This window comes from Talpa europaea (genome assembly GCF_964194135.1).
Source record: "Talpa europaea genome assembly, chromosome: 15".
NCBI classification, from domain to species: domain Eukaryota; kingdom Metazoa; phylum Chordata; class Mammalia; order Eulipotyphla; family Talpidae; genus Talpa; species Talpa europaea.
In genome coordinates this window covers 35,230,601-35,302,689 of record NC_140083.1, presented here as the reverse complement: position 1 = coordinate 35,302,689, position 72,089 = coordinate 35,230,601, and the positions used below count along the sequence as shown (strand labels likewise).

The 72,089-nt window shown below is 38.8% G+C and overlaps 1 protein-coding gene across 3 annotated transcripts; it reads left to right on the top strand.

The window, feature by feature from the left end:
* Positions 1-29,159: 29,159 nt before the first annotated feature.
* CPSF6 (cleavage and polyadenylation specific factor 6) lies at positions 29,160-52,284 on the top strand (the record flags this gene model as incomplete). Of its 3 annotated transcripts, XM_084255474.1 has the most annotated exons (10): positions 29,160-29,219; positions 36,975-37,184; positions 38,649-38,752; positions 43,004-43,149; positions 44,037-44,210; positions 44,340-44,450; positions 44,927-45,431; positions 47,785-47,900; positions 48,693-48,846; positions 52,098-52,284. In XM_084255474.1, the coding sequence occupies 10 exons, from the start codon at positions 29,160-29,162 to the stop codon at positions 52,282-52,284; spliced, it is 1,767 nt and encodes a 588-aa protein (XP_084111600.1). The 3 variants fall into 3 exon arrangements, with proteins under 3 accessions (XP_084111600.1, XP_084111602.1, XP_084111601.1); XM_084255476.1 differs by lacking the exon at positions 44,340-44,450; XM_084255475.1 differs by lacking the exon at positions 44,340-44,450 and having other exon boundaries at positions 52,095-52,284.
* Positions 52,285-72,089: the final 19,805 nt, after the last annotated feature.

The following is a 72,089-nucleotide window of genomic DNA, read 5'->3' as shown; positions in this document are numbered from 1 at the left end:
AACTACCAAAGAGAATAAGACTATATCAGGGCAATGTCTGCAATGGCAAGAGGCAGCAGCCCTTCTGCCTAGCTGTGCTATGCAGGTGTCAACTGTAGCCAACCTCTCTACAAAGCAGCAGCGGCAGCAGCAGCTCTCCTATCTACCTGTGACCATTCAGTCATCTCTGCTAACAAGCCTGTCCTTTTCAGGGACACCTCTTTCTGCCCATTTGTTTTTTTTTTTTAATTTTTTTTTTCTTTTATAGAGGCATGTTTTATTTATTTATTTGTTTGTTCGTTTGTTTCGTTTATACATGCACTGGGTACAGTCAGAAGCGCGGGAGGGTGAGAGAATTCACCAGAGCCAGAGCAGGGAGCAGAGCTGGCAGAAGGACCGAAGTACACTGCTGAGGGGAGCAGCGGGCGGCAGGAGAGGTCTGCGCACCATGTGGGACCCTCCTCTGGTGGCCAGGGAGCAGCCGGGAATCGAACCGGCGCTGCAGAGGCTGCGGGCAGCTTCACAACCCAGCGCTCAACCGCTGCACCACCGGGGAGGCCCTCTGCCCATTTGTTTTGATGCAAGTGTCCTTTAGTCTCCGCTCCCTTTTTATAACAAACTTGCCCTTTTGGATATAACTGAACGTCTTTGCCTCGTGGGGAAACTCGCTGCATGGCGCTGAAAGGGGAGCTCTGGTGAAACTTTTCCCAGAGTTAACCCAAGACCTCTCCAAACCAACATCATGAATCTGAGGATTTCTGTGTGAATATTTTACACAAAATTGAAGAGTTTTAACATAGCACTCTACAATTGTTAGGGGGAAAAGGATGTCCCAAAGCAAATTCCATTTAGGCTTTGTGGACTCCACCCCCACCCCAGGTCAAAGCCAAAGACACTGGGAACTCCAAATCCCATCACCACCAAAGGGAAGGTGGCTGGGACCTGAGGGTGGGGTTAAGCAGCCAGGTGGATACAAAAGGCAGACACGTGGGCTTTGGGGCTCTCCATTTTTGGGCTCTCAGCCAGCTCGTAGCGTCCGGTCAGCTCTGAGAGTGACTTTGTGTTTCCAGGTCTTCGGATCGGGTAGGACGCATTAAAGACTTTATTTCCCTATTTTCTCCCTGAGTTGTACATTTTCCTTATTTCTTTTTCTCTTGTAAATAAACCTTTTATTAACCCTTTTGCGTGTGTCTGTAGTAGAGTATTCATAAGTCCCTTTAAAGCGCGCAGGTGAGGACCCACAGCCAGGAACCCGTTTAATATCGGGGTTGCTCTATAACACTATTACCTAATGGGACAAAATATCAAGAATAACATAATTGTTAGTGGACTCACATTTTTAGAATCAAATGGATTTAAAAACTTAATTATTGAATTGTTTTTTCCTATTTGTTTTTGACTTACATTTCCTCTGCCTTAACCCCTGAACAAGAATGATTGATTCTAGGTTAAGTTTCCTTAACATAATACAACTCCCAGCTATTGGTCCTTTTTTATTTTTTTATTTTTTTTAAAAGATTATTTATTTACGCGTACAAGAGCTGGGGTGTAGACCAGAGATGCAGGGAGATGGGGGGTTGGGACAGTGAGAGTGTAACAGGGTGGTCCCCAGGAAAGGGGGAGGTTCCCTGCCCCACCCAAGGGGGGGTGGAGCTGAGCAGGAAGAGGAGAAGCTGCAGAAGAGACTGAGGAAGGGAGCAGGATGGAGCCAGGAGACCTGGAGGAGGCGCGTGGAGCCTAGAGACACGTGAAGAAACTGCGCTTGTCTTTTGGTCGTGGACTGGGTGACACAGATGTGGGTGAGACCCATGGGGAGGTGACAATGGCAGCTTTTATCTTGATGTTGATTTTGCTCTTTTCCTTCCGGGCTTGTCTGGTTGTTTGTGACCCTTTTCTGTGGGTCCCCACTGGAAGATGCTTTAGACTTGTGGCAGGCCTTGGGGCCTTGCTCTGGGTCGATCCCATTTGGATGGACTTTTACCCACGAGGGGATGGGTAACTTTGGGTGCTTCATTTAGAAACTAGACTCTTTGCCTTACCTGTATTTTTTCCTAGTTTTATTAAAGTTCCTTTTCATTAAAGTCTCCTATGTCTTGTGTTGATGCGGCGGATGGCAGAACACATTTAGAATAGGCAGGTTTGCGGGGCTTGGGCTGCCCCTCTCCCTGTCCTATAACAAGAGGATTCACCAAAGACAGGGCAGGGAGCAGAACAGGCAGATCTACTGAAATACACTGCTGAGGGAGGGGAGCAGCGGGTGAGACAGGAGAGGTCTGCTGTGCCCTGTAGGTTAGCTCCCTGGCCCAGGATCTATACTGTCAATAGTTTCATAGTGCTGAGACTTAACCCCTTGTGCCACCAGGGAGGTCCTGCTCCCAGTTATTGTTTCTTAAACAAAAAATGCATTTTAAACATCTTAGCAGAAAAATACTCAGATTCTGTCTCGTGACAGATCTGCCTCCTAGCAAATCAGATAAGTATATTGAGGGGCCTAGAGCAGAACTTGTGATCTTTCTTCCTCCCACATCTTTGTAAACAACACAGAGACTACAGACAAAACCATTGGATGACCTCGGTGCTTTCTTCCATCCCCCCTTTCTGGAGACAAGAACTAGGAATGGTATCAAAGTTGCTGAAAACTGGATTTTTCAAGAGGGTCTTATACAGCTACTTGTTCTATATTTGTGGTGAGTAATTGGTAAAGCTTCTTTAAAAATTTCCCATGCTGGGCCTCCCTGGTGGTGCAATGGGTTAAGTCTCAGCACAATAAAGCTATCCGAAGCTACTGCAGCATGAGTTCGATCCCAGGCCACAGAGATCACCCACATGGCACAGCAACCTCTCCTGTCTTCCCCACTGCATCCCTCAGCAGTGGATTTCAGTCAGTCTGCCTGTTCTGCTCCCCAATCTCTTTCTGGTGAATTCTCTCACCACCCCCCACATGCGCACACACACACACACCTCTGGCCTGTACCCTGTTTTTGGATGCAAAATAAAATAAATCTTTAAAAAAAAAGTCCTGATACCAAAATTGTCAGGCCTAGTCTCCCAGCCAGGAATGGATCCCAGGCTGCAGGGGCAGCACTGAGCCCCAGCCACTAGACCACCACGGGTTGGTGTCTCACGAAGCCGCAGCAGGAACTTCGCAGACGCTCAGGCAAACAAGTGAGAAGAGACAGGTTTGTTTAAAGAAAGAAAAAGTTTATTGAGAAAAAGAACAGAAATAAAGCGGGACTCCCAGGCCAGGAAACCAGGCCTGGGAGGGGCAAGGAAGCCAAAGTGGAGTCGTGTCTCAGGGTATATATCCCTTCTTTCCCTCATTATTCTAAAGCTCCACCAGTCTCTGTGTGATTGGTTAGTTCTCAGCTGTCTCACTTAATCTGCTACTGAGCGGGGGATCTTCACATTCTTTATCTAACAGGTGTGTCTCTCCCCATTTGTTGCATCTTCCCCCTTGTTTGATAGATTTATCTTTATGGCCCAGTCTCGCAGATGAGCACCCCTGCATTTTAGGGAAGAGAAAGTCAAACATCAGCTATTAAAGAAAAACAGGCTGGCGCCCATTGGTCTCAGTGCTGACCCCTTCTCATCTCCCCCTTGCATAAATATCCCTGCACTCTGACAAAGGGGCAGACGGTGGTCTACCAGACATGAGTCTGCTGCCCTCCTCATTTGTCCATAAATTAAACCACACTCTGTTTCCCCAAACTCCACCTCCCTTTATCACCTGATGGAAACCAAGGCCAGCATTAACAATGTTGTCCTTGGTCCTGGGATGTTTATTATTCCCAGTGGAATTAGTTACATTCCTCTAGTTGTCCTTATCTCTGAAGCCTTCCTAAACTCTTCAGAGATCCCCTCCTGCAATGTCCCTAAAACTGCTTAATTACCCTAACTTGCCTCATCTGTCAGTCCCACGCTGTCACCTTGTCCACACTCTGATTTAAAAAAGCAAACAAAAAATTTTGTTGACTTGTATCTGTTCAGTAATTTAAGATCCAGAATAAAATTTTAAGAATTGTCTTGGTTATAGGTATTCCCTCTGTGGATCTTTGAAATGAGGAGGTGGAATAGATTTCATGTTACAAAAATAGTTGAAACAATGTTTCTGCTGTTATATGTTCTTCCAAACCCTGCATCTTCCTCATTAATACCTCTCGAAGTCTATATCCCTCCTGCAGCTGGGTAGGACTTTATGCATGCTTCAATGAATAGAATGTGGTAGAAGTGACAGTGCATGACTTCTAAGGCTAGTTCATAAAAGGTAATATAACCTCCAACTGGTGTTTGCTCGCATGCATGCATTCGCTCGCGCGCGCTCTCTCTCTCTCATCCTGAAGCACCATATAAGAAGTTCAGCTCTGCTGAAGCCACACTGTACAGGGACCACATACAAATACTACATAGGGAGAGACTTGCTCATGGCACCTGTTGTTCCAGTCCCATCTGATTGAGTTTTACCCACTTAGTACTAGACATGTACCTGATCAAGCCTTCAGATAATCCCAGCCCCAGTTGCTATCTGTAACTGCATGAGAAAAGCAGAACAGGAGCTGCATAGTTGAGCCCAATCCCTACAGCCACGAAAAACAATAATAAGGATGATTGTTATTCCAAACCATTAAGTTTAGGGGTAGTTTGCAATAGAGAAGTAGAACAGAGATTAGTTGTCATCCTGAAGAAGGTTTTGGTTACATGCCTTAGTTTTCATAAAAGCTTGTATCTCATTGGTAACTCTAGCATATATTTCCACCCCAAATTAACTCTTTGGAACATTCATCCTTGAGGTCTTGAGAGGAGATAAAGATGCCAATGATCTACTTTCAACTTTTATGAAGTCTCTGGTTCAGAGATGTTATCCTAATGGAGAATTGTTTGAGGGGCTTACACTCTTCTGGGTTTTCTCATTTATCTACAATTTCAGAAAGACTCCATTTCAAATCTTATTTCCAAGATTTCCCATTAAATTGCTTTTAATGAGTTGTACTATGGGTCATGTTCTATTGGATTTGCTGTAAGAGTATCGTTGCAGACACTATACCACATCATTTGATATCCCAGATGTAAAACTCCATACCATAAGCTTATGCTAGAGCTAATTTCCATAAGAACCTGCAAAATTAGAAAGTTTTTCCTTATAGTGAAGAGGATCAGTCTCCCTGATGACTAGGGGTTAAGTCACAGTGCTATCAAGCTATAGCCAGCCACTGGCATGAGTTCGATCCCTGGCCAGGGAGCTGACCCACATGGTGCAGCAGACGCCTCCTGTCTTGTCCATCACTCCCTCAGCAGTGTACTTTAGTTGATCCACCTGTTCTGCTCCCCACTCTTTCTCTGGTGAATCTTCTCACCCCCCACACCTCTGGTCAACACCCCAGTTTTTGTACTCTTAAATAAATCTTTTAAAAAAAAAAAGAGGATCATGGTTGGTCTTCATTTTTTTTTTTTTAGCAAAAAACTCAATTCCCAACCTGTGGCTCAGCTCCAATAATTACAAGGGTTCTTATTGCTTGTATAATTTATTCCACTCCACTGACTTGATTTTGTCTAATGTATGTTTCTAAGGATCTTGGCTTTATTTATTATTTATATTTTCTATTTAATTGTATGTATTTTGTAAGTTTTTCCAAATCCTCTATGTAAGAGAGAATAATAGAAATAAATGAAAGGTAAATGGATATGTAAATAAATTATCCTTCTGAGACCTCATCAAATTATAGACCTCCCACAGTTCTAGTTTAATGATTCATTTATTTCACAAATATGAATTAAGCATCTACCATGAGCAGGCACTGTATTAAGATGGATCAGAGCTGAAAATATTTTAAAAATAAAATAAAACCAGTCCTTATCCTCAGGGACATAAAATTCCTAAGGGCGGTCCAGAAGTTTGGGATCCAGTAGCAACAAGCAGCTATTTCAAATAGCAAGCTCTTTGAGATCCCCCAACCACCACAAAACTAGAGCTTCTAATCTTTTTCATGAAGTGAGTGGGGGTGCAGATGAGGGGGTGAAGCTAGATATTAGATGAGTACACATATTAGGTTTTGACCAGGAACTTCCAGAAGCTACCATCCCCCAAACTCTATCCTTTTCTATAGAAACTATTGAACACACTTGCCCCTCAAACCTGAATTGCCATTCTTGTATCTTTTATGAAACCAGCACTGATAACTAGTTTGTGACTTAGCTGCCAGTGCTACATCTTTACTGATCATTGACTCCTACATAGATCCTCTGCAATCTTCACTTATACCCATTGGCTGCACGTTTACCCCTGTCTCTCAGGACCTACCAAAGCCCTTCAAACTTGTAAACTCTAAGCTTCTCCTGCCAAGGAAGACAATAAATCTAATCTGCCTTGTCAACCTTAAATCTTCAAGTTCTGATCCACTCATCCCATTGTTTCTTTCTTTTCCCCCTCTGCGGTTAGATGAATGCATCTACTGCCCATCTGTGCTACTCTTTGCCAGCAGGGGGCTCTGTACTCTCATCTCCAGGCGTTCCCGCTTCTTGGGATACTACTTCGCTCTCTTTCTAAGAGAGTTGCCCCTCCTCACCACAATATAGTAAATGTGGTCACTAATCCTATTGCCTTGGAATCTAGATTTTAAACAATATGCTTGATTTAGAATGCAAATATTTATAAATATGTTATAGTTATGTAATAAATCCCTTTTGCATTCTCTAAATGTTGGGTTCTAGGTCCTTAAGAATAAGCCTGTCCTCTACAGGTGCCTTTAGTATGGAGTCTTAACAAACTGTAGTACTTTGAACTAAATATAATTAGATATGAATTGCTTTTTTTGAATATTCACATGTTGTCTTCCATTTACCTAATAAAAGATGTTATCTGAGGTAATTTCCTGGGCAAATCACTGTAAAAGGACTCTTTCCCAATAAATAGTCCTCAGGGTTACCATTTTTTCTCAATGGAATGTGAAAAGGAAAAGTGAATCTGCCTTCCACATATAGGGGTGACCTTAGTCATTGTCTATGTCACTTGGCACTGAACACTTTTTGCTTAATGATTACTTGAATTGTCAGTGCTGCAGTTTGAAACCACATGCAGGGGATGATAGCCCCATGAATTCAATATAACCTTGAAGGTCAAGGTCACCCCTCAGCAATATGGTACATTTACTCTCCTGCTATGGCTCTCAATTAATATCATCCACCCTCCTAGCAACATCTTGTCAAAGCAATGTCCACTTCTAGGAACTATCCATACCAGTTTGGGGACAGTTGAAACATATGATTTTGCATCCTCCTGTCACCTTGATCAGTATATTAACTATATTAGAGTAATACCTCCAGGCAATGTGCTATAGAGAGTACTTAGTCTATCCCATCATCAAAGCTTTTATGCACAACTCACTGAATTTCTCTACCCAAAACACAGCACAGCAGCTGTTTCCATATCTATTATTTACCCATACCTACAAGCACCACTATTACCTGCAGCAACTGGCCAGTATAGGATTCCCGGGCTATCTGAAAGTAGTCCTATGAAAATTTTTATAAGCCAAAATGGCATAAAGCAAATAAGTAATTACCATTAATTTATATGAAAAAAAGTTTTGTGTGTTCCCAGATCCCCAAAATAAGCTACAAAAATCATACCAAATAGCATATAAAACCGAAAATGACACCTACATACAGTAAAAGCAAGAATGATATGATAAATATCAACCTGTATAAAGTATTTCCCAGGGAAGTTGCTTGGAGGTGCCATCCTGGGTGCTTGGGGCACAGGCTGACTCTATGAAGTTGCTGCAAAACAAACTTTGAAGGCAATTTCACTTTTCATGTAAATATTGTTGTAAAAAGCAATTATCCTCTTAGGATTACTTTCACTTAGCAAAAACAGATACTAATGTAGGTCTTTTGTAAAAGCAATGTGGTATGACCTAAGCTTTCAAAAAGCAGGGGATAGCTGTTCCTTTAGAAGCTATAAGTCGTTAGAGAAAGCCTGCAGGAAAACCTCTTATCTGCCAAAATGCAATATGTGTTTGTTGCTATTGAACACCAAGGAAATATATTAAGTGAAGGACATTCTAGTTATTTTTCCAATGAAAATATATCACCTGCCCATGGTAAAACTAAAATTAGCACTAAGGTTTTCCAGGTCTTAAAAAAATTGACTTTGTGGCCTACTCTCAGTCAGAACACTATAATTGACAGATAATCTAATTTCAAAATATTTGAAAGACAAAGGCAAATTATCTCATGACTCATATAACTCAAAGGTCCAGAGTATAAAGAAGATGTGGAGCTACATACATAATAACATATATATGGAATATAAAACACAATGGAACACTACTCAACTATTAAAAAAATAAAGATGAAATTCTGCTATTTGAAACAATGTGAATGGACCTGGATGATTATATAGTAAGTGATATACTAAGTGAAGTAAGTTGGGAAAAAGACAAATAATAGTTTTATTCATATGTGGGCTATAAAGAAATAAATCAAACAGACTAAACAAAAACAAACCCTTGGATTCTGAAAGCAGAGCTGAGGAAACTGAGGATACCAGAGAGAGTGCTGAGGGGTTCCAATGGACTGGGGTGGAGGGTTGTTTGTACCTTGTACAGAACTGAAGATGTTTGATACTAAGAAGACATATTGAAAGTCAACTAAGAGTCTCTGGCCCACTCTGTCCTAGTCACCCAAATATCTATGTGAGCCCCTCTTCAGACATTTATTTCCTCTCTGGGGTCAGAATTCACCAATGTCTCATCCAGTGTTTGCATCTCCCTCAAATTCACAATCTCTGGTTAATTCTCAGTCTTCTTTATAATTTTCTCAAGTAGTCTGGCAACCAATAACTAAAGGGCCAGTTATCTGCCTCCAATCTTTCTCTTGTAAATTGTGTGTGTGGTATATATATATATATAGTGTGTGTATATATATATAATATAGTGTATATATAGTGTATATATATATAGTGTGTGTATTATATATAGTGTGTGTATATAGTGTGTGTATATATATAGTGTGTGTATATATAGTGTGTGTGAATATATATATAGTGTGTATATATATATATATATATAATGTGTGTGTATATATAGTGTGTACATATATACACACTTGCCAAAGACTAGGAAAAAAGTAAGAATGGGAAAATGCAGCAGTCTCTGGTTCACAGCAATCACCGTAGCAGAGAGGTAAATGCAAAGATTCCCTGTAAGTGACTAAATGATCCCATCTGGCAATTGCTGATCTTGTTGCCTGGAGGTGAGTGGGCGGGGGAAGTGGAGGGCTGTCCCTAAGAACCTTGTCCCTTCCTCTTCATGACCCCAGGTTTTGTCCTCTGGCAGGTTCTTTCTGTCCAATCTTCTCCGAGTAGGTTTTGCATAATGTGCCTGTAGGGTAAGGTAAAAAGTATCAGGCTTTTCTACCCTCCCGCCCGTTAGGATAGAAGAGGGAACCCTGTGGTCCTGAACGCATGCCTGATGGCGGGCACCTGAAGTGGGTACACCTGGGCTGAGAGACTGGTTTATAAGGGCAGCATCACGGGGACGTCAGCAGAAGCCAAGAACGAACAGAAGCCGAAAGAGAAGCAGAGAGAATGCTGGAGAGCCCAGAAAGAGTGAAGACTTGCTGACAGGCCTCCCAGCCCCCCAGCACCCCTGCCTACCGTATGCCTGGTAAATCCCAATAAAAGCCTGCAAAACCCACTGAGGACTCTGACTCCTCCTTTACCCGGTCTGCTGGATCAGAAAACCTGCTCAGCGCCCTGTTCCTGACCCTTACAGTGCCCTACTTAAGACTTCTGTGCAAGCAACCCGACAAAATTTTCCTCTAGACATTTTTTTAAAATCTGAAGATTGATCTCTAATGAAAATGGCATGGAAACAGATTCTCTCCTAAAGCCTTGTAGGGTAAGGTAAAAAGTATCAGGCTATTCTGCCCTCCCACCATCAGGATAGATGATGGATCTGCAGTCCTGAATGCATGCCTGATGGCGGGCCCCTGGAGTAGGGTGTGGGCATAGGTAGATGGAATTCACCTGGGCTGAGACTGGGCTTTTACAGGCGGTGTCACGGGGACGCCAACAGAAGCCAAGAGAATCAGAGAAGCCGAGAACGAGCAGAAGCAGAAAACCATGAGAACAAGGCTACCAGAGAACGCCTCAGAGTCCAGAAAGAGTGAAGACTTGCTGAGGGCTGGGAGGCCTGCCAGCACCCCCCTTCCCCCCACTCCTGCCTGCTGTGTACCTGGTAAATCCCAATAAAAGACCTGTTAAAGCCACCGAGGACTCTCTGGGACTCCTTCTTTACCTGGTCTGCTGGATCAGAAAACCAGCTCAGTGGCCATTCCTGTCCTACAAGCTTCCAGAAAGGAATACCGTCAGGCCAACACTTTGATTTAGGCCAGTGAGACCCACTTCGATATTAAATTTGTGTTGTTTTATCCCACTGGGGTTGTGGTAATTTGTCACAGCAGCCATAGAAAACTAACACATGAGTGTAGGGTAAGGAAAAATGTCAGGCTTTTCTGCCCTCCCACCATCAGGATAGATGATGGATCCTTGCGGTCCTGAATGCATGCCTGATGGCGGGCCCCTGGAGTAGGGTGTGGGCAGAGGTAGATGGGATTCACCTGGGCTAAGACTGGGCTTTTTAAGGGCGGCGTCACGGGGACGCCAGTAGAAACCAAAAAGCTGAGAACGAACAGAAGCCGAGAGAGAAGCAGAGAAGGCCGGAGAGCCCAGATAGAGTGAAGACTTGCTGGGGGCTGGGAGGCCTGTCAACCTCCCGGCCCCCCAGCACCCTTGCCTGCCATATGCCTGGTGAACCCCAATAAAAGACCTGCAAAAGCCACTAAGGACTCTGACTCCTCCTTTATCCGGTCTGCATGGGATAAGAAAACCTGCACCGTGTCTATTCGTGACCCTACAATGAGCCTTCTCCTTGTTAACAGAGAGAAGTTGTATTACTAACACGGACAAAAGGTAACTTGAAGGGGTGAGGAGGGCATGTGCTTTACTCTGCCTCCTTGAACTGGGGCCATGTGGAGGCCCACACAGGTTGGTCTGCCTCGTATGTACAGACCTAGACTGCAGACTCTTCAGCAAATCTATCTTTTTTCTCCACTTTATATCCCTGGCTTTTCCATTCCTGGCACAATTTTCTAACTCCTAGTATTTGCCTTTCTGCCCTCATCCTCAGTCTGAAGTTCCAGAATTCTTTTATCCACCTCACTCAGCTCACATCTCCAGAGAACGGCGCTTGGCATGTTCCCTTGACATTTATGGCTTCAAACAATAGACCTCACTCACCAGGCTGATTGGTCCTTAGGACTAAGGGTAGCAGGATTCAGGGAAGAATAATGTTGTGATTGGGGGCACATGTTGCCAAAGACTTAGCATCAAATACATCAGAGATTTGACCCATGAAATAGGAAAAAAACCCAAAACCAAAGAACTAAAAAGTCTGTAACTGCTAAAAATTGTAATAAGCTGCTCAAATCTTATAAAATATAAATGTCCTATCTGCATAGATTGCCTAAGAAGACTGACTATACTTTGAAGAAGATAATCACCATGTTAAATTCAACATTATTAAATCATAAATTTGACTTACCAAGGGCAAACATGCTAATTATATAAATATTAATTACTAATTAGGCATTCAATTAATGCTTTGCTGGTGGCTTCCTTATATTTAGAATAGCTTTGAGGGAAAATCTAGGGGACCAAAATCTCATTAAAAATTATTCAAAACATGATTATTGTTTAACATCTATCAGTGAAAAATTGGGAACAATTTAAGTATTCAGCAGTAAGCAATAACTAAGTTATAAATTATGTGGTCATTCAAATTAATCTTTAGAAAAAATATAACATGATAAATTGCTCAATAATAGTAAGTGAAGGGCCTCCCTGGTGGCGCAAGGGGTTGAGTGCAGCGCTGTGAAGCTGTCCACACAGCCTCTGCAACGTGAGTTCAATCCCTGCCCAGAGAGTTACCCACATGGCACAGCAGACCTCTCCTGACTCGCCCACTGCTCCCCTCAGCACTGTACTTCAGTCTATCTGCCTGTTCTGTTCCCTGCTCTGTTTCTGGTGGATCCTCTCACTTCCCACACCTCTGGCCTGTACCCTAGTTCTTGTAATCATAGATAAATACATCTTTTTAAAAAAAAAAAAGTAAGTGAAAAAAGCAAGAAAGAAAACCATATACAGTATTATTTCAACTTTGTAAAAATTTGCATGGAGAAATATTAGTGTAAAGTCATATAATGGATAACATATGCATACATGTGATATCATGTCATTTTCATGATATCCTGGGGTTACAAAGGGATACATGTTGCCGGGCGTGGTGGCGCGCGCCTGTAGTCCCAGCTACTCGGGAGGCAGAGGCAGGAGGATCGCTTGAGTCCAGGAGTTCTGGGCTGCAGTGCGCTATGCCGATCGGGTGTCCGCACTAAGTTCGGCATCAATATGGTGACCTCCTGGGAGCGGGGGACCACCAGGTTGCCTAAGGAGGGGTGAACCGGCCCAGGTCGGAAACGGAGCAGGTCAAAACTCCCGTGCTGATCAGTAGTGGGATCGCGCCTGTGAATAGCCACTGCACTCCAGCCTGGGCAACATAGCGAGACCCTGACTCAAAAAAAAAAAAAAAAAAAAAATAAAAAAAAAAATAAAATAAAAAAAAAACAAAGGGATACATGTTATGATGCCATTTTTTTTTAAGATTTGTTTATTTACACATTCAAGAACAGGAGTGTAGGCTAGAGGTGTGGGGGGTGAGAGGATTCACCAGAGACAGAGGGAGGAACAGAACAGGTAGATCTGAAATACATTGCTGATGGAAGCAGCGGGTAAGACAGGAGATATCTGCTGTGCCACATGTGGGTTAGGTCTCTGGGGCCGGGCATAGAACTCATGCTGCTTGGGCTGTTGACAGCTTGATAGAGCTGAGACTTTAACCCCTGCGCCCCCAATGATGCCTTTTTTTTTTTTAAGATTTATTTATTTATGCATACAAGAGCTGGGGTACAGGCAAGAGGTGAGGGGGGTGAGAGAGTCACGAGAGACAGAGTGAGGAGAACAGGGAGATCTACTGAAATACTGCTGCGGGGAGCAACTGGTGAGACAGGAGAGGTCTGCTGTACCATGTGGGTTAGCTATCTGGCCAGGATTGGGATCAAACTCATTCTGCAGTAGCTGCCAATTGCTTCATAGTGCTGAGACTTAACCCCTTGTGCCACCAGGAAGGCCCCAGATGCTATTTTTAAAAAACAAAGTGTATATTTATTTATACAAGCATTTCAAAAATATCTAGAAGGATGTACATGAAATGGTAATAGGACTATTTTCTGAATGTAAGGCTAACTTTTCTTTTCCCCTATTTCAATATTGTCTACATTTTTCTATAATTGTCATGTTAATTTCCTGTGACATATAACAAAATACACAGTGATTTCCAGTCAAAGAAAATACTCAAAGAAAAAAGCCAACATGTTTTAATATTTGCCTCTATATAGCAATTTTTCTTTCATCTTATAATGTTTTACACTTTCTAACATTTCTTTAAAGAAAATACATTGCTATCTTTACTTTGATTAATGGTTAGATTCTCTTTTACTGTTATTAATATAACTATGCCAATTTTTGTGTGTGATTTTTTTCAGCTGGTATTTTCTTGTTATACCTCTTGGTATCCCTTTATTTTAACTCTCCTCTGAGTCTGTTTAGATAGTTCTTCTGTCTAAGTTAAAGATCATGATTCTGATAATCTCTGGCTTTTAATTAATGAGTATAGTTTTGTGTGCATTGATTGTGTCCTGATGTATTTGGACATAAACTATCTTATTTTGTATTCTTCTCTTTTATACTTTTGTTCTTTTTCTTTTTTAGAGGCATGCTTTATTTATTTATTTATTTATTATTTGTTTGTTTGTTTGTTTTGTTTATACAAGCACTGGGTACAGTCAGAAGCGCGGGAGGGTGAGAGAATTCACCAGAGCCAGAGCGGGGAGCAGAGCAGGCAGAAGGACCGAAGTACACTGCTGAGGGGAGCAGCGGGCGGCAGGAGAGGTCTGCGCACCATGTGGGACCCTCCCCCGGTGGCCGGGGAGCAGCCGGGGATTGAACCGGCACTGCAGAGGCTGAGTGCAGCTTCGTACCTGCGCCACCGGGGAGGCCCTTGTTCTTTCTTTTTTCTTGCTTCCTGTTAGATTAGCTAAAAATTTCCGTCTCACCACATTCGTTTCCTCTGCTGCTAAAGCTCTATATTATATCTCTGATTTTGGAGATTACCTTTAATTTTTTGAATAACAATTATATTTTTTCTAACACTATCTGAAGTTATTCAATGGTTTTGTGAAACTCCAAAACGTTAGCATAGGTTGTTTCTACCTGTTCTATCTTTACCATGCTGGCTATTGTCTACATGTTCACTGTCTTGTGGCTACAATATGGGTGTCATAATTCCACTAAAATCAAGTTTGCATTCAAGGAAGAAGAAAAGAGAATCAGGGAGAATGTTTTATCTATTCTGTTTGTCAAGAGAGCAAAAAATTTCTGTATGCTAGCAGTGGAACTCCAGCTAGGTTGCATTGGCCAGAACCAAATCACACGGCAGCCCTAGCAGCAAAGAAAGCTAAGAAAGGGAAGACAGCTGAGTGTTTGCCAATCGATCAGAATTTCATTCTCAATTAAAGTAAAATTTTAAGATGGCTCTGAAGTGGGAACAAAATGCATCCATTCTATGATCTCAAACAAGTATAGGGTAAGTGAGAGGTATCAGGCTTTTTCACCCTCCCGCCATTAGATTAAATGTATGCCTGATGGTGGACACCTGGAGTAGGGTGTGGGCATGCAAAGGTGGATGCACCTGAGGCAAGAGACTGCCATATAAGGCCAGGACACCAGAGGGAACGGAACAAGCAGAAGAACAAGCAGGAGCAGAACCAGCAGAGAAGCAGAGGCCACGAGAGAACACCAGAGAGCCCAGAAAGAGTGAAGGTTCACTGGGGGCCTGCTAGCTTCCTGCCACCTCCCATCCTTTCCCAACCCCCCCTCAACCCACCCCCCAACCCCCAGCCCCACACAACCCAGCGTGCCGTGTACCTGGTAAACTCAATAAAAGCCTGAAAAAGCCACTGAGGGCTCCAGGACTCCTCCTTTATCCGTCTGCTCGGATCATAGAGATCCTGCCCTATGCCTTCCTGCTGCTACACAAGTCATATACCTTCACAGTAAAATTAACAGTGGGATTAGATTATCTTTGTTGGTGATACACTGATGAAGACCTGGGTGAGTATAACAGAAGAGAAAGTTTGAGAAAAATTTAAAGAAAACATCAACAGTTGGAGACTGAATGAGCAAAGGCTTTTCAACAATTTGGTTTTTTTTCCCATTTTTTCAAACACTACCTAGTAAACACCTACTCTTCAGTTTCAATTCTTTTTACCTGCTTATTCGAACCAGGTGAAGTATGGTGAAACTGTTATAGGACAGGGAGAGGGGCAGCCCAAACCCCCGCAAACCTGCCTATTCTAAATGGGTTCTGCCATCCGCCGCATCAACACAAAACATAGGAGACTTTAATGGGAAGGAACTTTAATAAAACTAGGAAACAATACAGGTAAGGCAGAGTCTAGTTTCTAAATCAAGCACCCAAAGTTACCCGTCCCCTCGTGGGTAAAAGTCCATCCAAATGGGATTGGCCCAGAGCAAGGCCCCAAAGCCTGCCACAAGTCTAAAGCATCTTCCAGTGGGGACCCTCAGAAAAGGGTCAGAAACAACCAGAGAAGCCCGGAAGGAAAAGAGCAAAATCAACATCAAGATAAAAGCTGCCATTGTCACCTCCCCATGGGTCTCACCCACATCTGTGTTACCCAGTCCACAACCAAAAGACAAGCGCAGTTTCTTCACGTGTCTCTAGGCTCCATGCGCCTCCTCCAGGTCTCCTGCCTCCATCCTGCTCCTTCCTCAGTCTCTTCTGCAGCTTCTCCTCTTCCTGCTCAGCTCCACCCTCCCTTGGGTGGGGCAGGGAACCTCCCCCTTTCCTGGGGACCACCCTGTTACAAAACCAGCATTTCTGTACCACCAACTTGTTAGCATAAGATTTTCTCTTCTATAAATGAAAGAGGACTTGAATTATAGGTTTTCTTAGCTCTGAAATTTGTTGATTCTTCTTAATTATTTGATTTAACCAATATTTATTATATATTTTATATAGTTAAGGTATTCTCCCAGATATTATCGGAATATAAAGATACTCCAAGACCTCAAAGATGTCACAGTAAAATAAGTGTGATCTCATCATCATCAGCTATGTTCTTTTCTGCTTGCTTCCAAGACCAAACTTCACATTGTCGAATCTAGTGTTCAGGTAGTTTGTGACTTCACCCTAGCTATTTCTGTTCCTGGGTCCATGTAATTAGTGTCAATTGTTTCTTGAAGAGTGACCCTAGAGCGCAATTATCAATAGAACAAAACTCCTCCTGCCCTGCCTGTTTCTCCCACCTTCTCTTACCTGCACTGGTATCGATGCTCATTTTTTAAAAAGTTACATTAATAAAAACTGAGAAGATAAAGAGAGAAAAAAAGGAAGGAAGGAAGGAAGGCTTTTTGATTCATAAGTGAACATATATAGGTGATAACATTTGCTCACTTTCTTTTTTTTTTAAAGATTATTTATGCATGCAAGAACTGGGGTACAAGCCAGAGGTACAGGAAGTGAGAGGATTCACCAGAGAGAGTGGGGAGCAGAATAGGCAGATCTACTGAAATATATTGCTGAGGGGAGAAGTGGGTGAGGCAGGAGAGGTCAGCTGTGCCATGTGAGTTAGCTCCCTGGCCAGGGGGGATCGAACTGGTGCTGCATTGGCTATTGATAGCTTGATAGCACTGTCTTTAACTCCTGCGCCACCAGGGAGGCCCCTGACTGACACATCTTCTCAAAGAATTCCAAAGTGATGTCTGTGCTCCTAAGGATACCCAGCACCCCATCTTCCACACTGTGTATATAGTTTCTAATTTGAGTTGTTGCTTATAAAGCACTCAGAAGCTGGCACATATTACAATGATTATTTGTCCCTTACCATTCCTCTTCAACCAATATTCTATTTGAGGTAGATATTTTTATCCCCTTTAAAAAATCTTTTATTTATTTATTTTTGCATAGACGAACTGGGGGGTAGGCCAGATGTAGGGGGGTGTGAGAAGATCCACCAGAGACAGAGTAGGGAGCGGAGTGGGCAGAGTTTCTGAAATATTTTGCTAAGTATATTTACTGAAATACACAGGAGACGTCAGCTGTTCCCTACGTGGGCTAACTCCCTGGCTGGGGATCCAACTCAGGTGGTAGGAGTGACAGCACTGAGACTTAACTCCTAGGCCACCAGGGAGGCCCCCTATTATCCCTCTTTTTTTTTTCAATAGGTCCAGTTAAGTAACTTATTCAAATGGCACAGTTGTCTCTCAAATGACTGAGCTGGATCTCAAATCAAGATCTGTCACATTGCACCCTGCTACTCCATTTCTCAGTACATCTTGATTGAAATTTATATTTGTATCCTCCATTTCTACCTACTATTATGGCTTCCACATAGTAGTTCCATTCAAAACATTTGCTGAACAGTGAAATGAGTAACTTCTGTCATCACTTTAATATTTTTATAGTTCCTATTAAGTTGTAGGAAAAAATAAATTGCATGATTACTAATTGTGAGTCCCATTAGCTCCGTAAGAGCAATGATTGATGTTGAAAAATACTTCCACTTGTAAGATAAATGATTGAATTATTGTCAGGCTTTTCTGCCCTCCCACCATTAGCATTGATGATGGATCCCTTTGGTCCTAAATGCATGCCTGATGATGGGCACCTGGAGTAGGGTGTGGACATGCGTAGGTGGGTACACCTGGGCTGAGACTGGGCCTATAAGGGCGACGTCACTGGGAAGCCAGCAGAGCGGAGCAGGGCTACCAGCAGGAGAGAACAGCAGAGAGTCCAGTAAAAATGAAGATTTGCTGAGGGCTAGGAGGCCAGCCTCATGACCTCTCGGCACCCCTGCCTGCCGAAATCCCAATAATACCCTGGAAAAGCCACCAATGGCTCCAGGACCCTCTCCTTTACCTGTCTGCTTGGATCATAGAGATCCTGCTTTGTGCCCTTTCTGCCACTACACGCTCATATTAATGTTACTATATTTTGCTACATTCAGCTCTTCACAACAACTTCACATTTAAATTTCATCATAACTTTCAAAATCAAATCATCAAAAGAAAAAAGAAAAAAAACATTTGACAAAGCACAAAATAAATCCACTTGTAGTAAACAACATACTTTAAAACTGGTGAGAACTGTTTATTTTCCAAATATATTTCACACAAGTGCTGAAAAATAATTTATAACCAACTACAGTGGAGTTTTCAAATGTTTCTCTTTTTTAATCAGGTGCGTGATTCATTATGAGCACTCGTTTCTAAATGCCAAACTCCATTCTGGGTCCAAATATATGTCTATGCCGCATAATAAAATCTAAATTCTATACTTTTCTATCTTTTTTTAAAATTTTTTTGGAACTTCTGTATTCAGCACCTATTTCTTTTTTTTTTTTTTTTTTTTAGGATTTATTTATTTATTTACTTATACAAGCACTGGGTACAGTCAGAAGCGCAGGAGGGTGAGAGAATTCACCAGAGCTGGAGCGGGGAGCAGAACAGGCAGAAGGACCAAAGTACACTGCTGAGGGGAGCAGTGGGCCACAGGAGAGGTCTGCGCGCCATGTGGGCCTCTCCTCCTGTGGCCAGGGAGCAGCCAGGGATCAAACCAGCGCTGCAGAGGCTGCGGGCAGCTTCCCACCGGGGAGGCCCTACTTTTCTATTTTTAAAAATAGGCTTAATTTTTTTCTTGATTATTAAGTAATTATTTTGTAACAATAGTGAAAATGCAGACATGTGTAAATAAATAATAAACTAAAATATTCATAATTTCACTATCCTAAAATATTAACAATTTGGACATGTTTCTATCCAGAATTTTGCCTATATCCACGTGAAATCCACTTTTTTGGGCTAGTATCTGATCATGCAGTAGTGTGTACATGAATCTGCTCTGTAGACTTATTATTGTAGCCAGTTATAGTTGATATGGGGACTGCAACTGAATCAAAGATGTGGCAATGCTCTAGGGTGACAATTGTCTAGTAGTAACAGTGTTAATGTTTGCTTCCTAAACAGTTCATCTCTGCAGCTCAATCCCAACTCTATAGTGCTTCCTTTGGCATCCACCTGTTTCCAAGTTTAAATGTCCAGCCTTTTAGTAAGTTTTGTGAGTCACTGATAGCTTCACAGTATATTTCCTTATTGTTTATGATCAATTTGAGTCTTTTTTTTTTTTTTAAAGATTTCTTTATTTATTTATACAAGCACTGGGCACAGTCAGAAGCGCGGGAGGGCGAGAGAACTCACCAGAGCCAGAGCGGGGAGCAGAGCAGGCAGAAGGACCGAAGTACACTGCTGAGGGGAGCAGAGGGCGGCAGGAGAGGTCTGCGCGCCATGCGGGACCCTCCTCCGGTGGCCGGGGAGCAGCCAGGGATCGAACCGGCTGCAGAGGCTGCGGGCAGCTTCGCAACCCAGCGCTCAACCGCTGCGCCACCGGGGAGGCCCTCAATTTGAGTCTTATTACTTCATTTAAGGATTTATTTTTATTTGCACCTCTGGGGTGTAGGCCAGAGGTGCAGGAGGTGAGAGGATTCACCAGAGACAGAGTGGGGAGCAGAACAGGCAGATTGAATGAAATCCACCCCTGAGGGGAGCAGTGGACAAGACAGGAAAGGTCTGCTGTACCATGTGGGTCAGCACCCTGACCTGGGATGGAACTCATGCCTCAGTGGCTGGCAATACCTTGATAGCGCTGAAACTTAACCCCTGCGCCACCAGGGGGTCCTGAGTCTTATTACTCTTAGTTACAACCAATTGCATCCTAAGTGATTTAAAGTGAATCTATGAATTTCCCAATGTTAAGACCATTTTTCACCTATAAAAATTGCAATTTTGTATGGTTCAAGCTAATTTGGTAATGGGAAATGTAGTGCTTGGAATGTGGAACTATTAAAAGGAGGTGCAGTAGAAGGTGTGATGCCTCACTTTTCTGGACTTCTTATATCTCTTTGACCAAAGCAAAATAGCTGGTTTAACCAATTGTTTCTGAAGTGGGGTACAGCACATCCTCAAAAACTGTTGTTTCATTTAATGTTGTTTTATTATAACATTAAAGACATTATTTGACGACTTGGTTTCAGCAAATGTCATTTCATTTAGTCATAGTTTCCAAGAATCTATCGACAACATTAAGTGAGAACTTACTGTATACAAATTTATTCACAGGGCTATGGAAAGATATTAATTAGAGCATATATCTTTTTGTCTAAAAAAATTGAAAAATGAAGCATCATTAATATTTAATATATGAATTGACACCGTCCTCACTCAATTTATGTGTAAAGTGATTTTATGTCATTAGAGAATATGGCAGACATAAATCTAAGCTGTTTAGGGCTTCATAGATCTGTATTTGGGAGACTTTCTTAAATAAAAAAACAAATATGAGTACCAAATGAGTTATGAAGGTAAATTGTTATTTATAAAAGACAGAAATTTCAATTTCATGTAATTTTCTCACATGGAGAAAAAAGTATGTATAGTGAATTCCTGCTAGTAGAGATTTCCATTTTGACTAAGTATTAATAAGAACTAAAGGGTTTACTTACAATTTTGCATGCCCTGATTGAACTAATTGGTCTATAGACTAGAATGTCACTGTATGCATTTCAAATTCTGTTTCCGGGTTAGCCACATACGGGGTCTGACTTGTTTGGTGACATTCAGATTAGTGACATGATATGATTCCGGCCTTGCATTTTCATAGCACAGAAGCTGTGTAAGTAGGCACAGTGACAGTAAAAACATTCCTGGACAGCAGCTTTATACCAGGACGACTACCAGTAATGTATACACAAATATTTTCCATTAAATCTTAATTAAATGTACTCTTTAATTCAGTTTTCCAACTGAATTAGATCCAAAAAATTGCCTGCTGTCACTCTGACACCCATCCAATAAAAGGATATATGACAGAGAGGAAATAGTGGTCTTAAACAAATTGTGGAAGGGGTCCATGAAAGTGAAGAAATTCAAATCCACAACTGTATTTTTTTAAAGATTTATTTTCTTTATTTATGCATACAAGAGTTGGGGTGTATGCCAGAAGTGTGCGGGAAGGAGGTGAGAGGAGTCACCAGAGACATCGTAGGGAGCAGAACAGGCAGAAATCTACTGAAGATACACTGCTGAGGGAAGCAGTGGGTGAGACAGGGGAGGTGTGTTGCGCCATGTGGGTCAGCTCCCTGGATTGGGGATTGAACTTGTGCTGCAGTGGCTGCCTATAGCTTCATAGTGCTGAGATTTAACCCCTGTACCACCACGGATGCCCCAAATCAATAACTTCTTTAGTCTTCTGTTGGGGGTAATCCTGAGGACTGAAGAGAGTTTCCTCCCAACATAGAGGACTCTGAAGGGATTTCTTCACAACATTATTTGTTCTTCACACAAATAGTACACTTCACTTGTGGTAAATTATGATATACTGCAGTTTGTGAAAGTGAAGTTACATAGACTTACAGATTATATTTTCTAACTTTAACTCAGCTATTCTTTAATCTGGTTAGTTTTTTGTTGCTGAATTTTATATATTCTTTATGTATCTTGGGTACTAACCCCTTTACTGATAATGATTTGAATTTTTTTCTTTCATTCAGTAGGTTGCCTTTTCATTTTAATGATAGTTTCTTTTGCTATGCAGAAGCCTTTTGGTTTTATGTAATCCCATTTATTTCTTTTGATTTTGTTTCCATTGGTGTTGGAGCTATAGCCTCAAGGATGTCACTGAAGGTAATATCAAAGAGTTTATCATCTGTGCTTTTTTCTATGTGTTTTTTTTTTTAATTTTTTTTTAAAGGAACAGGCCTCTTTATTTTTTTATTTATTTTTTTTTAATAGAGGCATGTTATTTATTTATTTATTTGTTTGTTTGTTTTTTGCTTATACATGCACTGGGTATAGTCAGAAGCACGGGAGGGTGAGAGAATTCACCAGAGCCAGAGTGGGGAGCAGAGCAGGCAGAAGGACCGAAGTACACTGCTGAGGGGAGCAGCGGGGCGGCAGGAGAGGTCTGCGCGCCATGTGGGAACCTCCACCGGTGGCCGGGGAGCAGCCGAGAATCGAACCGGCTCCCCAGAGGGTGCAGGTAGCTTCGCAACCCAGCGCTCAACCACTGCGCCACCGGGGAGGCCCTCTATGTGTTTTTTTGTTTCAGGCTTTATATTCAAGTCTTTAGTCCACCTTTGATTAATCTTGTGTATGGTGTAACACAATGTTCTAGTTTCATTCTTTTGCATGATCTGTCTAGTTTTTCTAACACTATTTGTTGAAAAGACAGTTCTTACTCTATTTTATGTTCTCCTTAGTCATAAATTAGTTGTTTGTGTGTATTTATTTCTGGACTCTCAATTCTGTTCCATTGTTCTGTGTTTGTTTACATTCCAATACTGTGATGCTTTGATTACTATTACTTTGTTATATAGTTTTAAGTCGGAGCATCTGGTACCTCTGTTAATGTTCTTTTTTCCTCAGGGTTGTTTTGGCTATTTGGGGTCTTTTATAATTCCAAATACATTTTATGATGTTTTGTTTTATTTCTGTGAAAAAAATCTTTGGGATATCATTGGGATTGCATTGAACCTCTATATTGCCTTAGGAAAAAGTTGCCATTTTAATAATGCTAGCTCTTCTAATCCATGAGCAGAGGATCTTTCCATTTCTTTGTAGTGTCTATCAGTAATATTTTATAGTTTTTAGTGAACATGGCTTTCCTCTCCTTGGTTAAACTTATACATAGGTATTTTATTCTTTTTATTTATTTTATTTTATTCTTTTTTTTTATTTTATTCTTTTTATTTTTTTGTGCAGTTGTAAACAGGACTGTTTCTTCATTTCTCCTTCTGATGGTTCATGTTTACACATAGAAATGCAACTGATTTTTGTATATTGATTTTGTAGTCTGCAATTTACTGTATTTATTACCTAAAAGATTTTTTTCATGGGGGTTTTGAGTTTTCTATGTTTAAAAATCATATCATCTGTGAATAGGGGCAATTTTACTTCTTCCTTTCCTACTTGGGTGCCTCTTCTTTTTTGTGTCTAATTATGACTGAATAATTTACATGTTGTATTGATATGGGTGATTCTTTTTTTAAAGATTTATTTATTTATGCATATAAGAGCTGGGGTGCAGGCCAAAGGTGTGCAGGGTGAGAGGATTCACCAGAGACAGAGTGGGGAACAGAACAGTCAGAATGACTGAAATCCACTGCCGAGGGGAGCAGTGGGCAAGGAGGGAGAGGTCTGCTGTGCCATGTGGGCAGCTCGCTGCCCGGGATCGAATTCATGCTGCAGTGGCTGTGGACAGCCTCATAGTATTGACACTTAACCCGATACGGGGTGATTATTTTTAAGAGTTTGGGGCTACCAGGGCTAAATCAAAATCATGTTCCTTCAGATCATGGCATCAACTTATTCAGAGTAAATCAGAATGTTAGAAAAAAATAATTAAGTATTTCAGTTTGCATTCCCTAACCATCAGGGTTTTGTTTTTTATGTGTTGTCTAATAAATGGGATGTGTTATACATCCTTGAGGGATACGTCTGCTTAACTCAAGGCAAACATCTTTCACTGACCATTTTCTAGTCTTTTCTAACTCACAGAGTAGAATTTACAAGCCTTGTTTTTATTCTGTGACCTCACTCCCTAAGACAAACTTGACTAGACTAGGATTAGACACCTATAAAAACCAAGCAGGGGCCTCTCTGGTGGCACAAGAGGTTAGGAGTTAAGACTCAATCTATGAGGCTGTCCGCTGCCACTGCAGCATGAGTTTGATCCCTAGTCAGCCAGGGAGCTACCCACGTGGTGCAGCAGACCTCGCCTCTCTCGCCTGCTGCTCTCCTCAGCAGTGGATTTCAGTCATTCTGTCTGTTCTGTTCCCCACTCTGTCTCTGGTGAATCCTCTCACCCTGCACACCTCTGGCCTGTACCCCAGTTCTTGTATACATAAATGAATAAATCTTTAAAAAAAACTCATCAAATCAGCTGCTTTTTCCTTAGACTTTATAATTGAAATTAAGATAGATGGCCATTTCCTTAAGTGGTTATTTCAACTTTGGAGCTGGTTGCCATTGTTGCATAACATGTCCATGAAAAAGGACAGAAAGTTCTTCTTTATAGCGAATAAGGAAATATACAGAGATTCTTGGAAGCCTAGAAGCTGACATCCAGAAAACTTTACAACATTCTTCATCTTCTCTCCAACATTTTCTCCAGTCTTCTTTTATATATATATAAAGATATGTTTATTTATTTATATAAGCACTGGGTACAGTCAGAAGCACAGGAGGGTGAGAGAATTCACCAGAGCCATAGCGGGGAACAGAACAGGCAGACTGATGAAACACACTGCTGAGGGGAGCAGTAGGCGCAGCAGGAGAGGTCCGTTGCACCATGTGGGACCCTTGACAGCAGCCGGGCATCGAACTGGTGCTGCAGAGGCTGCGGGCAGCTTCATAGCCCAGGGCTCAACCGCTGCACCACCAGGGGAGGCCCCTTCTTATATATTTTAATTTTATATTGTTTATGTTATTGGAGTGATGTGACTGTAGAAATGCGGTCATAGGCGAGAAATGTGGGCAACTTCTAAAAGCTGGAAAAGACAAGAAAATGAATTATTTTCTAGAGCCTCCAGAAGGAATGGAGCCCTGTTGAAACAGTGATATTTAGACCAGGGAAGCCTAATTTGGACATCTGATCTCCAGAAAAGAGTTGTTTCAAGCCACTAAATTTTTTCTAATTTGTCACAGCAACAATAGAAAGTGAATGCTGGGGGCCTCCCTCGTGGCGCAAGAGGTTAAAACGCAGCCTATGAAGCTATCCACAGCTACTGCAGCACAAGTTCGATCCCTGGCTAGGGAGGTGACCCACATGGTATAGCAGACCTCTCCTGACTCGCCCGCTGCTCCCCTCAGCAGTGTGTCTCGGTCAGTCTGCTTGTCTGTTCCCCACTCTGTGGTGAATCCTCTCACCGCCCCCCCAACCTCTGGCCTGTACCCCAGTTCTTATATGCATAAATAAATAAATCTTTAAAAAAAAATAGAAAGTGAATGCAGGTGGGCTATAGGGAATTCCTCCTCAACATTTAACATTCCATTGTCAAATTCCTTCTAAGGCACCTTGGGCTTTCAATTGTATATAGATTTGAATAATAGAATTTCAGAACAAAGGGGGACCTTCCTGAAGGACTTGTCTGAAGTTACTTGGTTAGTCAATTGTAAATCTAGGACTAGAGTATCTAATATTTCATCTACATATATGAATGATTTTAAGAACTAAAGAAGCTTCTATGTAGAGGTACTCAATGAGTGATAGTGTTCTTTGTTATCACTGCTATTGTTATACATTTTCCTTTGTGATCTAGACAAATATTTCATTGTTGAACATTGTCAAATAAGGAGGCATGAAGCAATGTTTTTAAATCACCGAAAGGCTAACTAGAAAGTGAGTGAGAAGCCTGGCCAACATGAAGAAGAAAACAGAGTCTACACATTCAGAACACAAAGGAACATTTTCAGATCCAAAAGAAATGGGTGAGAAGTTGAACTGCACTTCTAGGGGAACAAAATATGGAGCTTAGGACTATTTGTAGTCCAGATAAGCCATGTTTTGGTTGGTCTTCAGAAAGACAACACCTGGAATTAAGGGTGAACCAAATTAAGACATTCCCCTCCCAAAATTCCTAATCATCTATCTGGATTAGGGTAATCCTATTTGTTGGTGTCCCAAGGTTCCTGCCAGAAGGAAATGAAAATCCTTTCTGGGAAAAAAAAAATCAACATAAGCCTCACATTATTTTTTCAAGTGTTTCAGTTAATTTCTAGCATCAAAAAAGCTAGGTGACAAAGCAACGTGAGGGCAGCATAAACAATATATAATACATAGCTAGAACACAGAAACAACTACAGATCCAATGGAACTTCAGATATTATAATTGTTAGAGAAGCAGATTGTAAATCAATGATGTCTACTATATTCAGAGATAAAAAGCCAAGACTGACAATTCTGGCAAAGGATTAGACATTATGAAAATGAACCTAATAGATTTTTTAAAATAATAAAATTGTAGAGCCTAAAATTATGAAAAAATACTTCAATAGATGAGTTAAACAACATAGATGGGAGAATTAATAAACTAAAAAGTTTATCAGAAAAATAAAAGAGGAGACAAAAGGGTGGAAAACGTAGAAAAAGAAGATAAGAGAAATAGTACATAGAAAAAATGCTAACATATTTATTGGAGCTATAGAAGGAGAGAAGAAAAAACGTGGTAGAAGCAAAATTTGAAGAAGTAATGAATGATGAGAACTTTCCAGAACTGATGAAAAGCAGCAACCCATATATTCAAGAGGTCAATAAATCCAAAGCATCATAAATAAAAAGAAGTGCATCTCTGACAGCACACAGTAAAAGAGAACAGCAAATTCTAAAAAAAAATTCTTAAAAGCAACCAGAGGAGGGAAAAAACCTTCAAATAAACAGCAGTTACAAAGACGGTTGACTTTTCTTAGGCAAGAGAAGTCAGAACCTTGGAATGATTTTTAAGTGTGCTGGAGGAATATAAACCACTTCTGTTGTCACATCTCGCTCTCTGACTCTCTTTCACTTAAAGGACCCTTGAGATTGATAAGTTTGGGTCCACCAGGAAACTAAGGATAATCATTCTTTCTCAAGATCCTTACCTTAATCATATCTGGAAAGTACCTTCTGCCATGTAAGGTAACAGGTTTGCAGGTTCTGGGAATTAGGGTGTGGACATCTGTGGTGGGCCACTATTCTGCTTACTACATCCCATCTAAAAATGCTTTACCCTTTATGGGGAGTTACCCCTTTTTCTACAAAACTCCATGGAAGAAAGGAAATCAGTATTTCCAAGAAGCAGAAGAGAAAGGGGCACTCTGCATATTACCTTATTTAAACTACCATCAACTTCAACCTTGGTGAAGTAAAAATTTTTACCCCAGTTTTAAAGATTCTAAAATTGAACATGAAAGAGGTTAGGTGACTTGACTGAGGTCAGCTAGTAGGTAAAGTGTCTGACTAGAAACTTGTGGCCAACTCACCAATTGGTCTTTATGATTCGAATACTCTTTCTCCACCATATCAAATACAGATCTTGCATGACTTATTCCACGGATGATTTTAAAACTCACTTGGTGAGTTTTAAATGGATGCAAAATAAATACGGGGAGGTTTCAAATTGAAGCAACATCTTTTTTTTTTTTTAATAGAGGCATGTTTTATTTATTTGTTTGTTTGTTTATACATGCACTGGGTACAGTCAGAAGCGCGGGAGGGTGAGAGAATTCACCAGAGCCAGAGCGGGGAGCAGAGCAGGCAGAAGGACCAAAGTACACTGCTGAGGGGAGCAGCGGGCGGCAGGAGAGGTCTGCGTGCCATGCGGGACCCTCCTTCGGTGGCCGGGGAGCAGCCGGGGATCGAACCGGCGCCGCAGAGGCTGCGGGCAGCTTCACAACCCAGCGCTCAACCGCTGCGCCACCGGGGAGGCCCTGAAGCAACATCTTTAATTAAGCAGTGATGGCAAAAGCTGTTTATTGGACATGTGTCCCCAGTTTCATCACTTAGATTCTTTATTTTTTTTAAAGATTTATTTATGCATACAAGAACTGGGGTACAAGCCAGAGGTGTGGGGGGTAAGAGGATTCAGCAGAGACAGAGTGGGGTACAGAACAGGCAGATTGACTGAAATACACTGAGAGAGGAGCAGCAGGTGAGTCAGAGGAGGTCTGCTCTGCCATATGGGTAGTTCCCTGAGCGGGTATCAAACTCGTTCTGCAGGGGCTGCAGACAGCCTCACAGGCCGCGTCCTACTAACACCGTGAGCCACCAGGGAGGCCCTCATCACTTAGATTCTATCAGGTTTCAATTCCTCATCTGTAAAATTAGTACTTTGACAGTAATAACCTGTTTTCCAGTTTCCTTGCCACTCGGACATTATATGCTTCTCAGAAGCCATGGCCTTAAGATACCACCACCTCCTTGATCGGATGTTTGCACTGAAGTTAGTGGCATCTGAACTACTCCAGAGAAAACCAATTGCAGACCTAAAGAGGAAAACCTGAAAGCAAAGAACGGGGGAAAGAGAGTGACAGGTGCTAGAAACGCAATATATATTGAATGTAAATAATGTAAGTAGCATGCAAACAACTCAAAAAAGCCATCCATGGGTATCTGGTCTTGACGATGCTGCTGGCTTCTGAGGATGCAGAGATAGGACTTTGTGCTTTCTCTCAAGGCACTCACAGTTTGCTGAGTGACACTTTGTATTTGTTTTTTTAAAACATTTATTTTTATACAAGAACGGGGTACCGGCCAGAGGCGCCGGAGAGTGAGAGGATTCACCAGAGACTGAGTGGGGAACAGAACAGGCAGACTGGCGAAGTACACTGCTGAGGGGAGCAGCGGGGGAGACAGGAGAGGTCTGCCGCGCCATGGGGGTATCTCCGCGGCCGGAGGGGCTCCAACGGGCCCTGCAGAAGCTGCGGACAGCTTCACAGCGCTGCGCTCAACCCGCTGCGCCACCGGGGCGGCCCTACACCTTATATTTCGCTGTGGTCGTACTTCTCGAGGAGCCCCGCCTGTGAGAAATGTGAGAAAACTGAGAAATGAAAATATTACAAATGTTTGCGTGTGCCAGACCCAACGTGCTGAGGCGGTCTCGGGCAACGCCTGGGACGCCGTCCGCCCCCCTGCGCCCCCCCACCCCTTGGCCGGGCTTCACCCCGACACACAAAAGAAACCGCCTCGGCCCGCAGAGGCGCCGCGGGTCCCCCCCGGCGGGCGGAGCCATCCGGCCGCGCAGCGACCACCGCCCCCCCGCCGGCCCGGCCGCCCCCGCCGCGTCCCTCGGGCCTCGGAAGTGACGCAGCGCGCCCCGCCCCCGCCGCCAGATCCGCTGCTGCTGCCGCGGCGGGCTGACCTGCAGGAGGCGGCGGCGGCGGCGGCCGAGGCCGAGGGAAGATGGCGGACGGTGTGGACCACATAGACATTTACGCGGATGTGGGCGAAGAGTTCAACCAGGTACGTGAGGGCCGGGGCCCGCGCCGCCGACACGGGCGGCGCTGCGGCGCGGACGCCGGCCGGGGGGGCCCGCCGCGGGCCGCGAGCCGGCGCGGCTGCACCCCGTGCGCCCTTGCCGCCTGAGGGCCGCGCCGCCGGCCCCCGGCGCGGCGCCCCTCGCCCCTCGTTCCACCGCGTCGTTTCGCGGGCCGCGGGGCGCGGCGGCCGGCCGCGGGGCTCGGAGCGCCGCCGCGGGCCGCCGTAGAGCCGCCGCCGGCCCCTCCCTCGCCGCCGCCGCGCTCCCCATTGTTGGCGGCGGCCGGCGGGCGCTTCCCGCCGCGCTAGGCCCGGGCGGCGGGCGCGCAGGTTGCGCGGCGCGGAGAACGGGCCGCCGCCGCCGCGCCCCCTCCCCCGCCGCGGGGCGGAGGAAGCAGCCCGGCGGGGCGCGCGCCGGCCGCAGCCTCTGCCCCGACCCTGCAGCCCGGGCTCCGATTCCTCCCGTCGCTCCATTTTGTCTCCCCGTCCGCGCACTGTCGCCTCATGGAAGGCCGCGTTCACGGCCCTTTGTATCCCGCGCGCCCGGTTTCCTGGACTCCCCTGCCCGCGCCGGCGACAGGTTGCAGCGTGGCGCTTCCCCCGCGCCTCCCGCTCTCCTCGGCGGCGTGGAAGGGGGCGCGTTTGCAACAAGTCCCTGGGTTTTGAAGCCGTAGATCGTGTTTGGAGGGTGCGTGCCCCCTGCCCCGGGGGGCGAGCGAGGGCTCGCGCTGCCTGTGAGGCCGGGGGTTCTTGGGCTTTGTGGTGATGGAGCCGTGGAGCTGGGTGGCGTGGGTGCAAAAGGAGGCTTTTGGGAAGCGCTCTGGGCGAATGGAACAAAAAAGATGTGAGTTCCCCAAGAGATCCGAGGGGTGATGGAGCGCCCATCCGAAATTCTAATGCTGTAGTTTAAAATGGAAGGCTTGCAGCCGGGACCCGACCTTCAAAGGCGAGGTGTTAGATGCCCTCCGAGGGGCTTTCTTTACCTTGTGGGAGGTTGGAGGTGAGGCTGCTAGCTGGGATCTCCTGGCCTCCGTTGCCTAGAGCTTGCCGCGGAGATTTGAGGTCTGGAGATGGGCATCCTTGCAAAAGAGATCTGCTACTAGGGTAGCGACGTTGAAGCCGGTTACTTGCATTTGACTGTCTTTTATGTATTAACGCTTTGAAAAATCCAATTGTGCCTAACGCCAGTGCTCCTAAAAGCTTTTATTTTTTTTGTATTTTCCAGGTCCGAATGGGAAGCTTAATAAAACTCTACTGGTTAATTTTCTCCCCCTTCCCCATTAAGGATCTGGGGGGGGCTCAATTTTTTTTTTTTTTTTAATTAGGGAAAAAGAAAACTTTTTTTCAGGAATGTCTTTGTACTCTTTGCTTAAACATTAGAAAAGAAAAGAATATTTCAATTAGCTTATGTTTCCTATTCTGTTAAAGACTGAATATGTTTAAGTGTAACTCATGTTATCAGACGTTGAGTTTAAATTTTTTTTATTGTGCTTTTATTTTGGATATCAGATACCTGCCCAGTGTCTCAATACGAAGTAGAAAATTGAGTGGTCCAAGTTGGATTCTAGTTCTATGAAGGTCAAAGATCTCTAAGAAATTTCATTTTCTTTTATTTAGCAAATGAATATAAAATTCCATCCAAAAGAGGTGCATACCTGCAAATAAAGGAACAACTGTTCAAGGCTGTTTCCATTAGTTTTTCTACAAGAAAATGCTGTTTTTTAAAAACCCACAATAAGAGAAGAATTCAGATAACAATTTAGAAGTTGAGCTTTATTCAGTATCCTTGAAATATTTTTTAGGCTTTCAGATACTGGTTGAATTTAGGATGGGCATTTCTCTTTATCATGTAATTGGGTGGTGTAGACTATGCTTATCCCTGTGCAGTAAGAAGTAATGACTGAGCACAGGAGGTAAGAGAGATTAAAATTTTGTGGCCCCGATGAGGAACTACATTTTATAGGGTTCTTCTTAAATGTGACTTTTTATTGTCTTGTACTTACAGCATTGTATCTCACATATTGTATAATTTTACCAGTAAAATCTTTACACTTTGAATAAATTAGTAGGGGGATTAAAAGGGCTTTGTGTTTGAAATTATTTTGCATATCATTGGCTTTTGTAATCTACTTACTTTGGTAATTCCTGTACAAAATATGTCCTCGAAACAATAGTTGGTCATTTTCAAGGTTCATCCTGTTTTAAAAAATGTTACTATCATTGAAATGTTTTCCTGGAATTTTATCAAAATAAGAGACAACTACAAAATTATTGCTGGTTGATGTAATTTGACTCTTATTATTAGCTGGTGACCTTATTTCTACTGCTTATTATAGTAAACACTTTTTAATATAGTTGAGTAAAATGTTTAAGTATAATGACCAGCCTTATTTGGCATAAACTTAACATTTTTTTTAAAAAGTGTTCTCCTGTGTGAGCTGTAATTATAATTGTATTTGTATACTTTGAAATTCTGTGTAGTCTAAGTATATTCATTTAAATGGTCTTCTGTGAAACTTTCATGTGTATGTTTTAGTACAGTACACTATAAACATTTGGAAAAGAGTGAGATACAGTTGTCTTAGAAGAGAAGAAATAAAATTTGGGGATGAGACTAAGTTAAAGTATAGAATTGCTTTCTTCACAGATGTTTTTAAGGAGTATGAAGTTGGAAAAGGGAGACAATACAAGGGGCTCAGATGTTCTTCATGGAGGATCTTTGCTTTTCAAATCTGAGGTCTTTAGCTATAACTAAATTGAGAACCTTTGCTTCACTGGAAGTAGAATGTGAACTACTTCCAAACCTCTTCATCATTTGAACTTGGAGTAAAGAAGAAAGTGGATTTTTTGTTTTAACCTCTATAGTGTATCAGTTTAGTTTAAATTGGGATGTGTACTCATATATGGTAGTTACTGTGTCAATAGTCATCAGTAGTCCTAGAAATTTTTTTTGACCAAAGCTAAATGAAATTTTAAACTTAGTTGTTCAAAATACGTTTCTGTATTTTGAGTATCTGTTTTGCCAATGGGGGGACTACAAAGTTCAGATAGTCTCTGACAGGTTGTATACTGTAGATAACCATTCCTTATGTATAACTTTATCTGTAAAATTTTTGTTAGTGGGGAGAAAGTCAAAAAAATCATTAATTTCAGGAGCGCTTATACTGTGTGCATTGTTTGGGGATCAAAAGCTTTCAACGGGCCTCCCCGGTGGCGCAGCGGTTGAGCGCTGGGTTGCGAAGCTGCCCGCGGCCTCTGCGGTGCCGGTTCGATCCGGTTCGATCCCCGGCCACCGGAGGAGGGTCCCACATGGCGCGCAGACCTCTCCTGCCGCCCGCTGCTCCCCTCAGCAGTGTACTTCGGTCCTTCTGCCTGCTCTGCTCCCCGCTCTGGCTCTGGTGAATTCTCTCCCCCTCCCGTGCTTCTGACTGTACCCAGTGCTTGTATAAACAAAAAAAAAAAAGCTTTTAACGTAGAATTTAGTTATTGATCTGTCTGGCAGTAGTACATCACTAATAGCGATTTAGTAATTGATCACTGAACTTAAAATGTACATATGTAGTGACTGGGTGAAAAGTTTTAGAAATTACAGACCTATATATCATCATAAATCAACTTGCTTTTTTTTATGAGTAGTTACGCTTTAATTTTAGTCATTATGTGTCTACTCTGGCTAATTTCAAAGTAAGTTTATTGGACATATGAAGAAGCCTTTATTCCTCATAAGTTATGATTAATAGAAAACTCTAAAAAAGGCTCTAAGGTCAAGTATGAGGCAGGTAGAAATTGATTCAGAAATTTGGGTAGATGTGTTGAGGGGCGCTTGAACTTTTCTCACTTTTTAAAAAATTTATTTTATTTATGTGTACAAGAGCTGGGGTGTAGGCCAGAAGTGAGGGGGGTGGGGTGAGAGGATTCACCAGAGACAGAATGGGGAGCAGAACAGACAGATTGACTGAAATATATTGCTGAGGGGAGCAGCAGGCAAGAAAGGAGAGGTCTTTGCACCATGTGGGTTATCTCCCTGGCTGGGGATCGAACTCTTGAACTCATGCTGCAGTGGCTGCTGATAGCTTCATAGTTCTAAGACTTAACCCCTTGTGCCACCAGGGAGGCCCCTTTTCTCAGTTTTAATACTTAGGAATTTAGTTCATTTAGCTGCCTATGAATTATCCACTTAGTGGTTTATGGGGCATATTTTTGGCAACAAGTTGGCTTCCTTACCTTTGGTTGAGCTTTTCACTAATTTTAATATTTGGATTTTGTGAATTCTCTTAAATAATAGAGTTCCTTTTTGTAAGTAAAATGTAACTTTCCCCCCTGCATTAGTACTTTAGACGGAAATTACTTAAATTTTTTTAAAGGACTTTGAAATAAGTGGCCTTTGCTATGTTGTTATTGGTAGTATCATTATGCAGGAATGGTATTACTACAATTTTAGGATCACCAAAGCAGTGTTAGGTTTGTCAGAGAAAATGAAGAGCATATAGTAAAGCTCTATCATGATCATCCCAACAGTGGTATACAATATAAGTGGTATTGAAATTGTATGGGAGGTGATTAGAGAAAATATGTCTAAAAAGAACTCCTTGGAAGGAACCAGAATGGTGATAATGAAAAAAAAGATTGAGAGACATTGCCTTAAAAAGGAATCAGTAGAATTTCGGTGATTTTACTGTCCATCTTATTTTACTAATGTTCTTTCTGACTTGGAGACATCTATTTATATGTCACATAAAACATTTAGTATTGTAAAATCTTGAGAGGATACCTTACCTTAGAATGACTGTTAGAATGTAAGGGATGAAAAATATTACTTAGTGGGCTTTTTAATAAATCCTAAGAGCTCTTGCTTACTAGAAATTAAAATATGCCGTTCTTTCGGTAGTTACCTACTATGTAAACTGGATAGTTAATAGTGTGCATTATTTGATATTCAAAAGAGGAATATTGCTGCTATTTTCTTGTCTCTTGAATATCAGTAAAATTTCAGAAATGTAATAGCTGAAAAGATTGCATAGTAGAACTTGACTCTGTTGACCATTTCTCTTTGACAAAGTAGAATATATATGACTTGTCATATATATATATATATCTTGTCATAAACATCTTGCATAGTTTAAGAATATGCATATTTTTCCCCATTTTGAAATGAAATGGGACCAGGATGTAGGATTTATTTTTTAATGTGGAGGATAGATGTGCTATGCTGAAGCTGAAAGGGAACGTTACTGATAGTATGAAGGAGTGTATGCTTTGAATTGCATTTAGTTATGGCAGCAGATGTATTCAGATTCATTAATATTTTTTCACCAAGTCCAAATGCATACCGTTGGGGCTAGAAGTACAGGTCTTGGAACAGAGCGAAGCTAACTAGTCCACATGGAGATCAAACCCCAGGACCATGGTCTCAATTAGCATCATAACTTCAACCAATTGGAAGCAGTCCAACTACCAGACAAAATGCTGATCCTAAATATTGGTAGAATCATATCAATATGGAAATTGATTGGTGTCAACATAGGAATTCATGGACGGACAAAAAATAGTAAGTGATTGTGATTTACCAGGTTAGTGTAGCTGCAGTTATGCTTGGAAATATTGTCTACTTTATGTAAACATTTTCATAGATTTGCAGCTAATGAAAAATCAAATATGTATTAAGCTATTTGGTGAAAGTGTAAGTTTAAATACTTTTAGACCTATCAATAACCCTTGCATTCTTTTTTACTCTCCCTCAGACCATATATTGTGATTATAGTCTCTGCTGAGGAGGATGGAAACCCAACTCCCTTTGAATAATAATAATAATTCTGCTTGATGTACAGAACCGGATTGCAAGAGAGTTTAAAGTACCCGCTGCCCCTTGTGGGAAGCTTTTTAGACTCTTAAGTATATGGAACCACTGCTGCAACCACGCCTCCTGAAGCTTCAGCTACACTGAAACTTCATAACAAAACTCACCCTCCTCTTTTCTGATTCTTACTTTCACTGCAATTTGAGCATGTTACTTTGTTTAACAAAAACTCATTCCTGAAAGATCTTTTTTGGTATTGCTGTACAAACACAATGAGATTATGGCATTATTTGGCGACTTGTGGTCTTAGTTACTGCTTGTTGATAATGGTGACTTTGTTCTTTGGCTTAGCTTGAAATTTTGGGTTCCTTGTTAAATGTCTTATAGACATTCTACCTCATAACAAAGGTTTTATTATATAATTAGAAACTTGGATAACTCAGTTATGCAGAAGATTACCTGAGAATGACTTTACAAATCTCTTGCCCCTTTGGCTATGTGCATAAATGAATTTCCCCTTCTAGGTTTTTGTATTTTGGTTTTCCCTCCCCCCCATCGTTTTCTTTAAAAAAAAAAAAAAAAGTCTTATTTTGACTTCCTTCTAAATTACAAAATAATAGCTCTGTTCCCTCAGGTCTTTAATAGCAATATTTTGTTGCTCTGTATACTGTCATTACACATGCTTTCTCTAGGTCATTGTCTATCCATGTAATAGTCCCTAAGTTTTTAGTTCCCCCTTACATGCCATCTGTATAACAATTCATCCCTAATAAATTGTATTAATGGAAAAAGAGGATGTGTTATGTCTGGACTGTTATGTTTGGTAATTATAACTGCTTCTCTTCCTTTATTATCTCAAGTATTCTACCTCATAAGAATAAAGTAGTTCACCTTGATTTAGGTACTTAGTGGTGGAAAGGGAGGGAGAAATATAAAAATAGAGCTTTTCCTCTGATACCTACTTGTCAAGTCTGTGATCCAGTAATGGTCATCAAAGGCAATTTAAATGGTGTTGCATGTTCTCCCAATAGCTGTATTTCGTTTTTCTTGTGTTTATTTATAAATTGAGCCCCCTTTTTTTTTTTTTTTCATTTTTCTTCTGCTTACATATCCTCCTCTTTGCTTATCATTTAGGCATGTAAGTAGCATTCACTACCATTGTTTATTTCTGCTGGCCACACTAAATGACAGAGCTTTACTGCAACATGCAACAGATCCTTGTTCATTTTTCTCTTGCTAATTGGTAGCTCTTGCTAATTGACTCCATAGCTAAGCAGGCAGGAAAGCATTAAAACTTTATAATAATAAAGCTGCTAGATACTAATTTGGATAGTTTTTCCTGAATTTTATTTCTCTTTCCCCTATTCATTAGTTACGACATTTCGAATTGTTTATGTGCCCACATGTCTTCATTCCTTCCCTTGTGGTTCAGCTGGCTTTGCTTTTTTCTAAAACTTAAAAAGCTTTCACATGGGAGGGAAACAAGATTCCGAATACCATAGGAAAAAGGGTGTTTTTTTGCAGTTAAATATTGAAGATTTGTAATGACGCTGATTTTTGTTTGATATTTTTTGTGTGAAAAAATTTTGAGCTCATCTTTTTGCTTTTGTGTATTGTTACTTATGAATATTTTGCTACCTAGGAAAGTTTTATGTAATTACTTTGTTAATGGCTCTGTCATTGTTTTTCTAGAGGACTATTATTTCCTATCTTACAATAAATACTGGTGGAAATGGGGTTTGTTATAAAGAAATTCACTTTATTAGGCACTGTTCAAGAATATATCTATGGCATAAAGTGAGAAAAGATTTATACTGACATCTTTGGGCCTTTTTCTATCATTCACCAGAGTTTTAGAACAATTGTTAAATGAATTTGTGTTCATACCTGTTTAGTATTAGTATTACCACTGTATAATCTAGAGCATTATTTCTGTATCTCAGGAAGCTGAATATGGTGGGCATGATCAGATAGATTTGTATGATGATGTCATCTCTCCATCTGCAAATAATGGAGATGCCCCAGAAGACCGAGATTACATGGATACTCTCCCACCAACTGTTGGTGATGATGTGGGTAAAGGAGCGGCACCAAATGTTGTCTACACATATACCGGAAAGAGAATCGCATTATATATTGGAAATCTAACATGGGTAAGTAAACTTAACATGAATTAAATGATTAGTAATTGATTTTGAACTTCCCAGTAGTTAATGATTTTCTCTAGTTTTATAAATAATTTGAACTTGCTAAATTTGTTTTTTTCTATGTGCTTGTCTATGCTATAAGAAAGGAAATAAGTACTTTTAAAACAGCATAAATCCCAGGATTCCTAATTTTGAATTTGTGTTATTTGACTTGTTTTGATGCAAGTCAGATTTAGATTTATCTTCTGCCTCTTTGGCAATTTTTAATATAACTCTCCTCAAAACCTGATGTCATGGTATCAGTTTCTGTACGTGTCAGGTAGTCCATAACTGGTTACCAGTTAAATACAGTTTAATTAATCTGTCTTTAAATAATCTTTTTTACTTTTCTACTCCTACACTTCAACTATCTCAATTTTACATAGGAGGTTGCTCATATGAGGTCTCAAAACCAGAATTCAGAAGTGTAGGAGAGAGGCACTAAACCTGTTTTAAAAGGTTTTCATTGCATAATCTGATTCATATTACAGACTTGTTGAGTTTCATTTCTGCTCTTGAATTTGACTTATGGAAACACTGCTATAAACATTGTATTTTAATTTGAGTTGTTTATGAGATGGTTAGCTTATAGGTCAGGCATTTCATTAACTGGATGTTCAACTTACCTGTAATTTTATCAGCACTAAATCTTAAGTACTAACAGTTGTAGAATTTTTATTCAAACATTTATTACTATATTTGAAATTTTAAAAATGTTTGGAAATGAATTTTCTTACTAGCATTTTACTCTAAGTATTTAAATTTTTAAAAAACATTGTCTAATCTGCCACCACCTAGTCTGAGCAATTTTTGTGATATTAGAAACAGTAGCAGTGTAGTTATGAAGAGTACAGTTGACGAGTAGTTAAGACTTGAATCTTAACTCCTACATCTATTAGTTTTGAGACTTTGGCCAAGCAAGCTCTGTAGCATCTCCCATCGTGTATAAACTGGAAATATTAATAAGTGAATTTACAGGATTGTTTTAAAAGTTGAATATCTGATACAAAGTAAATGGTAGTTACATGATAAGTTAGTTTTTTCTTTTCATGTTAATAGTCAAACATACAGTGTAACTTATTTCCTAAAAAATTTCCTTTAAGGAGAGGATCTGATAAGTGAGATTGGTTTTATTAAAAATTTTAAATCATAGCAGTTTAAAACTGGAAGACATTAGAAACTTTTTAAGAGTAAAAAAAACCTTATTTCAAGGTTATATGTCTTCTAATTTCTGAAACTTACCAAGGGATAAAGTTTGTCCTTAGGTGCTTTTTTAAATCTATTTAAAACTAGAGACTGACAACTTATAAGTAACTACACTTAATTTTTCTTTTTCAACTGAACATTAATTTTCTGAGTTTACCTTAAATTAAACTGAAATACTAAAAATCTTGGATATGTTTTGATGATTGAGAGGGAAATGTTTTGCAGTGGACTACAGATGAAGATTTAACTGAAGCAGTTCATTCTTTGGGAGTAAATGATATTTTGGAGATAAAATTTTTTGAAAATCGAGCAAATGGCCAGTCAAAGGGGTAAGAATTATTATTTATTCTGTTAATATGGTTAGTAAGTTAGTAGCTAGTGACTACAGTTTTTATGAACTTTCCGTAAAGTTAATGCTAATTATACACGTAGATGTTGCATACTTTATTATCTGGCGTTGAAGGAACTTTTTAAGCAAAGACTTGTGCTTATTTCACATGCTCTGTCATCTAGTTCACTAAAACTAGTGTTGCTGGAGGTGTGGCTAGATAAGGTCTGTTCTTTAATTTTCTTGGATTTTCTCCATGTATAGTTGAAATGATTATTGAAGTGACTGAGGAAACATTACTATACCAGTGGTTAACGAATGGGGGAGAGAGGCAGTTGGAGATAATGTAACATGGATATTTTGCTGCTTTTTTTTTTTTAACTTTAAAGCCATACAAGTGTGAGGTGGGATTATTATAGGAACATTATAAAATATAGATATCTGAATGTAATAAAACTAAAGACTACAGCCTCACCAGCCACAGATGATCACAGTGTTTTGTGGATATATTTTTTTAGGTTTTTACTAGCTATCATATTTTTTTTTTAAAGATTTATTTATTTATACAAGAATCGGGGTACAGGCCAGATGCACGGAGAGTGAGAGGATTCACCAGACACAGAGTGGGGAATAGAACAAGCAGACTGATGAAATACACTGCTGAGGGGAGCAGCGGGCGAGACAGGAGAGGTCTGCTGAGCCATGTGGGACCCTCCCAGGCTGGCCGGGATCGAACCGGTGCTGCAGAGGCTGCAGGTAGCTTCACAGCGCGGCACTCAACCACCTGTGCCACCTGGGGAGGCCCTGTCATATTTTTTTTTTTAAGATTTATTTATATAAGAACTGGGGTACAGGCCAGAGGTGCAGGAGGGTGAGAGAACTCACCAGACACATAGTGGTGAGCAGAACAGGCAGATGGACCAAAGACACTGCTGAGGGGAGCAGCCGGCGAGACAGGAAAGGTGTCAGCTCCGCCATGTGGGTATCTCCCAGGCCAGCTGGGAATCGAACCCTCGCTGCAGAGTCTTTGCAGACAGTTTCATAGCACTGCGCTCAACCCGCTGCGCCACCCGGGAGGCCCCTAGCTATCCTATTTTTATTGCAAAATAATAGGATTATAATTCACATTTTATAACATGGTTGATAGGTAAAACATTTCAGTGAATACACATTTTCTCTAATGCCTAATTCTTTTCATCTCGCATGCTGCTGTAATTTATTTTATCATTGTTATTTGGTTTATTTCCTTTTACCTATTAAATATTGCAACAGGCATCATTTTACATTAATCTTTAGAAACAGATTTTTAATTTTTTTAAGATAAATTGCTAGATTCAGAACAATGACAAAGATACTTTATATTGCTCAGTATACTAGTTTACCCTTACAAAGAATATTTTCAGTTATGCAGAATCTAACTTTTCATAACTATATATTTTTTAAGATTTATTTTTATGTATTTATGCATTCAAGAACTGAGGTGTAGGCCAGAGGGACTGCAGGTGAGAGCATTCACCAGAGACAGAGTGGGGAGCAGTACAGGCAAATCCACTGCTGAGGGGAGCGGTAGGTAAGGCAGGAGAGGTCTGCTATGCCATGTTGGTTAGCTCCCTGGCCAGGGATCGATCTCCTGCCTCAGTGATAAGACTTTAACCCCTGCGCCACCAAGGAGGCCCTGGCTTCATAATTTATTTTTTAGAACCTTTTCTGTGACCTATAAGGCTTTATGTAATCTGTTTTCCTACCACCTCTCTAATCTTATTTCATAAGAAGTAAGATTGGTCTTCCTTCTGCTGTTTCAGCCACATTAGTCTCTCTGCTGTTCCTCAAACACATTACTGCTTTAGGACCTTTACACTAGTTTACATTTTAGTTCCAAATATCCTCTTGGATCTCTCTTTCACTTCACTCAGGACTCAATTTCAAAGAATTCCCTTCCTGATTAACCAGTGCAAAGCATTACCACTGCCCAGCACTGTATCCTTCCTTTATTTTTTTAATTATATATTACTGCACTATAATAATCTTATACATTTATATAGAAATATATTTTGTTATAAAATGTTTTTTTTTATTTTACTTCATTCACACTAGATTGTAAGCTTCACGAGAGCAGGAATATTGTTTTGTTCACTCTTTTATCTCTACTCCTAAATTCATGCCTGTAAAGCTCAACAAATACAAAATTAATGAATGTTGTGACTCAAATGAATGTTGTGTTTCAAAATGTTGTGACTCAAGATAATCTTGAGTCAAGACAGAATTTATTGACTAGAATAGGTTATCTAGTTAAAGTACAAAGTACCATGAAGAACATTAGTGAGAAAGGATTCTAAGCACCTACTGAGACTAGAATTTTTAGTTTAGTTTTTGTCTTGAAAATTGAAATTTATCTTTTTAAAGTATACAACTTGTTTTTAGTATATTTACAAGATTGTATAACCACTAAACTACCTAATTTCAGAACATTTCTTGATCCCAAAATAAATCCCATATTTATTACCAATCTGTGGTAATATTTCATATAAATGGAATTAATTATGTGTGCTCTGTGGCTGGCTTCTTTTACTTAGCACCTTCTTTCACAAGGTTCAACTATGCAGTCATAGTATCAGCACCTTTTTCTTTATGACTAAATATTTCATATGTGGCTGCATGGCACATTTTTTTGTTCCATCTGTCATTTGATGGACACTTGGGTTTCTTTTTTGCAATTACAAGTAATTTCCCTATGAATATTTATATACTGGTTTTATATGAACATGTATTTTTAATTCTGTTAGGGACTTCCAGACAGTCCCTGAGTTAAGATGGTTCAACTTAAGATTTTTATACTTTACAATGGTGCGAAAATAATACACATTTGGTAGAAATTGTACTTTGAATTTTGAGTTAGGGCATTCTGTTTTTCACTCTCAGTACAGTGTTCAGTAAATTACATGAGATAGTTTATACCTTATGAAATAAATAATTAATATTAGGCTTTGTGTTAAATGATTTTTCCTGAATGTACTGTAATGTAAATATTCTGGGTATGTTTAAGGTAGGCTCAAATAAACTCATGTTAGCTATAATAGATGTGTTTTCAATTTAACAATATCTTCAACATATGGTGAGTTTATCAAGATATAACCACATCATAAGTAAGATCTGGAGCTGGAATTGTTAGATTATATGATAACTATATTTAACCTTTAGAGGAAACACCAAATTGTTTAAAGTAGCTGCATCATTTTGCATACCCATCAGCAGTTTATGGAGGCTGCAGTTTCTCCATATCCTCACCAACACTTGTTAATTGTCTTTTGATTATTACCATTCTAGAGGATATGAAATGGTATTATTGTGGTTTTGGTTTATATTTCCCTAATGGTTAATGATGTTGAACTTCATTGATATTGATGATAATCAAAAAGTAGAAAAACTCAGTGTCCATCAATAGTTAAGTGATTTTTAATGTACTTTACCCAGATAAAGGAATATTATTTGGCCATGAAAGGAAAATAAGTAATGTTATGTGCTCCTTGCTACAGTGTGCATAAACCTTGAAAACATCTTGCTAACTGAACAAACCTGTTGCAAGGAACCACATATTGTATGATTCCATTTATATGCAAGTTCTAAAATAGGCAAATCCAAAGAGATAAAATGAATTAGTGGTTTCATAAGATTGTGGTATGAAAGGAAAGTGGAATGACGGCAGATGGGGATGGGTTTCTCTTTGGGATGACAAATGTTCTTCATTTCTTAGTGGATGTGTATATAAAACCCTGTATATACTAAAACCCACTAAATTGTACGCCTAAATGAGTGAATTGTATGGTATATTGTTATTAAAAAACATGAAGAAGTATGACCTTGTATTGCTTTTAAGAAATAGTTTTAGAATCCTGGGGGGGGGGGCCTCCCTGGGGGCTTAGGAGTTAAAGATTAACAGTGCTATCAAGCCATTACCAGCCAGGGAGCTAACCCACATGGCGAAGCAGACTTCTCCTCTCTTGCCCACTGCTCCCCTCTGGTGGTGTATTTCAATGGCTCTGTTCTGCTCACCACTCTCTCTGATGAATCCTCTTTCTCACACACACACATACACGCACCCCATACCTCTGGCTTACACCCAGTTCTTGTATGCATAAATAAAAAATTTTTTTTAAAAAAGTTCTAGAATTTTAGATCAGGTCATTTTCTTTTTAAATAACAGTAACATCATTAATCCTCTGTACTTCTTACCTTTACCTCTTTAATCTTTTAGGTTTGCCCTTGTTGGTGTTGGATCTGAAGCGTCCTCAAAAAAGTTAATGGATCTGTTGCCTAAAAGAGAACTTCATGGTCAGAATCCTGTTGTAACTCCATGCAATAAACAGTTCCTGAGTCAATTTGAAATGCAGTCCAGGAAAAGTAAGCAATCCCTTAGAGGCTTTTATTTTAAAACGATGGGCATTTTTACCAGTGTAGCTAGTGTTTGTTAGATGTTATAGTGGAAAAACAATCTTATATTTATTTCATTGGAGAATCCATTTTAGGGAGTCTATACTTTGAGTTTGACTTAACTAATAGCTATGTCCATGGTCTCGTATTGGAAACCTCCCATTTTTCCTCTAGAATTAACAGTTCCAGTAATACACAATAGTGTGCAAGTTCTGTAGTCCTGCCATTCTTGTCCTATCATTCCCATCCTAGAAAAAGGAAGAAACTACATTCTAATCCTTAGATTGAAGGAAAGTTATGTGGATGTGTTGTGGTGGGGGAGAAGCTCCTCGGATAAACAGGAAATATTTGTTGACTCTCTGCTTGGCCCTAAACCTTTCACTGCTTGGTAAAGTGAATACAGATTTGCGTTTACAACATTGTGAATGTTAACCACTTAACTAATGGCTATGTAATTAACAGAGATTCAAGTGGTTGGGTTTTTTTAATGTTTTAACACAAGATTTATTGAAGAATATGTTGTAAAATGTAAATGCTCTATGCTTACTGAAATTTGGATTTTTGTTGGAGAATTTTGGTCTTGGCTGCTGCAGAGTACTGGTATTATGAAAATAACTCCTATTTACTCATTAGAAATACATTTAAGCCTGGATATTTTGAGACTTCAAAAGCACTTAAATAGATGTGAATATTTTTCCTAATCAATACTCCCCATGAAGTTTGGAAAGGCCCTAGGCATCTGTAATTTAGTGTATAATATAAGTGAGTTTTGAAATAGAGGTATTTCTAATGGCAGTGGTTACATTTCAGAGAATTATTTTAATAAATGCTATTTATGAGTATTTGAATATTTGCAGCTACACAATCAGGACAAATGTCTGGGGAAGGTAAAGCTGGTCCTCCAGGAGGCAGTTCACGTGCAGCATTTCCACAAGGTGGTAGAGGACGGGGCCGTTTTCCAGGGGCTGTTCCCGGTGGGGACAGATTTCCTGGGCCAGCAGGACCAGGAGGGCCACCCCCACCTTTTCCAGGTAAAATTTTTCTTAAATTACCATAGATAAAATGTGTCTACCTAATACCTCTTTTCCTTTTCTCTCTTTTTCAAGTAATGCATTATTAATGTGACTTACTCTCCTTGTTATGCTATTTTTGGAATCCAGGAAATTTGATCAAGCATCTTGTTAAAGGAACTCGGCCTTTGTTCCTGGAAACTAGGATTCCATGGCATATGGGGCACAGCATAGAGGAAATACCCATTTTTGGCCTAAAAGGTCTTTATTTTTCTCCAAACTTGCTTGACTTATATATAGAATATTTACATCCGTCTTATTTTCTTACCTCTTAAAAAATCCTTTCAAGACCATTTTTCCTTGTTTCACTTTCTAGCTTGGCATCAGAGTAGAATATAAGGTGGGTGATTTCACTGTAAGAAGTGTGTGTACACTGAAAGATGGAAGCTATCTCTAAGCGTTGTAATCTTTATTAAAGTTTTTATTTAAATTTTCTGAAGCATACATTGAGCTACTTAAATTTATAAGAATATATTTCACTTTTATAGTTGTTAGTTTAGCATTTACCATATGGGTTTCATTTAAGAGAAAGAATCTTGGTCTATGAGTTATGCTTTAAAATTATAATCTTGGCGTAAAGGTTAAAATACTTACTGAAGTGTTTTTTTTCCTTTTTCTCTCCCCTTCCCTCTCTCTTTCTCCCCTTCCCACGTTTCCCCCGCCCTCTTATTCTGTAGCTGGACAGACTCCACCACGTCCACCCTTAGGTCCTCCAGGCCCACCAGGCCCACCAGGCCCTCCACCTCCTGGTCAGGTTCTGCCTCCTCCTTTAGCTGGGCCTCCTAATCGAGGCGATCGCCCTCCACCACCGGTTCTTTTTCCTGGACAACCTTTTGGGCAGCCTCCATTGGGTCCGCTTCCTCCTGGTCCTCCACCTCCAGTTCCAGGCTACGGCCCCCCTCCTGGTCCACCACCTCCACAGCAGGGACCACCTCCACCTCCTGGTCCCTTTCCACCTCGCCCACCTGGCCCTCTTGGGCCACCCCTTACACTTGCTCCTCCTCCGCATCTTCCTGGACCACCTCCAGGTGCCCCACCGCCAGCTCCACATGTGAACCCGGCTTTCTTTCCTCCGCCAACTAATAGCGGCATGCCTACATCAGATAGCCGGGGTCCACCACCAACAGATCCATATGGCCGACCTCCGCCATATGATAGGGGTGACTATGGGCCTCCTGGAAGGTAAGTTAATATATATCTATGGAAGTGAATGTGGTTATTTGAAGCAAAGTATATTCTAACTGAGGAGTTTGATTTTTAAATTATGACCTTTTCACATTTTATGTATTTTCTTTCATTAGAAGGTTTTATGGTGAAAAGCATACTCAGCGGGATTGGGAGTAATCCAGCTATACCATTTACATAGTTGTGATTTAGGGCAAGTCACTAAATCCTGAGGATTCATTTCCATTGTTTTTTAAGTTAAAAGAGGTTAATAAGGCCTCCCTGGTGGCACATGGGGTTAAGTTTCAGCACTGTGAAGATATCAGCAGCCACTGCAGCAAGAGTTCAATCCCCTGCCAGGTAGCTAACCCAAATGGCACAGCAGACCTCTCCTGTCTTGCCCACTGCTCCCCTCAGCCATGCTCTCCACTCTGATGAAGCCTCTCACACCTCCCTACCCCCCACACCTCTGGCCTACACCCCAGCTCTTGTATGCATAAATAAATCTTTTTTTTAAAAAGATTAATAGAAATTAGATCAGCTTTTGTTAGATAGGTACTGTTGATTATCTTCTGATCAGGAATCTGAGTAGCAAATTTAACTTAACTAACTGGAAATATTGAATAATAAGTATATTTGTCTAGGAAAAGTCTTGCAAACATAGGTTGTATGGAAATTAAAATAATGGCAATTCTTAGAGAAAAACTTTCTAGAAACTGCTGTTGAAATAACTGATTTCTAATCCCCCTTTGAAAGTATTTTGGAGAGCTTTGTTTACAGTCTCCAAGAACTGTTTGAATTTGCCCAATTCAATTTTCTTTTTTTTCTTTTTTTTTTAAAGATTTATTTATTTATACAAGCACTGGGTACAGTCAGAAGCGCGGGAGGGTGAGAGAATTCACCAGAGCGGGGAACAGAACAGGCAGACAGACAAAATACACTGCTGAGGGGAGCAGCGGGCATGATAGGAGAGGTCTGTGGCGCCATGCGGGACCCTCTCCTGCGGCAGGGGATCGAACCAGCACTGCAGAGGCTGCAGGCAGCCTCACAGCCCAGCGCTCAACCACTGCGCCACCAGGGAAGGCCCCCATTCAGTTTTCTTTGATTTAAACTACTTTGTATTGCAGTTTATCTGATAATATCTTGCAGGAATGAGTTTGAGCACCTGCCTAATTCCATTCAGTTACACAGACCCATGGCAGGAAATCTGGTATTATAATCAAAGCCTGTAACAGTTATCTATCCATAGAGGTAGTATCTTGATGACTGCCAAAAATTACTTTGTTTTCTTTGAAAATGTCCTAATTGCTAAGCTAGAGTCATTTCTTTCCTGTTCACTTTTATTCCAGTGAACCAGCTCTGCATATCAAGTGCTCATCTTTAGTGTATAGAGTGGGTTAGATGACTTGTTTTGACAATTTAAAATGTAATACTTTCCTAACAAAATTTCTACAGTACCAGATTTTCAAGAAATTTTTTTGTTATAAACTAATTTATAGTCAGTTTATTAAAACTGAAGAACACTGATTATCTTGTTTAATGATTTTAGGGCACTAGGATGGGCACAAGTCACAGCGTGTAGCTGAAATCATACATGAATCTTAAAGAATTTAGAATTTAGGATAAGGTTTGGGAATAACACCTTATAAACAGGTTAGATTAGCTATTTCCTCATTTCATAAGAACAAACTGTTACAAGTTGACTGCAATTCACCATCCTACCTAGTAACTAGTAGGCAAAAAGTTTACATTTTCCTATACTGTACATATAATCAGTTTTTAAAGTTGTCAAGCATCTTTAGAAAATCTTGAGATTCTATTCATTTTTTAAAACAAAAAACGTACATTTCTTGAATACCTTTTATTTGCTAGATAGTCTTCTAGAAAAATCAATGGCCGAAAGATAGGTAAGATGTTGTCCCTCCTGAAATTACTTTCCATTAATCAGATGTTTATTATCCTTATGTTATGATTGGTCTGTGTGCCTAGAGGATCCAGACATAAATGAAATCAAATTCTTGTTTTTGATTGTGTAGGACTGTATATTTTATAGTCTGCATTGTGTCTCTGTATTAATCAGTTTACTATATCTGTCTTATCACTGAAAAATACTTTTGTAGATATGTAAGTACATTATTTCTGACCTCTGAAAAGACTTAGTTTCTAAGCTGCTACTTTATTTCAACTGAAAGATAGTGGTATATGAGAATTTTGCTTAGATTTGATCTTTTTCTAAGAAAAATAACACCAATCTAGAAAAATAGGTACAAGCTCTAAGGCATCTGTCAGAAGCAAACAGCTTGAATTATTTTATGCTCTTGAGATGAAAAAAAATGTAGAATACCATTTAAAGTTTGTTTTGATTTTATAGGGAAATGGATACTGCAAGAACGCCATTAAGTGAAGCCGAGTTTGAAGAAATCATGAATAGAAATAGAGCAATCTCAAGCAGTGCTATTTCAAGAGCCGTGTCTGATGCCAGTGCTGGTTTGTATATGTCTTCCTGAGTTGACAGTTGTTACTTGTTATTAGATGTGACCTAAAACTTACACAGTCTTGAAGATGGGTCTTTTACTTGTATTTTTTCTATTTTTATACTCCCAATTCATTACCTATACTTTATTTAAAAGGCATGGAAGGGTGGTGGTTGTCCTGCATGGTGGAAGGAACCCTAATTTTAGATTCATACATGCAGATTTAAATCTCTGTCTTTTTTTTTTTTAAAGATTTATTTATTTTTATACAAGAACCGGGGTACAGGCCAGATGTGTAGGAGGGTGAGAGGATTCACCAGAGACAGAGTGGGGAACAGAATAGGCAGACTGACGAAATACACTGCTGAGGGGAGCAGCGGGCAAGACAGGAGAGGTCTGCTGCGCCATGTGGGATTCTCGCCGGTCGGTCGGTAGGCCAGCTGGGATCGAACTCATACCACAGAGGCTGTGGACAGCTTCACAGTGCGGCGCTCAACTGCCTGTGCCATCAGGGAGGCCCCATGTGGATTTAAATCTGAATTTTAATGGCTTGGGGGCCATAAGACAGCTCATTCATTCTCATATTTCCAAAATAATCTCTTTTCACAATAATGATAAAAAATTATGTTAGTTTAATGCACATTAAAAGCATTTTTCCAAAGGTGAAACAGTAAAAAAAGACATCTTTTGTAGTCATCTTAAGTACACTCCTTTTGTAAATTGCTTATCACACGATCTTATCCCAAGTGGTTTAGTGGTGTTTTGAAAACAAAATTTGACTTCAACCCTTTCTTTCATCTCACAGGTGATTATGGGAGTGCTATTGAGACATTGGTGACTGCAATTTCTTTAATTAAACAATCCAAAGTATCTGCTGATGATCGTTGCAAAGTTCTTATTAGTTCTTTGCAAGATTGCCTTCATGGAATTGAATCCAAGTCTTATGGTTCTGGATCAAGGTAAAACTTTCCTGTCTCATGTTTATTTAAAACTGCTACTTTACAAGTAGAAAATGCTGTGTTTGGGCCTCTAAAATAGCACTTTGATTTTACTTAATACAGTTTACTCAGTGGCTAGAGTGTTTTGTTTTTAATTCTAAATCAAGTGTCCAATGTTTGCTTGCTTTTAAAACCCTTCTAAGGTTTCTAGAGACTCTTGTAAGACTGTAAACATTGAGGCACTGTATGACAAAGTCTTTTCAGATTTATCTTCTTCCCTTACTGTCCTCTAACCATACTGGCTTTCCTGTTGACACATCAGTCCATTGACTGTTTCTGTTTGTTTGGTTTTTTTTTTTTTTTTTTTTTAAGATTTATTTATTTATGCAAGCACTGGGTACAGTCAGAAGCACGGGAGGGTGAGAGAATTCACCAGAGACAGAGCGGGGAACAGAATAGGCAGACTGACAAAATACACTGCTGAGGGGAGCAGCGGGCAGCAGGAGAGGTCTGTGCGTGCCATGTGGGACCCTCACCCAGTGGCCGGAGATGGAACTGGTGCTGCAGAGGCTGCGGGCAGCTTTGCAGCCCATCACTCAACCACTGCGCCACCAGGGGAGGCCCCTGACTATTTGCTTTGTACTTGATATTCCTTCCAGGAATCCTTTTCCCTAGCTGTTAATAATACTAGCTGCTTATCCCTCCATGCCTCAACATAATATCCTAGGAAGGCTCTTTTCCAGGAGAGAAAATAACCTTCAGGTTATTCTGTCATGGCCTATTTATTTATTTATTTTAAAGATTTATTTATTTATTTTATATAAGAACTGGGGTACAGGCCAGATACGCGGGAGGGAGAGAGGATTCACCAGAGACATAGTGGGGAACAGAACAGACAGACTGACAAAATACACTGCTGAGGGGACCAGCGGGAGTGACAGGAGAGGTCCGCTGTGCCATGTGGGACCCTCACTGGCCGGCCAGGATCAAACCGATGCTGCAGAGGCTGCGGACAGCTTCACAGCGCAGCGCTTAATCGCCTGCGCCACCAGGGGAGGCCCTGTTTATTTTTTAAATAGTACTTACCATAACCTATCCTTATTATTAACGCACTTAAAATTTCAGTAAAACGGGCCTCCCCGGTGGTGCAGCGGTTGAGCGCTGGGTTGCGAAGCTGCCCGCAGCCTCTGCAGCGCTGGTTCGATCCCCGGCTGCTCCCCGGCCACCGGAGGAGGGTCCCACATGGCGCGCAGACCTCTCCTGCTGCCCGCTGCTCCCCTCAGCAGTGTACTTCGGTCCTTCTGCCTGCTCTGTTCCCTGCTCTGGCTCTGGTGAATTCTCTCACCCTCCCGCGCTTCTGACTGTACCCAGTGCTTGTATAAATAAATAAATAAATCTTTAAAAAAAAAATTCAGTAAAACACATGTTGAGAAATGGAAGGGGCTTATCTGTTCTGTTCAATACAATATTTCTAATACTAAAAATGCTTGGTAGGAGGGATTCTGAATAAATCTTGAACTAGGGAGTTAATACTCAGTTTTTATATTAGGTAGTTCCTTTTTCAGTATTACTGCTAACTAATATTTTACATATATTTGAAAAGTTTGTTTTTAATCTTCATCTGATATTCTTAGGTCTGTGCTTAGTATATCTTTTTCTGATGGTAGAGCCTTCATTCGGGTAAAGAGGCTAGACTGTTAAAGTCCCTAACTTTGTTACCTTTTTGACCCAGTGAAAGGGTCTTTGCAACTGACAGAGTTTGTCATGGCTTAAGACCATTCCTTATATAGTCTTTTAATCCAAATAACATTTACATGTTCATCAGGGAATTTGGAACCTTGTAAAGTTTGACAGGACTCGTGGAAAAATATTGAGATTTAAACTAAGACATTTGTTAATTCCTTACTTGGAATTTCTGAATTTGGAATCAAATTTCTTAAAGTATTTTAGGCAGTATACTTTGGTAAATTACCTGTTTTTTGTTTTTAAGGCAGCTCATGAAACATTTATCTTTATTTTGTTTAAGATAGATTTATTTATTTATGCATACAAGAACTGGGGTGCAAGCCAGAGGTGTGGGTGGGCGTGGTGGTGAGAGGATTCACCAGAGACAGTGTGGAGCAGAACAAGCAGATTGCCTGAAATACACTGCTGAGGGGAGCAATGGGCGAGTCAGGAGCGGTCTGCTGCGCCATGTGAGTAGCTCCCTGGCCAGGGATCGAACTCGTGCTGCAGTGGCTGAGGGTAGCCTCATAGGTTGCATCTTAATCCCTTGCACCACCAGGGAGGCCAATATTTCTCTTTATTAAGAGAATAAAGGCAGTATGATAAAGACAATAATCACATTTATTAACAATATGATCAGTATCCCAGTCCTTTCTGGTCATAGTCACTAGGTTTCTCCTCCTCACCCTTTCCCCCAACAAACATGTATACATTGTTAGGATGCTTTTTAGTGGAATGGTACTCGCCAAACCATGTTTTGGTATACTTATAAATGTAAAACTGCTATTTATATATAGGTTTAGGTAATCTATATTAATGGGTGATGAATTTGTGTATTGAAATCCCATTGTTGAGTGATTTCACAAATTTTATGTCTAAAAAGTACCTTCTATATGTTCTTTATAAGGCCATCTATGTGCTCTATATTCGGTGTTCCTCTATAAGTACATTGAAATTTTCCTTTACCTTTCTGGTTTTTATTCAGTAACAGTTCATGTCTGTTTTAGGCTTCTAGTTAGCGTAGATGTAATAGATGATTCAATGAATTGCCCAGGTGTATCCAATTCCTATTTGGGGTGAATATTTTTAAGAACAGAATATCTAGTTCATACTTATAAGAAAGTTAGTATAGGGCCTCCCCAGTGGCGCAGCGGTTGAGCGTTGGGCGGTGAAGCTGCCCGCAGCCTCTGCAGCGCCGGTTCGATCCCTGGCTGCCAGCAAGGGTCCCACATGGCGCGCAGACCTCTCCTGTCTGGCCCACTGCTCCCCTCAGCAGTGTATTTCGTCCATTTGCCTGTTCTGCTCCCTGCTCTGGCTCTGGTGAGTTTTCTCACCCTCCCGCGCTTCTGACTGTACCCAGTGCTCGTATAAATCAATCAATCAATCAATCTTTTTTTAAAAAAAGTATATCGTTAGCACTTCACAATAGTAAATCTAACTTGTGTTTATAAAGAATTCCTTGCCTTATATTTTAAACATCAAAAAATTTAATACCTTTCAAAGCTATCAGTTATGGAGAGCATTAATCCAGTAATTTCTTTTAGAAGACGTGAACGATCAAGAGAGAGGGACCATAGTAGATCACGAGAAAAGAGTCGGCGTCATAAATCCCGTAGTAGAGATCGTCATGATGACTATTATAGAGAGAGAAGCAGAGAACGAGAGAGACACCGAGACCGTGATCGGGACCGAGACCGAGAACGGGACCGAGAGCGTGAATATCGTCATCGTTAGAAGGTGGGTATTCCTAATTCCTGTTGTGTTTAGCATATGTATTATTAACAGTAATACAACTCTGAGGCTATTGTTTATACATTGTATATCTAAATTTTAAATGGCCCAACTACTTGTTCAGAATTTATTCTTCCAGAAACATCTAGAACATATGATTGGTAAGTAATGACAGGTAAAAATTTTGACTTATTACTGTTTTGCTGAGTTGTAACTTTTAGGTTTCAGATTCTTAATTGATCTTAAGAAAGCAAGAAAATAATCAAGAGGACTCATTGTCTACTTCTAAAATCTAAAAATTGAAATTCTTTTAATCACATGCATTTGCATGTGACTTTAAAAATATATATATATATGAAATGTTTGGAGCATAAGGAAAAATAAAATTTCTCTCCTTGAACTGTCTTAACTTCATTTGTTCCTAGAACTTTTAAAGAAAATCTAACAGTGTTAGAATTTATAATATAGGAAGATGGCTTTCAGTATTGAAAGTTTTTCTGCTTAAGAAAACACTTTTTAGAAAAGCACTTTTTCTGGCATCTGGTTTTTGTTTTTGAAAGAAACCGTATCCTTTAATTCAAGAAGAAAAGAATGAAAGTTATTCTGTTAAAATGGGTTCAGTGTATTCCACGTCTAAGAATTTTTAATTGTACCAAATCATACATCTGAGGTTAGAATTACCTTGAAATAATATTTTCTTTGTTTCATTCACAAACCATAATCATTGTCTTTTTTTCTGTATTTTTAAACTATTTCTGTGTACATTTTTCATTAAGCAGGAAGAGCTGTATGTTTATGCTTCATTATCATATGTAATTTTTTTTTAATATTTGTGGACATTTATTCATGTGAAAAGTGGGGGGAGGACAATATAAGGCTTGGGCATGTGACACAAAAATTCTGTAAAGAGGTATTTTTTTTTTCATATGTTGGTGGCATATCCAGATTCAATTAGGCTAAAACAAACCCCTTATAGGTAATTACCCTTTCCATAGTCATGGAAAGCAGTGAAAATTCAGTCATGGAAATTGTTAGCATTTATATTGTTATGGGCAAAATCAGAGACTATCAAGTGTATGTAATTCTGCAGCAGAATAGCAGTTTCTTATTATAGTATATTTTAAAAAACAATAGCCTGTTTGAATAATACTATTTAGAGAGCATGTAAGTCTTATTTTTATGGTATATAAGCTATTACGTTATATTTAGTTTAAGGACTTTTTGAAGTGAAAAGGCAAGTTTTAATACTTACATTTTGAATATGCATCTTGAATAGTAAGATTAATTTTAAAATAGTTCTCCATGTTTTGTATTATAGAACTTAAGGTGAATAATTTGCAAAAATCTCTTTCACATGAGACAAAATTTTTTATTTTTGAAACTAAGCTTGTTGAAGTTGATACTGGTTTTGGATGTGAACAAGAATGGAATGTTGTATCATGTAAATGCTGAACCCTAAATTTTAAAGATGTAGTTCTTTGTTCCCCTTGGTTGAATAGATCTGATCCCGTTTCATGAAAAAATTGTGTCTGCCAGTTGCTTAAGGTGAATTGTGGCCAACTTATTATGTGAAATGCTTAACTCTCAGCCATTTCATTTATAGTAAGGTATACAGGACCTATAAATTTTTATTTATACTTGTCAGTTATCAACAAGTTTCTGTTTACCAAAGAAAGCATTATAGTGAAACTTGGATACATTCTCAGTCATCTTGAAGATTAGATGTGCCCATCAAAGGGCTCCTTAACTAGTTTACACCCAAGTTGATTAATGAGCTTCCTTAATTGGTTTCAGTTAAAAACTAGTGTAGTCAACCAAATAAACTACTTCTAAAAATAAAATCTATTGTTAATTTTAAATACTTAGATTAACTATTAACATTACATTCTAATAATGGGTACACCTAATGATATCATGGCTTAAGTTTCATTACATTCAGACATTAACTGAACTTCTAACTTGCAAACTACTGTTGACATTTTTTCTTAATCACTGATCTGTACCATACCAAAATTCCCATGTTTTGTTTGTACATTAATTAGAATTAAGTTGTAATATTGTTATGTGCCTTCATCCAAGGAAAATTTTACATAAGCCTTTCTAGTGCAAAAAATTCTGTTATCCTGGAATATTGTACCTTTGCTATATGCCAAACTATTGTGGATGTAGATGTGAATAAAGGGGTTGGAATAAAGGGGTTGGAATCAAATATATTTAAGTGAAAACACCTGCACATTCAGTCACTATCATAAGGTCTGTTGACTTTTTAGAAGTTTTAAAATATGAGTCCTTTTGAGCTTTCATGTATATCCTAAATGAACTGAATGGAATAAGTAACTTGGAAGCTAAAGTGAATGTCAGTAGCAAGTCTGTGTACAAATAAACCAAATATGTAATCTACTATTAAAGTGATGATGAATGGAGAAAAGGGCAGGTTCTTAATTTAACTGGAAACTTAATGATGTTGACGAGCTATTAATGTCTGTCCCATCTTAATTTTTTTTGTGTGTGTTTGAACTGTTGGTAATGTTAATTGCATTCTCATTTTTAAAATGTATTACAGTTTTTCTAAAAGCATTCAATATCGGAGTTCAAATAGTTATTTTAAATGGGAATATTAGTATTGTAAATTTTAGTATGTAAATACATTGTGCTTCATATTCTGTAATTTCTACCTCTATTCTCAGACCACTCTGAGCAAAACATAGTTAAGATTGTATGATACTTAAAGAAATAATTTTACTTTCATAGTTGTTACTTTCCCTTGGGTTGTGTTTCTCTCTACTCATCCAGAATAACCCTGCTCAGCAAATTTCCCTTAAGTGTATACCGAACAGTAATGAAACCCAGTTACTGTTTTAAGTACTTTATATTCATGCTTTTCCTCTCCCTAATAAAATTTGTTACATATTCTCAGATCATCCATTTCTTTGATAGAATTTTTAAACAACAGGGGATATGGATTTTAAAATTCTACATTTTTCTTTGATACATGATTTTTTCTACCATAAATGTGACCTTAGTTTTTTGGTTATTGTACAAGATTTAGGGTGCTTTTGTGTTCCTTGTTCAGTTTGTAATAGCATTAATATGGGAAAAAGCAAAAGAAATCAAAAGTTCTTATTATGTTTCCTCTCCTTAAGAGTTAGTGTTACCTGGAATACTGGTAGGGAGGTTTATGTGAAAATTAAATTCTCTAAATCATTTAATGAAATTGGTGATAATGAGATTTAAACGTTATTTCTGCAGCTTTAACGTCATCTGGGATTTTTCTAATATTATCCGGCCCTGTGTTTGTGTTTTCCACGTGTCCTTAACTGTTATACTTTTTCTGGATAGGCTAGCTCTTCTTTTGCTCTACTTCTCTTTGCCTTTTGTTTTCATTTGCAAAACCTGTCTAATTACCCAGCTATCTTAATTGAAGTGACAAACAAGTAGGAAATGATCCCTTGAATGGGTATATATAGTGTTTTTGCTCACTGTGGTTTAAGAATATGGCGAGTTTAGAACTGATTAGTGTTCTTTGTTTAAAAAAAATTCAATACCAATGTGAGTCACCTTGCTCTCTCTCACCTTCATCTCAGTGTGAAATTTACTACCATGTTTTAGTTTGTAAATTAGATTGTTTTGAATGAATATTGTTTTGGATGAATATTTAATTAGCATTGTTTAAAGAAAACCTAAGAAACAACAGGAGTAAGGGACGGACATGCCATCCAAATTTACTAATTTGCCTTCTGTGATAGCATGTTTTACCTCACTTGATGAGTTCTCAATCACACAGGCAGCTTACTTGAATGTCCATTTTGTGAAATGGGGGAGGGGGATGGGGTGGTTGCTGAGTTTACTTTGTAGTAAAGTTTAACTATTTAGTGAGCTGCCTAGCTCAAAAGCAATTATGTACGTAGATTTTATAGTGCAATAAATGCTTTAGTTAAAATGAGGTAAGTACTATCTCCAGGTGTAAAAAGATGAACATAACAAGATATTTTGATAGTAAAGGAGTTTTTTGTAAATGACTAAACAGACTTGTGCATTGTGTTAGCACAAGAAGGAATTTTTACTTTTAAGTTACCTTTTTGAAGTTATTTAGATGACTTCTTTTGCCTGCCCCATCTTCATTCTTCTCAATTAAGGAGAAGTTTTCAAATAAAAGTAAAAGTGCATTTAATTTCACTAAGTTAATAAAAGTATATCTCTGAAATTATAGTAGAATATTCTTAATTCAATAATGGATGTAAAAACCTATAAAAGCCATATTAAATATGTTTAAATATTTACTTAAAAATGAATTTACATGAATTTAGAAATACTGATGCTAAAAAAATTTGCTTAAAAGTTTTTGACAAACACTCATAATTTGAGTTGATATTATTATTCACTTCATCTTATATTTCAAAATGCAGATTCTTCTGTACTGAAATTTTAGTGTTTATAGATTTCATTAAAGAGCTGTAGATGCCACTTGTCTTAGTTTTAACAACTGTTTACATAGATCTTCCTTTTATAACTGATAGTAAACCAAGTAATTGTGTGACTTTGACGTTACAGACTTGACCAAATGGTATTCTGAAAACATGAGGATTGAATGTATTTGTCACTTTAAGCTTCTTTTTGATATCCTTGTTTATATAGATGTTTACTTAGAAATTTGAGACTATGATATGGAATTGGATTATTGGAAATGGGTTGTATTGCCTTCAAATTTGCTTCCGCTTGAGATTGTGAAATTTGTATTTCCGAATGGATGAATGTAAAGTGTTTAGAAATAGAAATAAAAACTGTCAGACTGTCCCCCAGGTTTTTTGTCTGTATGGTGAAAATTAGAGAAACTTTTTAATAGTGAAGAACTCTCTATAAAGTATAAACAAGCAAAAGATGAGTGGATTTGTCCTGGATAATGTGTGTATAATTATATAAAAAGGAGTAAAATTCTCCATTGGGGTGATGAATGATATAAAGTTACAGTGTATGTATGCCACAAGTGATTTGGAAGGGTTGGGTATTTTGTTTCACTGTGACTTTTAAGTAATTTTCCCTTAGTGACCCAATTTCTCTTCCCCCCTCCCAACAGGAAAGGTTAGGGAGACTAGAGTTCTTGAGCAATAAGATTTATGAATTTCCTAGTAACCCAGTTTTTCCGGATTAGAACATATTCCTTGTTTTAAAAGTGCATTACAAGTAATAAAACATGAAAGCTGCCTTTCTACATTTTTTTCCTATAACAATTCCACCAAGCTTCATCAACATAAGATAAAGGTACAAAGGTAACATTAAAAATGTTTTTAGCTCTCTTTGAAAAACATGGACAAATAGAAGCTATTTAAAAGAGAAAGTCCAGGTCTATAACATCTTACTTTTTCTTTACAGTTCTAAATTTTAGGTTTTTAACTGCTAGGCAATATGAATGTGTATGTGGACTAATGCTTTTAAGGTGCTTTTACAGTCTACTTGAGGAAAGGACCCAAAATAAAAAACTTACAGTTGTGAAGGAATATTAATTACTCTTATTTATGGAGCAGAACGTAGTTTTAAAATTACTTTTATGGCAAAATACGACTAAGCATTGTGCCCTTTGCCTCTTATATCATCTTCTTGAAATGTTCTCTGGGGGTTTAATTTGACTACCTGGTGTTTCAGTGGTCACTTATTTCCAAGTTAATTGAATGTTTCTTTTGTGAATCTCTACCTGAAGGTTGCATTATTATGTATTCTTGAAACTTTAATTTATCAAAATTTTCTTTTGTGTGTGTGTGTGTGTGAGTTTTCAATGAAATTTATCGTTGAAGATTCCCATTTAGCTTGGTTTTGGTTAGTGTATATACACATTAGATATTTCAATATAGATGCAATAGAGTAAAGGTCAAGTAAATGTTTTAAATTTGTATTATGTCTAAAGATTTGTATGTGGATGTCATATTTATTTAAATGTGCATACTGAACTATATATTTATAAATTTTATTTATAAATTTTGTACCATGAGAGGACCATTTGATTCATAACAGTTGCAGAAGTTCCTGTATGCTGTCAAATAAATACAACTAATTTGTAAAATAATTTATTGCATTTTATACAGTTCGCTTTTAATTGTTAATGAGTTACATAGACTTCACGTTGGGTAAATGAAAAAAATCTACATTAAAATCATCCAAACATTTTTTAAATTTATTTTTGTAGTGTGCATACTTTAGAAAATGACTTATAAATGTTTCCATCATCACAGAAACAGTAGCTGCTGTATTTTCATTTCTTTTCCGTCAAATTTATATGGCAATAATATCTAAGAATGAAATCAGCATGTCTCCGTTTAAATCATCACATAAATTGGGAGCACTTCTCCACCACAAAGGCAGCTACTGTTTCAGTTAATTTCTATTTTGTGTTAGAATACGTAACAGTGAAGTAGATGCACGACTTGTGTATGTATAGTTAAGCCAGCGTTTTTTCTGTGTATTATGGGGAATAGCAAAATCTACATCACAAATTTTAACACATTACAGCTGAAGGAAGAGGAACACCTTCCAAGACAAAACAGTCTTCATGGGGGAAAAATGACGCTTGTCCAGCAGTTTGCTTCTTGTGATTGAACTGAACCTGTAAGGATTCATGGATAAAATGAACAGGAATAGATCTGAATAAAGCAAATCTGCATAAATGGTAACCAGTAGCTCTACTTTTATTTTTTATGTTGCTTAACTGTTTTATTTGAAGGAAACCTGTGTGATTTAAAAAGTTATAGCTTTTGCAACTTTATTACTGGTTATATACATTTGGCCATTATAATGTGCAAGCAATTGGAAAAAACCGTCAAGTAAATGCTTGTTTTTATAGTAGTTTGTTCTTGTTAAAAATGTTCATATGATAATGTCTGTAAACAGCACCACTTTGATTACAATAGATGTAGTGTTGTAATAAACTGTTTAATGGGGCTGATGTGTAAAGCTGTTCAAGTTATTTGATGTTTACACCTCAGGGAAAGTCTTGTGTTCAGCAATATCTAAAGATAATGTTACTATGACATTTATACTGTCCTTTAAAAAACAAGCATTGCAATAGCGTTTTTGGATATGCATCAATCTTAATTCTTGAGTTCAGTGAATTAAACATACTAATTAAGTGTCTCTTGCCCTTGATTTTGATAATAGAATAGGTGATTACATGGATATTTAATATTTCTATATTCTGCTTTTCTAGCTGTTTTTACCTAGTTAGCTTGTGACTTTGCTGAATGATATATAAACTTGTAAAAACAGAAATTTCACAGACATAGCAATCCAGTCAATGTGTTAGGGGTCAAAAAATTTGTGGTTTTATAATTTAGTAAAAACCCTTATGTTATTTGCTATAGTAACACAACTTAGTTACAACACCAGATGTATTAAAACGCTTAATTGTAAACTGCTAGCATTGAAGAACTATTTTAACAATACCGATTTGATGCAGCAGTGATTTGCTGTTTAATATTGGTAGTGCCTGTGGTTTATTTTTGAAGCCATGGGCAGTGTAAATAATAGGTTTCAGCAGACAAATATGAGTAAAGAGAGCCTTAGTTTTATTTTTCAGTTACTGTAGATTCTGAAGGGGTGTGATGTTTTATTAACATCAGGTTGTATTCTCCTGTACGTGTACTGGGAGATTTTAGGTGTACTTTATCTCCACAGCTTAAGAAATTCTATGTATAGTCATGAAGTCTGTTGATTCATATTAGCTTTATTTAGTTAATCAAAGATTTCTTTCAAACCTGCCTTTGCATATAGGCACAGATTAAAGCACTTGTTTAGCACGTGTTCTAATTGCAAAATTAGCATAGGCAGAGTGTCAACTGATGAGACATTTTTATAGGAAGGTCACTCTAAATCATTACTTCAGAACTTTAAGTTAAAATTTTTAATGTTTGGTGATTTTAAGATATGATTGCCTTTGCAAGATATTCTAATAACACATTGGTATTATCTTAAAAAGTACAGCCAAATTTTAGGATGATGATTCAAATATTTAGGTACCCTATATTATGTACTGTGCAGCTCTAAGAGCCCTCCAGAAATTTGCATAGCAGTTTTTCACTTTCCTCTCCACTGACACACTACTAATATAACTAGCTGTTTCAAATTACTCATATTATTGCCAGTCTTATTTCAAAAAAGTTTTGTGATGAGTATTTGTGCATGGAATCATTAGTGTTTATCAGAACTGTTTGCTTTTAAAAATGATTTTTCAGTCGATCTATCTTGTTGAAAATGCAGTCTCTTTTTTTAATATTTGAGAGTTGTATCCAAAATGCATTTTCTTGTTTTATGTATAGATGATGTTAGTTTTGTCATTTCTTAGCTTGTGCTATATTTTAATTACAATGCTCTAAAGTGAAGAACTATGGACATAAATATATTCCAGGGGAAATTAGTTAATAATAAGCTAAAAGGTAAGTAAACATCCATGAGAATAAAATTTTCTCTGAAAAATTTTTAAATGGAATCACAAAAATCTAACTGTGCTTGACCTTGAAACTGGAAATTTCACACTAATTAAATTCTTAGTTTACTTTTTTTTTTTTTAATCAGTGGAACCCTTTAATTGCTCATTCTGTATCACTTTTCCCTACTTGGCTGATCTCATTATGTGACTTGTTGTAAACAGTGAGAATCTACTAGAATTGTTTGCTGCTAGTCCATTATTGTGTTGTCAGAAGGAAGTGACTTTTTGGTTTGGTCAATTAAGTTTTGCTAACTCTTTTTCTAACTGATAACACATTGAATGTATAGCAGTAAAAATGAAAATTGCAAGCCTTGTTTTTATTCTTCAGATCCCTCCTGTTGTTTACAGACTGAGATTATTTTAAAACTCTTGTTTTTTGAAATGTGTAAAAACAATCCAAAGAGGTATTTACATAGACACCAAAAAAGGGGGGGCCCCAGAGACCTTTTCATTTCTTCTTAATAGTTAAGTACATATGAGTGCAAACATTTAATTTTAAACCATAGCATTTATTAGTCCTATGTGACCACATTTCCTTTCAGTCAGTAAAATTTTGAATGAGTGATACAGCACCTGAAAGGTATTGTTTCTGAAGCAACAAGTGTTGCTTTTAATTAATTAAAAGGACATACATTCTGGAGAGGATTTTCCAATGTAAATTTAAAGGTTTATATTGTTGATTTTCATACACAAATTGGAAGTGGCAGTGGCTATTGATCATAGTTTAGCCCATTTAGTGGCCCCTTTATGTACAACATTCTTAGGAGTTCACAAATAACTTAATGGATTGTAGCTTAAGGTATTTTCATTTAATTCTCCTGTGGAGAATATTGCCCTTTTTTTTCTTTTTTTTTCTTTTAACTAGTTTAAGGTCAGGTCTTACAATATTAATATGGAGGTTTTAATGACTGTTGTATAACATTTGTGGTGAAAGGGAGAAATTGTTGGAAGGGTAAAGGATTTCTCTTCTCTTATGTACTTAATGTGCCAATAACCCAAATACATATTGTTTTATACAATGAGATGCTACTGCAAGACTTTCTGTCGGAGTACTCTCAACATTTTGGTTTTCACACCTGAATGGTCATTGCATCTTCTGTATCTTGTAAGATGGCTCCAATTTTGTGTTTTAAGCTTCAGTTTATTATTTTAAGAGGAAATTTGTGTTTGATTTTTTACTGACAATATGGTATTGAGATTTTGTTGTTTTACAGATAACTGCTTTTTAAATTTTATTCATTTAGTTCATTGCATCCCATAGCCATCTGTAAATGTTCCACAGTTGTATGTACTTAAATGCCCGCTTACACATTGTACATAATAGACAGTTTCGTGCTAAAATACATTAAGTGGGATTTTTGTAGCAAAGCATTCTATTTTTTGTTCTTACAGTGTTGTGTGTATTGTTTTTAACATTAACCTTCAGTTTAAACACTGGTGTATTTATTTTTTTCAGCAACTTGACTCTTAGAAGCCTTAGACTAACTTTTAAATAGGTATTCAACCAAAAATTAAATACAAAATTTATTAAAATGTGGCCTTACATGCTATAGCATTCCTTGTATCTGTAATGTGAGAGTTTTGATACAGAGAAATCAAAAGGTTCAAGATTAAAGTTTATTTAAGTTAAAATGGAAACTTGTTCAGATGTCTAGGCTTCTGGGAGGAAGTTCTTGTACTCTTCTTTCTTGTCATTAGAAAGAAGCAGTATGAATTTTTTAATGAATATTCCAAATACTTAGGCGGTTGTATCCTGTTCAGATTGATTTAGGTTTGTTTAACCAACGTTTCTTTAAAATTTCAGGTTGTTGGCATTCGCTCTGAGTATGCAGCTATTATGGTTTTTGTATGGGACATATAAACACTTGGTTAGATATAGGCAGATTTTAATGTTTTAAAGACTTCTTGCTATATTAATTAATGTCGTAATGGGGGCCTTTAAAAATATTAGTTAGAATATAATTGAAGTCACACAAATCTTGAAATGGTATCTGCAGATAGTAAATACTGCCGTTTTTCGTGTGGGAGTGTCTTAAAACTCCACCACGGGTGTAAATGTTTTACATTAATTTCATAATTGGACAGACCCTGCATTTAGTGAAAACATTTCATTTTGAAGATGTGTTCTTTTTGTCACACTGTTACTGCGTAACACTTCTCAGCATTTTGTAAGTTAAATTATTTTCAAATACAATGGTGAATTCCTGTTTATTTTTTTACTTTGAAAATGTAGTACTCAGGTGGTATTTAATGGGAAAGGATCCTTTGGGGGTAAATCATAATGTATTCTAAGGAATGCATCTATAATGTTAATGACTTTAGCCTTAAAAAAAGGTCTTCTTATTCCTTCTGCCTCTTCATCCCATGGTATATTATTAGCAAAGTAGTTTACAGCCTTGTACAGCCTTACAAAGTTGTTTTACAATTTTTAATGGAAAGCCCTTAACAAAAAAAAAGTTGTATCATATTATCAGTATCCATGAGTTACTGAATCACAGTTTGTAAATAATTTGTCTAATACCAGAAGGCCAAAGATAGTCTTAAATTTTTAGCCTATTGACTCTATGGTGACTTCACAATAAGATTTCTGTGCAAAAGGTAAGGTGATAATTTGATCAAATAGACATCTTTTTGGTGTCCATGAGAACTAGATTCCACATTAGCTTCTATTAAAAAAAAAAAACTCATTCCATTTTTTAAAATGTTTGTAACTGCAATTTTGTGTTTAATGTTTACTTTCTGTCTTTCTTTCTTTAGCATTTAGGAGACTGTTCAGCAGTTTGCTATATGGCCACTGTTGGCCTTAAAACTGCATTAGTGACAAGCATGGTATTTATCTTGTATGAAAATAAAATACAGTTTTGATAATACTTTGCAGTTTGTCCTTTTTATTTGATTTGTAATTTGTTAAATAACCATTGTTTGTGGTTTTGAGTAATTCATAATCCATTTGGCAACATATAGTATAATGAATTAGATTGTTGTCTGTACATGTCTTTAAGGCAGGCTCCTGGAAAGTTCTGTTGTGGTTTGATGGCCTTTAAAGTCTATTGCAAGTGACTAAAATTAGGATTTAGAAACCTAGGGTTTCTAGTATGTTTTAGTTTTCTTAAACCTAAGGTTCAGAAAACATTTGTCTAGTTTTAGGGGATTATTAAACTTCTAGACTTCAGTCAAATAAAAATTTGTCTCGGTTGCAACAAAATTATTCTACCAGCTAGCTTGGAAACAGGGTAGGGTATTTTTAAAAGTGACAAATTGTCATTTCGGTAAAGATTTGTATGCCAAGTATGGTATTAAGCCCAGAATTTCTTAAATGTATGCTTTAGAGTATGTTGGAGGTAACAATTCTAAACAGTTGAAATAACCACATGGAAAATAGTAAGTTAACATTACTTGGATTCCTTTCCATGCTCCCATTAAAATTGTGGTTCAGGATTTTTGAGGTCTCCTACTGCTCTTTTTCATGTTTACATTTTAAGGATGATTTTGCTCATTGATTATCGCTTGCATTGAGTTGAAGCTCTTGCCGAGAGTATTTGAAAGGAAAATTTATTGGGTACATCTTTTAACCAAATGCCACACCAGACTCCATAGGAACCAGTCACGGTCTGATTTATCAGTGCAAGAAAGCTTTTTTTTTTCCTTGATATATATATATATATATATATATATATATATATTTTTGCATAGAAGAACAGGTGTAGGCCAGAGGGGCCAGGGTGGGACGGCCAGGATTCACCGGAGACAGTGGGGAGCAAAACAGGAGGATTTACTGAAATACATGCTAAGGGGAACAGGGGGTGAGACAGGATAGGTCTCCTGTGCCGTATGTGGGTTAGCAGAAATTTTATTAGAAATGATTTCCAACACTTGTTTTGTCCTGCATCTTTCTCTTCGTTTTATCTTTCACTACTAAATTTTACATGTTATATCAGTAGTGATCAGCTCTGTTGTCAGTGCCAGATGAGGGATAGTTTTTTTTTAAGATTTTTTATTTATGCATACAAGAACTGAGGTGTGGGCCACAGGTGCAGGGGGGTGAGAGAATTAACCAGAGACAGAGTGGGGGGCAGAACAGGCAGATTGACTGAAATACAATGCTGAGGGGAGTAGCAAGTGAGACAGGAGAGGTGTGGGCTAGCTCCCTGACCAGAGATGGGACTCTTGCCTCAGTGACTGGTGATTGCTTGATAGTGCTGAGGCATTAACCCCTGTGCCACCAGCAAGGCCCAGAGATGGATTTTTTCAGCTTTTGAATATCTATTTTGTTCATAGGAAAGCTCTATGAAAGTTATTTCTTTAATAATGCACTGAGACCTGAAGAAAGAGTAAGGCAACTTATTAAAGAGAGAAGGGGATGTTCCTTTTAGGCAAAGAGGTTTGCACAAAAGGCCTTTTGGCAGGAAGCAGCATATTAATAGGAACTGGCATTCTTCCAGTTTGAAGCAGGGAGTGAAGAGGAAAAAAGCCCTGACAAGGGGTTCAATAAATAGGCTAGGACCAAGACTGGGGAGGCTTGTAAAACACATTGGAGATTGTCCCAAGTATGATATGTAACCAATGAAGTGTCACAATTAGATTAACATTTCAAAAATCTACTTGGCTGCAGGTTAAACCTAAATGGGAAAAAGAATAGATGAGGCAAACCAATGATGAAACTCTTACAAGAGCCTTCTGCCACAAGAGGGCAGCAGGGATAATAGAAGCAGAGAAAATTTGTGGATATAAAATTGACAGTATTTAGTGAAAATTTAACTGAAATAATATAACATTCAGCTGTCTAACAGTGTGCCATTGACTGGGATAAACATTGGGGGAAAATTTGGAAACTGAATTAAGTGCCTTTGAGAGCCAAGAAATAGCAAGTAATCGTGGCTATATAGTTGGTTTAGAAAGTTTGGGGTTTAGAAGACAAATACTCAAGTACTATAATGCTGATTAAAGTAGAAGTAGCTTTCTCAGGAGAGCAGATATGAATAGGGAAAATACCTGGAATTTTGTGGGGTGTATTGGATGATAAGAGATTTTTAGACCTATCCAGTGACTTAGAATACAGGTTGAAGGTATTGCACAGTGGGTCATAGCTTAAGTTTGGGAGAATTAGTTGATGTTGATGTGTAGGTTTGTGGGGACTAGGTTAGTCTAGTTGAGAGTAGAGTAGTTGGTTGTAGCTATGGGCTGATGAAGGCATTAGTACTTAGTCTTCAATATAATGGTTGTCAGCGTGTCTGCAGAAAAGAAGCACCCATGCCCTTATTCCTCCTCCTTGGATGAAGGGGTCCCATCAGCATTTTTTTTTTACTTGCTCTTGTGCTTATTATCTCACTAGGAGCTTGTTGGGTTTTTTTTTTTTTTTTTTAAGTCACCCTGTTAGAGATACTTTCCTTTTTCAAGTGGGGTTATCACTAACAGAATGGTGGGAATAGATTTTGGGTTTCAAACCCACTCCCCCACCCCCACCCCCAGTTTGCTCACCTCTGCTGCCATAGATGCCACTTAAAAAGCTTTTTCAATACCTGAAAAACATTTTAGAATATATTTAAAAAATGTTAATTTCCACATCTCTATAAGAGATACTGTGCTTTAAGATACTTATGTCAGTCAAGACAATCATAACTTCGTGGTATCTTAATTTTTAAAAGATACAATACGCATTCTACCCATGTAATTACTATAGCCATCCTATTAGATATAGGTAGATAAATTATATCTAGATGCTAACGTTGTAAAAAGATTTGGACATTGACTCAGGAATTGGGCCCTATTCCAGTACAATATAGAAACTTGAGTTAGGACTGTACATTTAGTTCTTTTTTTCCTCTAAAATTGGTGGCCATGTTTAATATTACTACCTTTTTCTTTACTCAAGTTGGGGGAAGGAAGGGGTTATCTTAAATGTCAACACAAAATGCAAGAATCTTCCTAAGTTTCTAATTATACTCAGCATGTTCATTTTATTAAATTATTTGCAGCACGTTAGAAATAAACTAATAATTTATATTTCATGTTACATGTGAACATGTATACTTACTGGAAGGCTGCCTAGCTATAGACTTCTGTAGTAGTCTTTTTTATGTTTTCCTTGTCTTTCAAAGTGATCTGAGTATGTGATATGACACTGAAGGAGAGGAGATGGCATACTTTCACATCTTTGAGAATACTTTGGCAATAATCTACCTAAAGTTACCATTATCAGTCTGGAACATGCCCTCTTACAAGAAGTTGGCCATTGAGCGATTAGCATAGCTAGGCAGATAAGCAGGAAGTTACAAAGAATTTATACACTATTCCTTATATCCTTCTTAGAGTCTTCCTTGCTGTTTCTCTTCCCTAATATTTTTATTTTGGGATGCTCCCATATCTGTTCTCCCTCATTCCTTGATGGTGTTTTCCTGTTTTGGCTTTAAGCATTACACACTGCCAATTTTCTAAATTTATATTTTCAGATGAGACTGTTTTCCCAAACTGAAGATTTTACCTGCCTTCTGGATATTTCTACAAGTATCTAATAAGTATTTATTAGATATTTCTTGAATATCTAATAGGCATCTCAAACTTAATATACCATTTTTTAAAAAGAATTATTTCTTTATTATAAGTTTGTATTTTTGCATGGAAGAACTGAGATGTAGGCCAGAGGTACAGGGGGGTGAGAGGGTTCACCAGAGAGTGGGGAGCAGAATGGGTGGATTGACTGAAATACACTGGTAAGGGGAGCAGCAGGCGAGACAGGAGAGGTCTGCTGTGCCATATATGGGGTTAGCTCCCCGGCCAGGGATCCAACCCAGGCCGTTGTGGTGGGCCATCTCCATGGCTGCGCTGAGTTTCTCCTATAGCTGATACCAACACCATCATTTCAATTGCTTAGATTCAATTGCTATTATATCATTCTTGAGTTACACCCCACATCCAATATATCACATCTTTTTGCCAGCCATTAGGAAATATCTGCCCTCTGACTAATGCTTTCATACTTTACCTGTATTATATTATTATTGCTGTGTCAGTTTCAGGCATGTTTGTTCAAATCATTTAGTGGCTCCCGTTTTCTATCAGTAAAGCGCTCTTTTAATGAGCCTTCAGTGATTTGGTCCCTGTGATTTCTGACCACATTTCCCAATACCTTTCCTCCATGCTCACTACATTCTAGCACTGTGGCCTTGTTTTTCAAACAGTCTAGGCATGCTCTTGTTTGGGCCTGCCTGGAATGCCTTAGCTATCTACGTGACATTTGTCATCTTAATGAGATTTGTTTTCACCTTTCTGTTGAAAATGGAACTTTTTTCTCCTTTACTGTTTACTTCTACCAAGCATTTATTACCTAACATTATTACCTTGCACAATACTTGATATTTTTGTTGTTCATTAGAACATAAAGGCTCATGAAAGCCAGGATCATCTTTAAGTCCCAAATGCTTACGTCAACATGTGGTACATGCATGATTAAATAAATATTGGAGTGTCCTTAAAAGTGTTGGTCTACCACAGTTGAAAGAGCAACTTAGTACCTTTCAATTTGTAAACTAGCTGTAACACAAAAGTTAACACTTTCAGTCATTTGAATACAGATTTCCATGGCATTACAGGCTGCAGATAGTGTGCAGCTATCAGTGCTTTCCATTTCCAGAACTTTCTCATTTCAAGCAAACTACCCATTCAACAGTAACTGCTCCATCCTCTAGCCCATAACTACTTTTACTGTATTTTCTATGAATTTGCTTGTTCTTGATACTTCATGAATGGAATGGTGGGAATCAGAATATGGTCCTGTGTGGCTGGCCTTTTTCACTTAGCACATTTTCAAGATGTGATGCAGCTTGTATCAATTCCATTACTTTTTATGGCTGAATAATGTGCATATATACATTGTGTTCCTCTGTTAAGAGGTTGAGTTGTCTCCACCTTTTGGCTGTGGTGAATAATCCTGCTATAAACATTGGTTTATACAGCCCTGCTTGTAATTCTTTTGAATTTGTATCTAATGGAGTGGAATTGCTGGAACTGAGCTACACCCCTTTGCATAGCCATCAGCAATGCATGAGATTTTCATTCTTACCAGTACTTCTGATCATAGCCATTTTACTTACTGAGTCTTTTACCTAGTAGTCAACTTATTTTTATTGAACCAGTTCTGTTGGCATTCGTTTACACATTAAGTCAGGAAAAAGTACTATTGACATAGCTTACAAACAGCTGCTTTAGAAAGTAATAATTAGAGCAGAGGTTCTTGTACATTTTGTTGTGTGAGTCAGTCATATAGGGAGAATGTGTAAGGATATGTGAAGGATGCTTGAATGCATTTACTATGTCAACATTTTCTTATTAAATAGTCTAAAAGCTAGCTACTGAAAACTCTGCTTTCAGCTATCTACGTGACATTTGTCAAATGTCAGCAAAACGTAGACTGGAAACTTGTTACAAAACTTGGACCCGGCTTCAGTGAATATCCTCAAGTAACTCTAAATGCACATCATATTTTCCAAAAAATTTGGATTTTTACTGGGGTGTTGATTCAGTAAGTTTGAACCCAAATAAGGTGGTTGGGTTTTTTTTTGTTTTGTTTTGTTTTGTTTATTTTAAGACAGGTTTATTAGGAAAGGAGAAGAGAAAAAAGAGGCATCTGCTTAAACACAGGTTGGCAGAGAGCTGCTGCTTCTGCTGGCTTGCAAAGGCCAAAGTTTTGTGGAAACCCCTACATAGTCACAGGCGGGCAGGAGGAGCACTTGAAATTTTATTTATTATATCATTGTTCATTTTTAAATAATATTTGCTTTCCCCTACCCCCTCAAGTGTAGTCCCCGTAAAATTTCCTTCCCCAATGCACCTGTGCACCCTCACGGTCCCCTGTGCTCCTCACTCCCTCCCTCCCATCGCTTGAAATTTTTAACACATGAAATTGCCCTCTGATTTACCTTATCCCAGCTGTATGTGGAAATGCGCATTTCTCCACATCCTTTTTAATAGTGGATGCTTTAAAAATCAGTTTTGCAAGTAAGGATGTGTTTTCTTTCTAAGGTTAAAATGTTAATGTGCTGCCACCTAACAAATTTCTTAACAATTTCTTAACAATGTTAAGAAATATATTGGGTAAGTCTGATTCCATTTTATAACTGAGAAACAGTTTAGTGTGTGTGCATTCAGGCTCCAATTAATTCACCCAATCACAGGCAAGCCCAGGAACTGAAAGATCTAAGCAAAGCCCCAATATACAAGAAAGAATTGAATGATTGTTGTCTATCCAATTTCTCCAGTAAGTCACAACAGTACAGTCAAGCCAGAATGAATCAAGAGTAGTAATAGTAGTGCCCTACTTATGGTGAAATCAGTTACTGAAACCTAGTTTCCCATCCTTACAACTGAAAGTTTCTAAACTTGTTCATTGTACACAATTAGAATCATTTGAAGGGAAGGTATTTTGTACATGTATACATAGAACATTAATATTTAACATTTCATTGAAGAAATGTGTACTATCCTAATGTTACTTTGAATAGAATTCTCACAGTAGTGTAAGAATGGTCTTAATTTTACTTACAAGCCGTGGGTTTTATTTTCAACCCAAAGTAAAAGTATCTTCTTTAGCATTTGAGTGCCTGGTCTGCTAAGTATAGGATTCAGGAGAAGATTATAAGGTAAGGAATGTTCTTTCTGTCCTTTGAGAGCCAGGAAATAATTTCTACTCAGTGAATACTGAGAATGACTGCAATGTGCAAGTATCTTGAGTATAAAAAGAAAAGGCTGCTGTCTGGGAGAAAGGAATTAGATAACACTTGCCCATGTGTTATTTCATATGTGTCAAAACAGTCCTGTGGGGGTTTCTCATTTTACAGGTGAAGTAAATTTAGAAAGATAAGTGGCAAAGCAGTAATTCAGTTTACTTTGGCCTCAGAAAAGCCAACCTGTACATGTAACAGTGGCACTTCCTATGGTCGTTATTTGCATATGATAGATGAAATGGTATGAAAGACTACAGATAAATTACAGTTAGAAGACAAACTCTGAAAATACAAAACCAATATAGAAACCAGATATAAAGTAGCTGGTATTAAATTTAATAAAAGATGTAAAAATCCTTTTTGGGGAACATTAAACCTTTTTTGGGGTAGACAATATTGACCCAAATAGGAAGAGTCAATATTGTAAATACTGAAAAGGAAAAAAAGGGCATTTGCATAGACACAGGTGGGCAGAGAGCCGCTGCTCCTTTGCAAAGGGAAAGGTTTGTGGAAAGAAACAAAACACAATGCAAGTGCAGTTAAAAACCCAAGAGGTTTCTCTTTGCTAATTTGGTGATCTGTTAGTAAATTTTATGTAGAAATTTAAGGCAAATGATAAAATGGAAGGAGACCTGTGAGATACCAAGACCTGTGATAAGGTAGTACAGACTTGGTTCAGGAATAAGCAGACCTGTGTATGAAACCTAGATTTATGCTAGAATGGAAATTGTTCTGAACTGTACTGAACTACAAGTAACTACTTGGATGTCAACTAACAGCCATCCCTCACTGAGCAAACTTGAAATTTTATACTTGGAGCCACTCTGGTGAGCCTGTATCTTAGCCTTTGCATCTGATAGTCTTTCTGTGCCAAGCCATTTCTGCCCTTGGTAAGTATAGGAGTCAGGAGAAGATTATAAGCTAAGGTAGTGTGGTGCCATCTTTTTTTTTTCCCCCCAGGTGTGTTTTTGAAGAGCTGTTTGTTAAACCATTTGTGCTAACAAGTCCCCAATCTTAGAATGGTGACCTCTGTTGAGTCTGCTTCTTGAAGAAATTGGCTAAGATGGAGATTGCAGAATTAGTGTTTTCCTAGGACAGAACGGACCCTAGCATAGTGTTGGAAGCAATTACCCTTAGGTGGCAGGCAAAGTTCATTTAGGGACACTGGTATTGGGATAACAGTAAATAGTGTCAACAATATTTGAAAGGCCTTAATTATCACTCTGCTGAGTGTATTCATTCAGGAGTTAGAGTTGCCCACTTGATGCTAGATACTGCTTAGGACCAAACTTTAAAAAAAATAGCAAGGAAATGAATAGTTAATTTTTAAGTAAAGCAGTGGATATATTTTCCTCAATTTGGAGGGCTCCCAACCTACTATGACTGACGTCTAGAATATAGAGTTAAATTGGTTGAAGTTCTGGGGGGTTTTGGTGTTTACCTTTCATACATGTACATTTCAGGGTTAGCCTCAGAAGAGGTGGTGCTCAATTATTTAGGAAATCTTGGCTGCTGGCTTGTGGGATGTCAGATCCTAAGCACGGTGATGAGGCTGCCCACATGGGGGCAGACTTACATTAGCTGTTGGAGTCCAAATTGTGTGAGAAGGGTGTCTG